This window comes from Miscanthus floridulus, chromosome 17 (assembly GCF_019320115.1).
Source record: "Miscanthus floridulus cultivar M001 chromosome 17, ASM1932011v1, whole genome shotgun sequence".
Lineage (NCBI taxonomy): Eukaryota > Viridiplantae > Streptophyta > Magnoliopsida > Poales > Poaceae > Miscanthus > Miscanthus floridulus.
The window spans coordinates 72,190,068-72,261,839 of record NC_089596.1 but is presented as its reverse complement, the minus strand read 5'-3'; the positions used below and the strand labels follow the sequence as shown (position 1 = coordinate 72,261,839).

At 44.8% G+C, this 71,772-nt stretch overlaps 3 protein-coding genes and 2 pseudogenes across 9 annotated transcripts; 3 read left to right on the top strand and 2 right to left on the bottom strand.

Annotated features, from left to right (window-relative positions):
- Window positions 1–27,970: 27,970 nt before the first annotated feature.
- Window positions 27,971–31,051, top strand: LOC136517131 (uncharacterized; annotated as a pseudogene).
- A 587-nt stretch (window positions 31,052–31,638) lies between these two features.
- Window positions 31,639–36,502, bottom strand: LOC136518099 (protein ACCELERATED CELL DEATH 6-like; annotated as a pseudogene).
- Window positions 36,503–49,088: 12,586 nt separating this feature from the next.
- Window positions 49,089–52,655, top strand: LOC136516233 (spliceosome-associated protein 49-like). 4 transcript variants are annotated; one of them, XR_010773973.1, is made up of 5 exons: window positions 49,089–49,262; window positions 50,418–50,629; window positions 50,963–51,155; window positions 51,240–51,460; window positions 52,077–52,655. XR_010773973.1 is itself a non-coding variant. In XM_066509592.1 (4 exons), the coding sequence occupies exons 1-4, from the start codon at window positions 49,229–49,231 to the stop codon at window positions 51,374–51,376; spliced, it is 417 nt and encodes a 138-aa protein (XP_066365689.1). In that variant the 5' UTR covers window positions 49,089–49,228; the 3' UTR covers window positions 51,377–51,840. The 4 variants fall into 4 exon arrangements, 2 of the variants coding, with proteins under 2 accessions (XP_066365689.1, XP_066365687.1); XR_010773972.1 differs by lacking the exon at window positions 52,077–52,655 and adding an exon at window positions 51,900–52,057; XM_066509592.1 differs by lacking the exon at window positions 52,077–52,655 and having other exon boundaries at window positions 50,418–50,470; window positions 51,240–51,840.
- Window positions 52,656–56,698: 4,043 nt separating this feature from the next.
- Window positions 56,699–60,547, top strand: LOC136516232 (probable beta-1,3-galactosyltransferase 8). Its single transcript, XM_066509589.1, has 7 exons — window positions 56,699–57,276; window positions 57,412–57,627; window positions 57,742–57,803; window positions 57,901–58,437; window positions 58,520–58,645; window positions 58,797–58,906; window positions 59,110–60,547. Exons 1-7 carry the CDS (start codon window positions 57,214–57,216, stop codon window positions 59,394–59,396), a joined length of 1,401 nt encoding a protein of 466 aa, XP_066365686.1. The 5' UTR covers window positions 56,699–57,213; the 3' UTR covers window positions 59,397–60,547.
- Window positions 60,548–60,957: 410 nt separating this feature from the next.
- LOC136516527 (uncharacterized) lies at window positions 60,958–63,914 on the bottom strand. Of its 4 annotated transcripts, XM_066509934.1 has the most exons (4): window positions 63,222–63,913; window positions 63,035–63,110; window positions 62,164–62,513; window positions 60,958–62,061 (listed from the first exon to the last, which is right to left on the bottom strand). In XM_066509934.1, exons 3-4 carry the CDS (start codon window positions 62,429–62,431, stop codon window positions 61,214–61,216), a joined length of 1,116 nt encoding a protein of 371 aa, XP_066366031.1. In that variant the 5' UTR covers window positions 62,432–62,513; window positions 63,035–63,110; window positions 63,222–63,913; the 3' UTR covers window positions 60,958–61,213. The 4 variants fall into 4 exon arrangements, with proteins under 4 accessions (XP_066366031.1, XP_066366033.1, XP_066366034.1 ...); XM_066509936.1 differs by lacking the exon at window positions 63,035–63,110 and having other exon boundaries at window positions 63,222–63,914; XM_066509937.1 differs by lacking the exon at window positions 63,035–63,110 and having other exon boundaries at window positions 63,256–63,914.
- Window positions 63,915–71,772: the final 7,858 nt, after the last annotated feature.

Below are 71,772 nucleotides of genomic sequence, written 5' to 3'. Positions count from 1 at the left end.
CTTTTGGGGAATAGACGTTGTTAACTAGTGTTTTGGGAGCTCAAAAATCAAATTTAACTTTAAGATAAGCTCTTTTCGTTAAGTCGGCAAACACTTGAATTATTGTTAAAATACCATTTTTGGTGAATTATATTGAGCAAAATAGTTAAATGGTGCTTAAATATTTTGCTCCTATGGGTTAGTATAAGGTAGGGACTATTGGATGAAATACTTGTTGGTAGCAGTTAATAGGGTTTAGGCCTTTTAAAAATTGTAACAAAAATGTTAAATCGATGTTGATGCAATAGCTCATGTATATCAAGTAGGGTTTAAAAACCAATTTTTATTAAGCAAAAATACTATAGAATATGTGTGTGATACTTAAATAAAGTTAGAAGTGCAAACTTTGTAGATGACAATGAAATACTTGCTGGTGAAAAATAACATTTCTTAGTAATATTTTCAATAGCTTAGAAATACAATTTGAAATAGAGTTCAACTCAAAAAACTTAGAAAATTTCAACCTTGTGTATGACACTGCTAGGTTTAGCAATTTATTTAGAGAGATTGGGTTAGAGGGTGATGTGGTGTTTTAGTTCGGCTGAGCGGCCTCATGTATCAGTTTGATCGTGGTGAAGTCAGTTTCGGTTTAGAGGCAATGGTTTAGTGGTAGTCGCTGCTTTAAAATTCATGCACAACACATTCTCGGGTTAGCCCTCTGGGCTGGGCGCGGTCACCAGGCCATAGGGGGGCGCCATCGCGGTGGTGGCGCGCTCTGTGTGCGCACACGCGCTGCCGCATTTGGTCGGCCTGGTCGCCCTGACTCGACTGCGAGGAGCCGCCGTTGCTGTGGCTGGCCCAGCTAAGCGGCGCTGCCCCTACCTTGTGACTGCCGCTGGTGCTGATGCTACCTCTACGCTCGCGCCGCGTCGACGCCGCTGCCGCTACCGTCATATCGCCACGCTATGCGCTGCGCCACTGGCCCACCTTGACGCTACGCTCACGAGGTCGTGTCGCCGTCGTCTTGCCATTTATGGCATTGTGCCGCGCGAGCCACATCGGTAGCGAGCGCGTGGCCATCGGCTAGCGCTTGGACGGGGGCAGCCCCGGTTGTGCCGATCGCGTCCCACCAAGCACGCTCATGTAGAGCCTCTGATCGAGTCCCCATCACCTCCCGTCCGCTCACTTCTCCCCTATCCGCCTCTCTGCTGTCGTCGCCGCTGTGCCGCGCCAGAGCGCCTAGACGTGAGAGGACGCCTTCCATTAATTCGCTGTGTCCACCGCTGAAAGGTCGAGATGGCGACTAGAGGAGGGGGTGAATAGTCATTACTAAAACTTAATCGCGTCGACTAACCGAAACAAGTACGGAATTAAAACTATCGGTCTAGCCAAGACTACACCCCTCTATCTATGTCATCTAGCACCTTGCAAAGATCCTAATTAAGCAACAAAGGTGATGGGCTAACTAGAGCTCACCTAACCAATTCTAGTAGCAAGGTCACACAAACCTATGCCACTAGTATTTCAAGCAATGAGGGAGCTCCTACACATGCTAGTAAGCAAAAGCATAAAGCCAACTAAGCTCACTAGCAATGCTCAATAACAAGTCAACTAATGCCAAATTAGAGAGCGTAAATACTTAGCTACATAAACTAAGCAAAGTGAACTAACAAAGTTATACAAACCAAATTAGCCACACAAGGAAGCTACTTCTATGCTACACAAGCAAGAAGGTAACTAGTGAGCTACACAAGCTAACTAATCATAAGAGAAACTACATAAGCACAATGTATATAAAAGTAATCACAAGCTTGTGTAAGGGGATTGCAAACCAACGGGAAGAACAAGGTTGACACGGTGATTTTCTCCCGAGGTTCACGTGCTTGCCAACACGCTACGTCCCCATTGTGTCGACCGCTCACTTGGTGGTTCGGCGGCTAATTGGCATCACCCGCCAAGCCTGCACGTCGGGCACCGCAAGAACCTACCCCGAAAGTGAGGATAGCTCAATGACACGCTCAACTAGAGTTGCTCTTCGTGGCTCCCACGGGGCGAGCACAATGCCCCTCACAAAGCTCTTCTCCAGAGCACCGCATAAGCTTCTTGCGGGCTTCGACGGAGACCACCACCAAGCCGTCTAGGAGGTGGCAACCTCTAAGAGTAACAAGCACCACCGGCTTACAACTCGATCACCTAGTGCCACTCGATGCTAATCTCACAATGCAATGCACTAGAATCACACTCACTCGCAATCGATTCGCACTCTTGCAAGCACAAGTGAGTTAGAGGGCATCCAAGCACTCCTACACAAGCCACATAGGTGTGAGGGTGCTCAGCCTACCAGCCCAAGGCCGGCCACACACTCCTTTTATAGCTCCAAGGGCTAAAATAGCCGTTACCCCTTCACTGGGCAAGCGCATACAGACCGGATGCACGCAGGTCATAACGACCGGACGCTGGACCCCAGCGTTCGGTCACTTACAGAGAGGTTCCAGCGATGTTTTTAGTGAACCGGATGCGTCCGGTCATTACTGACCGGACTCTCCAGCAGTTCGGTCGCTTCTGGACACGCTAAAAACTACTGACCGGACACTAGTGACCAGACTCGCAGGTGCTGATCCGGACGCACACCCTGAGCGTCCGGTCGTTTTTTGCCCCAGCGTCCGGTCACAGACCTTTCAGCGCTAAAACGGCTATAACTCTTAGCTCTGAACTCTGATTTCGATGATCTAGGACATTTTGGAAAGCTTACTCAGAGGGCTACACATCCCACATGCATACTTGATCTAAATCACAATGGATCAAAGTAGTATTCCAATCCAAGGACCATCCTATAGTTTAGGAGTACACCGAAAAAACCTTTTTCTCTTCTCTAAGTTGATTCACAACAACTCTAACTTCTTCTCCTTTGCAAATGTGCCAACACCACCAAGTGTGCACCACCATGTGTATGTGTGTTAGCTTTTCACAAACATTTTCCAAAGGATTAGTCACTCAACTTGCCACGCCACTCGATCCTAGCGATGATGCAAAGTTAGATCACTCGAGTGGCACTAGATGACCGATATGCAAACAAGTTTGCCCCTCTTGATAGTACGGCCATCTATCCTAAACCCGGTCATCAACTTCTCTACACACCTATGACCGGTGAAATGAAATGCCCTAGGTTATACCTTTGCCTTGCGCATTTCATTCCATCTCCTCCAATGTCGATGCAACACATGCACCAACATGATCAACAATGATATGATCCACTTCATATCATCATGTGATCATATTGGTTCATCGATCTTGACTTCACTTGCTTTTCACCGTTGCCTTCGTCCATCGGCGCCAAGTCTTGCTCAAGCTTCACCGCCACGCGGTCCATCGCTCCAAAGCCTCCGACTTGCCCTTCACGCTTGCAACCGGTCCATCAAGCCAAGTCTTGTCTTGATCTTCTCCACCTTGATCACATGACTCAATGTCATGTCTCATGTGCAATAAGCTCCTTCATCATCACATGTGTGAGCTTTGCAACATCTCCAAACCATTTTCACCTTCACGGCATATGTTGCTCACACACATGTACTTGTGGACTAATCACCTGTGTATCTCACATAAACACAATTAGTCCACCTAGGGTTGTCACTCAATTACCAAAACCACACAAGGACCTTTCAATCTCTCCCTTTTTGGTAATTGATGACAACTCTACAAAGATATGGAAATTAAGCTCTTTTGGATTCATGTTGCTTGCCCAAGCAATTTTACCATGTGTAAATGATTTTGGACAAGTACCACAAACCCGAAATGGTAGTATTAGCTCCCCCTACATATGTGCTAGAGTGTTTGTTTTGAAGCTCGCACATATGCATAGATTGAAATTATGGGAGAGTAATTACTACTAATGATGCTAAGGTGTATAGAGTAAACCTTTGAAGCGTGATACCAATCGGAGTTGCACCTTTAAGTTCATCCTTAGCACCATGGTTAGCTAGATATCACTTGGAAATAAAATCACTAGATACCTCGTGAGATCAACATTAAAACCAAGGTACTAGCATTACTTGAAAAGCATACCAAGTGTCTAGCTATCATCCTATGCATGCTAGTTTTCATTTCATCAATCAAATTCTACAACTAGCATACCTCACACAAGCATGCATATTGAATTTAAGAACTTATGCAATGCAAGCAAGCACATGAATATGCACATATCAAATGCAATCAATCAAAGTTCATGAGCTTGCTCCCCCTATTTGTGTGCTTCTCTTGTCCAAGAATTTTGATCCATCTCTTTTCTTCAATGTTGCTCCCTCTTTGTCCATGTCCATGTCCAACCTCTACTTCTTTGTTTCAATCTCTCCCAAAGCTTATCTTATCTCTCCCCTTGTACAATCTCAATCTTAAAGCTTTCATATCTTTGTACAATCTCTCCCCCTTTGTCATCAATTTCCATAAAAGGTGTGCTTCTCATTGATGCAAAGGTATGCATTTGGGGTAGATGGTTGAGACTTGAATCTTGCATTTTTTATGGACATCACTTGATTGTTGGAATGACACCACTTGTAGATACCACTTGTAACTTGTACCACTTGTATCTTGTGTAGGGCTTCTTGAGATACCACACATAGGATCTTTGATCTTGATATCAATTTGTGTGACACCTCCCCCTATGTGATAGCATGGGTCATCCATTTGATACACTTGAGCTCTTGTAGGTGAGGGATGCATTCTTCATTTGATGATCACTTAAAGTTGAGGATCACTTGTGGAACCATCAGTCTTGCATGATTGATACCATGTATAGATGTGATACCACTTGAAAGAATCTTCTAGTATGGAACCACTTGTTGGATTTATCAATAAAAACCATTTCTTGAACATTTGCTATCTTCATGAGTACCACTTATAGGATATCACTTGTGAGTTGATCTAGACATCACTTGTAGATTCTTGATGAAATACTTGAGTCTAGATACCACTTGTAACAAACAAACTAGATATCCATTTGCATTGTTGTCTTGTGCTTGTACTCTTATCACTATCATGAGCTTCTATGGTTGACTTGAACTAAATTGATTTGCCTAAGCTTCCAAGTCTGGTTTGAACCAATGACAAGCTTCTTCACACCTCTTGCAAGGGTTATCTTGCCAATGTTGTACTTGTCACTTGTTAGCAATCCAAATTAAATCAAGTACTTGGGTTTACTAGCTCATGAACAAATTCATATACTAACCACTAGATCAATTAATCATTCAAGCAATAGTGGTAGGCTATGAATTTAAACATTTCATTTGTTATGCATGATCCTATGAAGTATGATACTATATGCACTAACCGCATACTAGTAAGGGATGAAATGATCATGCACATTACAATGATACCTTTGCTATGTTGGAGTAGAGGATAGTCACATAGATTCCAATTCATTACTCCAATAGCAATGTGAAGTCCAATTATAAGCTTGGTGAAGACCAATAGATACCATTTTGAATTCCATTCTTCACCCATATGAAATGAATACCACTTATGATCAAGTGCACTTTCTTATTGTGGTTGGCTTGCTTCATCTTTTGATCAATGCTTGCATGAGAGCATCAACGTGAGAATACCACTTGAAATATCATGATTAGCTCTCTTTTGGGTGTTGCTTGCTTTTCTTGGATCAACCCTTTTGATTGCTTCAACTAAGCATCTCAAATATTTCCTCGGATCACCACTTCCATGTTAGCCTTCCAAGTACCACACTTGGTTTACCTACTCATAGGCGGCAAGCCCCTACACTAGGGAGAAGTGACCTCTCTTCAAGAACCATTCTTGATACTCACTTGAAATAACTTGATTGATTGATCCAAGTGATGGACTTAACTTGATGAGTAACCTTGATTCCTTCTTTAAGTCATTTTCTTTCTACTTTCTTAAGTCCTTTTCTTTCTACCAAATGATCTTCAATCATATCTAGAACTTAAACTTCATCTTCAACTTGAGTTTGATCTTGATCTTCATCTTGAGTACTAAAAGTGTGCAAAGTACACTCCACAATCAAATGGCCTTGTACTCTTTGCTTGTCATGCTTCTAGATCATCTCAAAACCAAACTTAGGTGCCTCAATTATTTATAAATATGTTTCCAACTTAAGGACCTTTCAATCAAAGTGACTCTAGATCAATCCAACATTTGTTACTTTTCTGGCAGATTTTGTACTCTTCAAAGAAAAATGCATATCTCCCAAAGTACACATCTAAATACCATGAAATTTGGTGGAGGTGTGCATCACTAAGTTATATAGCAGCTGTAAAAATTTGAGATTCATTTAACTTCTAGATTACTACCAGATTTAATTCTTCCACCACTACTACATGTTGAAAACTACTACACTATAGCTGACAAGATCTACTCCAAAACTGAAGTATATCTTATCCAATTCTCATGAAATTTGTACACCATCTTATACCAAAAGTCTAGAGCATGTACACTAATTTTTATGCCAATCCAATAAGTTTTGATCACTCAAACATGGCTAAGATCACAGCTAGCTCAGATTTTGCAATATAGGACAGATTTCAATAATTGAGCTATACTTCATCAAATATGAATCAAACTTGAAACTAACTTGTTTGAATACTTCCATAAGACATATATCCATTCAAACCACTTACTAAAAGCCATCTCATAAATTTATCCAACACAAATCAATCCAAACTTAATTACTAATTAAATTATCCATTCAAACATCTTATAGCAAGCAACATTGCATATTTATCCAATTCAATCAACTTATATGCACCCATATGAAATGATCAACAAAAGATATACCTTGGTTAGCTCATGATCATTTAACTAGCAAGCTTCAACTCAAATATTTGCAAGCTATCAAATAATCCAATGAATCATCAACAACTTGAATATGACACTTGTATGTTGTAGCACATTTGGACTTCACTCAATTATCATGACATTGGGTTTGGATGTGCACAAGGCTTCATAACTTGACTCAACATATGATGATCAATATAAAGTTAATTGAATCAAGTCTCCAATGCCAATGGTACCTATAATCAATCATCCACTTTTTGATGGTACCCAAACAATTTTTGGGTCCTCTCAAGTTAGGAGCGACATACTTAGGCAAAGCCTTAGTATGAGTAGCGAGATGTTTTGCAATAGCAACCATAGAGGTACCATTATCATCCTTCCTAAGCATAGAATCATCATCAATTGAAATAGGCTTAGGAGTGTTAACTAGGGGACATGAATGTGCCATGTGTCCCCTTTTCCGACATAAGTAGCAATTTCTCTTTGATTGAGCCTTCTCTTCCTTGCTCATTTGATGCTTCTCATTGCCTTGCCTCTCATGGATTGCTTGAGCCTTCTTCTCAAGCTTGGTAGGACACTTAGAGGCAAAGTGTCCCATACTTCCACACTTGAAGCACTTTGATGTGAGCATAATCTTTCTTCTCATCTTCATTCTTGCTCATCATCTTGGCATCTTGAAGTTTGCATTGGATGCCTTGCCTTTTCACCCTCTTCTTGTTTTCTTCTTCTTTATCATCAAATCACCACCATCTTCATGGTTGATCTTGATTTTCTCTTGGGGTGTCTTCTCTTGCTCAACGTGTGGCTTTGGTTGAGGCTCTTCTAGTTGCTTCACCAATTGCTTGGTAGGGCACATTAAGGTAAGGTGACCCCAAGTAGCGGCACTTGAAGCACTTCACATGCTTGAGCCTCTATTCTTCTTTTATCTTTTTAGCTTCTCAATGTTAGGGCAACCATTTGCAAGGTGTCCCGCTTCATGACACTGGTAGCATATGGTATGAGAGAGCTTTCTTTGTTGTAGCTTCTTTCATCTTTCTTTCTCTCTTTCTTTCACCCTTTGTCATCTTCTTCTTGAAGCCAAGGCCACACTTGTCACCATAGTTTCTTTGAGTCTTCAACATATGCTCAAAGGTGACTTTTGAGTTGTAGCACCTCTCTAACTTGTTGCTTAAATTCTTCACTTCATTTTTGAGCTCATTAGTTCTCCTTCAAAAGGTTAGTCTCACACGACATAGACAGTAGAACAAGCATCTATTTGTGAAGAACATGACATTTCTAATAAATCATCACTAAGAGGTGGATACATGCTTCTTGCCTACATCACAAGGGTTAGCAATATTTTGCAATTTATCATTTGATCCATGTGATGAGCTCTCATTATTTTAAGTTTCTTTGTAAACACTTTAATGAGAGAAGCATGTTGTTCTAATAATTCATCATGAGATGCAAGTAGTGTCTCATGATTCAATTTTAGCTCATCATGTGAAGATTTAAAAGCATCAAGTAATTTCTTATGTTCTTCCATAAGAGTTCTATAGAAATGAGTTTTCATTTTTCTAATTTCATTGTTTTAGCTTTCTACATTTCTAAAGTACATGGTCATGCTAGCAAGTCTACTAATAAGCTCATCATATGAATCAACATGATCAACCACATTATCATTTGATACCTTGGTGTCACCTTGTGACATGAAGCAATTGTGGTGATGGAGAAGAGCTTGTAGTAGCATCACAATCATGGCCCGAGCATGAACCATCATCATCAAGATCACCATCAAGTGTGCTTGAGGTAGAATCTTCATGTGCAACACTTGTGGCGTCATCATCAACCTTGTCAAGTGAACTTGTGGTAGATTGATCATCATCATCACTTGACCATGAGGTGGAGCAATCTTCCACAATCACCAAGTTGTGGTCATGCTCAATATCCTCATGCGCTACTTTCTTGGGCTCATCCTCCTTGAACTTGCCATCATCCCATGTGGAGGAATCACCGAAGGTGTGCTTGATGGACTCCCATATCTCACGAGCGGTTCCCGTGTAGTTTACTTGTTTCATCAAATCAAAACTCAATGCATCCATTAGAAAACAACAAGCATGTGCATCAAGTTCATAGAGAACTCTTTGAGCTTTGGTGAGATTTCTATGGTCTAAGATAAGGGTGAGACCACTAGTGATAATCCACCAAAACTTAGGTCCCTTTGCACGAAAATGATCAAACATGTGATTTTTCCAAAATGCAAAGTTTGTGCCATAAAAATGTGAGTCTCACAAACATCGAGCCCACTAGACGCCATCCTCTCGGGTCGGTGAAGACCATAAATGAGAGACCTAGCTCCAGTATCACTTGAAGGGTTGAGATGATGGCTAGAGGGGGGTGAACAGTCGTTACTAAAACTTAATCACGTCGGCTAACCAAAACAAGTGCAGAATTAAAACTATCGGTCTAGGCAAGACTACGCCCCTCTATCTATGTTCTCTAGCACCTTGCAAAGATCCTAATTAAGCAACAAAGGTGTCGGGCTAACTAGAGCTCACCTAACCAATTCTAGGAGCAAGGTCACACAAACCTATGCCACTAGTATTTCAAGCAATGAGGGAGCTCCTACACATGCTAGTAAGCAAAAGCACAAAGCCAACTAAGCTCACTAGCAATGCTCAATAACAAGGCAACCAATGCTAAATTAGAGAGCACAAATACTTAGCTACATAAACTAAGCAAAGTGACTAACAAGGTTACATAAACCAAATTAGCCACACAAGGGAGCTACTTCTATGCTACACAAGCAAGAAGGTAACTAGTGAGCTACACAAGCTAACTAATCACAAGAGCAACTACATAAGTACAATGTATATAAAAGTAATCACAAGCTTGTGTAAGAGGATTACAAACCAACGGGAAGAACATGGTTGACACAGTGATTGTCTCCCGAGATTCACGTGCTTGCCAACACGCTACGTCCCCGTTGTGTCGACCACTCACTTGGTGGTTCGGCGGCTAATTGGCATCACCCGCCAAGCCCGCACGTCGGGCACCGCAAGAACCTACCCCGAAAGTGAGGATAGCTCAATGACACGCTCAACTAGAGTTGCTCTTCGCGGCTCCCACGGGGCGAGCACAATGCCCCTCACAAAGCTCTTCTCTGGAGCACCGCACAAGCTTCTTGCGGGCTTCAACGGAGACCACCACCAAACCATCTAGGAGGTGGAAACCTTCAAGAGTAACAAGCACCACCGGCTTGTAACTCGATCACCTAGTGCCACTTGATGTAATCACACAATGCAATGCACTAGAATCACACTCACTCGCAATCGATTCGCACTCTTGCAAGCACAAGTGAGTTAGAGGGCATCCAAGCACTCCTACACAAGCCACATAGGCATGAGAGTGCTCAGCTGCTAGCCCAAGGTTGGCCACACACTCTTTTTATAGCCCCAAGGGCTAAAATAGCCGTTACCCATTCACTGGGCAAAGCGCGTACTGACCGGACGCGCAGGTCATAATAATCGAACGCTGGACCCCAGCATCCAGTCAATTACAGAGAGGTTCTAGCAACGTTTTTAGCAACCGAACGCGTCCGGCCATCACTGACTAGACTCTCCCAGCGTCCGGTCGCTTCTGGACATGCTAAAAACACTGACCGGACGCGTAGGTGATGACCGGACGTAGACCCTGAGTGTCCGATCATTTTTCACGCTAGCGTCCGGTCACAGACCTTTCAGCGCTAAAACAGCTATAACTCTTAGCTCCGAACTCCGATTTTGATGACCTTGGACATTTTGGAAAGCTTACTCAGAGGGCTACACATCCCATATGCATACTTGATCTAAATCACAATGGATCAAAGCAGTATTCCAATCTAAGGATCATCCTATAGTTTGGACTACACCAAAAAACCTTTTTTCTCTTCTCTAAGTTGATTCACAACAACTCTAACTTCTTCTCCTTTGCAAATGTACCAACACCACTAAGTGTGCACCACCATGTGTATGTGTGTTAGCTTTTCACAAATATTTTCCAAAGGATTAGTCACTCAACTTGCCACGCCACTCGATTCTAGCGATGATGCAAAGTTAGATCACTCGAGTGGCACTAGATGACCGATATGCAAATAAGTTTGCCCCTCTTGATAGTACGGCCATCTATCCTAAACCTGGTCATCAACTTCGCTACACACCTATGACCGGTGAAATAAAATACCCTAGGTTATACCTTTGTCTTGCGCATTTCATTCCATCTCCTCCAATGTTGATGCAACACATGCACCAACATGATCAATAATGATATGATCCACTTTATATCATCACGTGATCATATTGGTTTATCGATCTTGACTTCACTTGCTTTTCACCGTTCCATCGGCGCCAAGTCTTGCTCAAGCTTCACTGCCACGCGGTCCATCGCTCCAAAGCCTCTGACTTGCCCTTCACACTTGCAACCGGTCTATCAAGCCAAGTCTTGTCTTGATCTTCTCTACCTTGATCACATGACTCAATGTCATGTCTCATATGCAATAAGCTCCTTCATCATCACATGTGTGAGCTTTGCAACATCTCAAAACTATTTTCACCTTCACGGCATATGTTGCTCACACACATATACTTGTGGACTAATCACCTATGTATCCACTACAGTAGACGTGTGCTTTGCCGAGTGCAATTGCACTCAGCAAAGAAGGCTTTGCTCTCGATAAAGCCTTTGCTGACTGCTGCACTCGGCAAACAGCTGTCGGCATATCCCTTCACGACAAAGGCTTCTTTGTTGAGTGCCGCATGTCGGGCACTCGGCAAAGGATTTCCCGAGTGCCACAACGCACTCGGTAAAGAAAAGCCGTCGTGACGGCCAGGTCATGGTGACGGCCCCTTTGCCGAGTGCCACGCGTCGGCACTCGGCAAAGAAATGTGTTTTTATTTTTTATTTTTAAAATGCTTTGCCGAGTGCCTGCATCTGGCACTCGACAAAGCTTGTTTTCTTTTTTTTTGGACTTTCTTTGCCGAGTGCTGTAGGTAGGCACTCGGCCAAGCAGTTTTTTTAATTTTCTTTGCCGAGTGCCTTGCCTATGGCACTCGGCAAAGCTGGGAAGCTTAGTGTCCCAGATTCCTAGCTTTGCCGAGTGTCATGGTCATGACACTCGGCAAAGAAGTGAAAAAAATTCATTTTTTTGGTTTTTAGTCTTCCATCGTTGCAAACAAGATATACATCATATATATATATATAACACAACTATATATCACACAAATGTATATCACAATCCACCACAAACACAAACATAGCATACAAGTATCACAATCTTGACTCCCAAGTCCAAAGTCCAAACACACAAGCATAGTTCACAAAGTTCATAAGTGCATTATTTCCAATGGCTGCCATTTGAAGCTCACGGCGATGGTTCGGGTTGGGATGGCCCAAAGTGTGATCCCGGTGACCCTCCGAGGTGGTTCCACGCCGCCCCCGATTGATGCTGCACAAAATAGAAGAGATTGCACGTGAGCGACAAGAGAAGAGATAAATATGCAAGATAAATATCCGCCACTACCACCACCACCACCACCACATCACCGCCATCACCAACACTTCACCACCACCACCACCACACCACCCCACCACCACATCACCACCATGACCACCACCACCACCACCATGAGCACCACAACACCGTGACCACCACCAACAACACCACACCAACACCACCACCACACCACCACCACCACTAGGTTTCTCTAGGTTTCACTAGGTTTCTCTAAGTTTTAGCATAGAAAGTAAAACTTCGTACTTATACTCACTGGGGTAGAATCAGGACGTTGTGGAGGTGGATCTGGAGCAAGCAGTGTCTGTGGGATCGCCCAACCTTGTTGCTGGCCAATTTGCTGCATGAACTTGATCATCTCGGCCATCTGCCGCTGATCTTGCTCCCGCTAGGCCTCCAAAGCCTGTAGCCTCTCTCACTCGGCCTGCAGTTCCTGCACTTAGGCCTGCAGCATTTGACCCCAATGTTTCAATAATGCATAGGTAAGGTATGTAAAAGTCAAAGAACGATGAATGAAATAGGAATGCTTACCTAGAGTGCCGACACCATGGTCGGCTGTTGGTGTATGGGCACGCTTGAGCTCGTGCTCGCTGCTCGGAGCCGGTGGAGAGGAGGAGTAGAGGCCGTGTCGAGGACGCCGTCGCCAATCCAGAACCACCCATGCTTCTTGCCTTGCCCCACCCTCATCATGAGCTAAGGATCAAGGCGCTCCTCGGTTCTCAGATCATAGCCCAACCCATGGACTGACCTTACCGCCTCCGTGTACGAAGAGAGGCAGGTGTGGACACTGGAGTTGGTGTACGCCTCAAGCAGGGTATCTGGGTCATACTCGATGTTAGCCGTCGCCTTGCCCATGTGAGCCAGAGCATATGCCTTGAGTTGACCAACTGGCTGGCCACCATGTGCATCCGACTACGAGAAAGACAACAACATGTGGTTAGAAATGATGCAGAATTGAGCACGGCTAGATTAGAGCAATGGCGGAGACTTACATATGCCTTTGCATATTTGCTGAGGCTGCGGCTACCTTGATGGCGAGGTACACCTGGCATCTGCAAACGCCTATCGTGGGCCTCCTCGTGCTTCTTCTGCTAGTTTCTGTCCAACCAGGTGTCCACAATATATTCCCAGCAATCGGGGTGGGTGACGCACCAGCTTGGAATCACCTACAGGACATCAAGTAGACGACATATCAGAAGATCAAATTAGGCATACTTAATCTCAAAAGAAATGAATATCCATGTATTGTATTTACCTGTATGTACTACTCCCTTGTCGGCGTCATCCGTCTTGCCTCCTCTTTGTTGACACGCCTAAGTAGGAACTTGGCGTTGTAGTCTATGTGGGCCTGGAGGCAAGACTCATAGTGCAAGTCCATGACACGCCTTTTACAGGAAGCGTAAGCCATCTGATACGCACTTTCCTCCTATCCCTCCTGGATTCTGAAGAAGTCCTGCATAAAGACACGAGGTATCCATTATTTTATTTCAAGAATGTCCAATGAATGTGAGGAATTGAGGAATGTAGTGCAAGAAAGACTTACCCACAACTCCCTAATCACTCGATCTACCTTGTTTCTGCAGCGGATGCCATTATGATCTGGAGCATCCTGCACGAGGGCATAGTGGTCGAACGTCTAGGCCAACTCCCAATCTTGATCTCCTTTCCTAACCAGGCCAGGGAAGTGTTCCTTGCACAGAAGTCCTAGGATGCCATTCACATTGCGTGCCAGGGCCGCCTGGTCCACAAGCACCCAGTTCCTGCACAAGTGGTCAACAATAGTTATTAGTTGTTATTATGATTTTTCAACATATCAAATGAAGAACATATGAAGTTACTTACCTATCACCCTTGGGTGCAATCAGTGGGCGCCTCTCAACAGGTATCGATCGCTTCGGGAGCTTTGCGGGACCACGCTGGTAGGGCTTCGACGTACCAGAGGAAGTGGAACCCCCTACCGTCACTGCCTCCTCATCCTCCATCGCTAGAACTGCCTCCTCATCCTTCGTTCGTGGACCCCCCGTCCCTGTCCACCATGTGCTAAAGGTCGTCGTCGTGCATAGAGTCACGTGAGGAGCTATGCCCATGGTCAGTCAATGGCTCCCTCCTAGGCCTACCTCTTGACCTCCTCGGCCTCTCTGACGCCTCCGCCTCCTCAACCGTCGCCATGTCCCTTCGGTTGGCGTAAACCGAGGGGTAGCTCCTCCTAGTGGGCCCCATCACCTGCAATTAAAAAGAGTAAACCAGTAAGTACAGATAAACGAGACGTACTTAGTAAGAGATGCAAAATAAAGAAAATGTAATTACAAAATAACATAGTATTACATGTATTTCTAATATTCTTCATGATCGGGATTATCTGGACGATAGTTATCATCATCACTATCAAGATTGTCCAAATCCTCAACAGCCTCATCCTCATCGTTGTCATTGCCTAGTCATAGTCCGTCAAGCATTTCCATGTCCTTCGGATCATGCACCTCATTTGTAGCATCCTTGTCAACAACCCATTCCTCATCTGCTTCCATTTCAATCTCTCCGGTTAAGTCTACCTCAAGCATCCCTGGTAGCCCCTCTTCTTATTGATAGAACTCTCCATCATGCGTGTTTGGGTTCAAGTTGTAATCATCAGGGTTTGGGCGAGGTAATCTACCGTGTGGTGATACCATGTGCACAATATACCAACCCTAAAGACATGGGTCGATTTTGCAAGCATATGGACAATAATAAACTTGTGTGGCTTGTTGAGCCACAATATAGACATCTTCTCCTGGATAGAAGGAATCCTGTCGAGTTTCGACTATCCCAAGTTGATGGGACTTTCTTGATACTGTAGGATCAAACCACTGGCATTTGAATATGACAGGATTAAGTGCTTTGGAACCACGGTAGTCGAGCTCGTATATTTCTTCAACTGTCCCATAATACTCCTACTGATCAGTGCCGGGCGTAAATACTCCGGTATTCGTGGTCCTTAGATTGGGATGACTCTACCCGTACCTTGTTGTGTGGAAGCGATATCCATTCACGTCATAAGCGTTAAATGACAAGACCTTATAGTCAAAGCCATTGGCCACCTATCGTAATTCAGCACTTATAGACACATCCCTTTGGCACTGCAAGTTCAAGCAGGAGAGAAATGAAATCAGGCAACTTGGAACGTCAAACCTAGTAAGAGCTAAGTTGACCGGTACCTTTTTTGGAACCATGTAATGAAATTAGGTGAACCATGTCGAAGAAGGGTCCCTCATTCATGGTCAGAAGGTGGCCTTGAATGATGTCAGGATTCATCAAAAAATTCCCTGCACCGACAAGGAACAATGTTGTTGGATGTACAAAAGTTACGGAGTATGTAACAAGTTCATTGAGAACTTACCCCAGATACATTTCCACTTCATCAAGGTTGGTCAACACATAGAGCATGATTTTGCGCCACTCTTCATAGCTCAAGGTCTTTGTGGTCGCTCCACTTGCTCTCCCGCGTGGCCCTTTGAAAAGGCTAAGGGTCGATTCATTTTCATCCTCGTTGTACCGAGCGAGTGGATTATGCACGCTAGGAAGGTCCTCATTATAGTATGTTGTTGTGAAGTTTGACACCTCCTCATGAATGAATGCCTTAGCAATGGAAGCCTCAATCCTGCCTTTGTTTCCACATTTCTTGCGAATAGTCTTTAGACATCTCTAGATTGAATAGCACCAACGGTTCTGCACGGGCTGCCCATTCGTGCCTCGAACGAGAGGTGCAAAATTAAATGCTGCATCGACAAGAAAAAGCCAGGTGGAAAGATCTTCTCCAACTTACAGAGCAATAGAGGTGCTTTTTTCAACTCCTCAACCACTTTCATAGATACCTCCTTGGCACAAAGCTAGCGGAAGAAAAAGCTCAACTCTGCCAGCACCTTCTAGACATTCTCAGGGACATAGCCTTGAACCATCGATGGAAGAAGCCACTCAATCCATATGTGGTAGTCATGACTCTTCATACCTAAGACTTGGCCAGTCTCTGGGTTCACTCCCCTCCTCAGATTCGCTGCATACCCATCCAAGAACTTTAACGTCTGCATCCATTGTATCACTTCTGTCCTGTGCTTCTTTTCTAAGACGTAATCGGCCTTAGGCCTTTTCCATGTCTTGCCGTCTCTTGGAGGCAACATCTCTAGCTTTGGTCTATCGCATAGCGTTGCCAGGTCCACTCTGCCTTCGGGTTGTCCTTTGTCTTGTTAGGAATGTCCATGAGTGTTGCCCAAAGTGCTTCGGCGACATTCTTCTCAATGTGCATTACATCTATATTATGTGGAAGGAGAAGGTCATCAAAATAGGAAAGCCTCTCCAAGCCTGACTTATGAGTCCACATATATTCGACACCATATCCCACAAAGCAATCTTTCTTTGGATTATCTTTCTTTTAACTATCTTTCTGTGGATTGACCATGAGAGCATCTATCTGAGCATGAACCTGGGCACCAGTCATCTTCTAAGGTTCAGGGTCGGTCACCTTGACACCTTTCATGAAGTTCTTGGTGTCTTGTCTGAATGCATGGTTAAGAGGGAGGAACTGTCGATGCTTGTCGAACAACGAAAACTTGCCACCCTTCTTCAACCAAATGATCTCCAGAGTTGTCTTGCATACCGGGCATGGGAACTTCCCGTGGACACACCAGGCGCTGAATATCCCATATGCCAGGAAGTCATGCATGGAGTACTGGTACCAAACATACATTTTGAAGTTTTTCTTTGTAGCTCGGTCGTAAGTCCATACCCCTTCATTCCAAGCACTAATCAATTCATCATAAACAGGCTCCATGTACACACCCATTTTGTTTCTCGGGTGTCTAGGAATTATCAACGTCAAGAATATGTTTTGCCATTGAAGGAGGACCCCAGGGGGGAGATTGAGGGGGATAGCAAACACGGGCCAACAAGTGTATGGGGCCAACATCATTCCATAAGGATTGAACCCATTCGTTGCCAGCGCAACACATACATTACGGGCCTCAAGATCTTTGTCATGATGCTTGCGATTAAAGCTTTTCCATGCTTCACCATCAGCAGGATGTACCATCTTGTTAGGATTGTATCGAATGCCATTCTTGTGCCATATCATCTATTTCGCGAACTCCTCGGTCATGAATAGCCGTTGAAGCCTCGGTACGATCGGAAGGTGCCGTAGGACTTTCATGGGGATCTCAAGCTGCTCCTTCTGGCCATCACCTTTGTCTACCTCCACATACCTAGAGGATTTACACTTTGGACAGTACTTTGCATCCTTGTGATCTTTCCTAAATAGGACGCACCCCTTCGAACAACAATGTATCTACTCATACGGCATCTTAAGTGCACGAAGGAGTCTCTATGACTCGTAGAAGCTGCTCAGTAGAATATGACCCTCCAAAAGCAGCCCACCAATAACTGCCAACATACCATCGAAGCAGGCTCGACTCATGTTGTACTGGGACTTCAACCCCATTAGGCGTCCAATGGCATCCAGTTGAGAAACCATTGCCTTCTTGTGTAGGAGCCTCTGTGCCGAAGACAACATTTGGTAGAACGCCTTTCCGGTTGGCTCTGGCTCCTCCTCCTCATCCTCCTTCTCCTCCTCCTCCTCCGTAGGTCTTTCAGCGAACGTTGCTTCATGAAAGTCACCTAACCATCCTGCTACCACCCCCCGCCATCAGCATCAAACACCTCCAAGCGTGGTCTCACCACCTCCTCTCTAGTACGATGGGCTTCACCATGGAACACCCATCGGGTATAGTTTGGCGTAAATCCATACTTACAAAGATGTTCCCCCATGATCTTCCTTGTTTTTCTTTTCCTATTTCCACATTTGCTACAGGGATAGAATGTGTCTCTCGCTCCATTAGCTGCCTTGCCAAATGCTTGGTTCAAGAAACCCTCGGTCTTGTCCATCCATTCAGGGGTGATTTCAGCCTGACTTGGGCGGCCCATGTACATCCACTCACAGTTATCCATCCTCTAACATATACATGAGCGAGTAATATAACCACCAATTGCATCTGAACAGCGTGCCTACTGTCTAATGGGTGAGGATAGGTCCTAATCGCACCCATGGATGTGTAGATGAGGTTAGTTTACATGCTCTACTCTGATCCGAGATAGAATTTCGGCAGCACCTCCCCGCTGTTCTCCTGATACACATCTTAGAAGGGAGAGTGTGTATCCGGAGAACAATAGGGAGGTGGTGCCGAAACTCTGTCTTGGATCGAAACAGAACATGGAAACTACCCCATCTATGCATCTGCGCGCTATCCAAAAAAGTGGACAATCTAAAATAGATACGGTCTTAGATATGCAAAGATCCACATACCTCCAACCGTATCTGTTTCAAACGGGAGATGCCTAACTAGGTTACACCGATCTACGACAACGATAAGGAAGAGAGGTTATTTATACCTAGGGTGGCGGTGGAGTCAGGCTAGCGGGGCAGTGGCGAGGCGATGCTGTGCAGGCAGGACCGTAGCACCGACGAAGACGATCGGGGTCGCCTACGTACTCTGGGTCCCCTCTGACGGGTCCTGCTCTGCAAAAGAAGAATTATAATACTATAAGTTAAAAATTTTGGCAGAACCTCCCCTGTACGGGGAGGTTTCCAAAACCTGCCAAAAAAAAGCCGGCACGATGGCCGACAACATATATACGGCATGAAGGCCCACACATCCACGTACGGCACAAAGGCCCACACATCCACATACGGCATGAAGGCCATCAATGACATACAAGGCACGAAGGCCGACAACCGGGGGGGCTTTATACCTTGGGTGGCGGTGGAGTCGGGCGACGCGGTGCTAGGGTCACCTTCGTCTCCAGCGAGGGGCGGGGACGATGGCGGGGACAAACGGCGAGGGGCATGGACGGCGGCCGAGGCTCCTCCTCCCTTCTCCTTCCTCCTCCCTTCTCCTTCTCCTCCCTTCTCCTTCTTCCTTCTCCCTTCTCCTCTCCTCCACCTCCCTTCTCTCCTCTACTCCCCTGCTCCTCCTCTCCTCCACTCCCTTCATGTGGAGATGTCTGGGTTTTAGGCATCGTATGTCACAACTTGCTCGGAAACTTTTAAAGTTTTTACCATAGCCTCTACATGCGATGACACGACACCTCAACAAGTTTTGTGATTTTTAGACTTCGTTTGCATTTTATATAATTAAAAAACACTTTTTTAACAAGTTGGTGGTCATGTTTCATGAAATAGATGTTCGAAATTTCATGAATGTCCCTGCACACGGCCTCAAAATACACTCAAAAACATGAATACCATTTTTTGAATCGCTAAATTCCAATATTTCATGCACATGCAGTTCAAATTTACTTTTCGAGAAAAATTCAAGTAAACATAAAAATTTTAAAAAATATACCAAAAAGTCATAGAAAAGTTCCAAATTAGAACATGTGCTTCAAGGTACTGTATAAATGCCACAGAAAAAATTTGAAAACAAAAAAAAATATAAATACTTTGCCGAGTGTCGGAATTGGCACTCGACAAAGAAACCTCTTTACTGAGTGTCAGGCTTGCAGCACTCGGCAAAGACAGCACGTTTGCCGAGTGCTAACGGCCAGCACTCGGCAAAGGATGACGGAGGGGCCACCGGCGTCGCCTGAGGTATTTTGCCGAGGGTTATTCTTTGTCGAGTGCCTGACACTCGGCAAAGAGGACGTTTGCCGAGTGTCCCTATTTGTCGAGTGTTTGGTACTTGGCAAGCTGCCTCTTTGCCGAGTGCCCGTGTTTTGACACTCGACAAAACGTCGAGCACTCGGCAAAGAGCGCATCTCCCGTAGTGATCTCACATAAACATAATTAGTCCACCTAGGGTTGTTACTCAATTACCAAAATCACACAAAGACCTTTCAACCGCTCCGCCCTCACGTCCCATCTCTAGCAGTCCCCACCTCGCCTTGATTACGGCCAGACAGAGCTCCAATTTTGGAGCTTTGCTCCCGCCACCACGCCATTAAGGCTCAGCTGCCCCACCATGGCTAGCTCCTACCTCACCATCTCGCATCGAATTGACCACACCATTAGACTCGCCTTGAACCCCTCCTCGCCATGTAGACCTAAACCGTAACCCTACTGCTATCCCAACACTGCTAACGCAGTCGTGTTCATCGTGGCTCGTCACCGAGCTCGCCGTGTGTATGCGGCCAGCCTTGCTCGGGGCGTCTCCGGCTGAACCATCACCTTCGCCAGGACCATGGTGAGTCCCTGATACTCACCCGCTATCGCTACTGCCCTATGAGTGTAGCAGCTCATCGAAACGCGGTTGCCGCCGCCGTAGGTCGCCCACCGTTGAGGAGAGCCCGCTCTGCTTCACCTCCGTTTGTGCAACCGTCGCCCATCATCGCGCGTCGGCCCATAGGTGAGCATCGGTCCCATAGCTAGGTCTATAAGGGACCCGGTTGGCCGGCGTAACGGGGTCGTACCGGTCCACACCACACCGGTGAGCGCGGGGTCATGGGGACCTACCTGATGCGAAGACAGCTTCTCTCGGGGTCTTTCATGCATAAGTGCTGACTGAGTAAATAGGATGAATAGTGGCTGCGAGAATAGTAGGAAGCTCAGGGGTGTTTTCGCTAAAAGCGCCAGCACGCGCGGGGGCTTCCCGCCGTGGGCCGTCTCCACGCGCGGGGCGCTTTGGGCCAGATTCGGTTATCTTTTTCGTAGAAAATAGAAATAACTTTTCATTTTATTTCTGAGCTAAACTTGGATAATTAATATAAAATAGTATAGGTGTCCAAAAAATTTGAAACAAATTTTGTTAGGTTTCTAAAATCATGATCTATCTATTAGTATATTTTGTTCACATAGTTTTATAATATTCTTAGGAGTTATATAATTAAATTGAGATACTTAATATTGTCAAAATATAAACTTGTAGGAATTGTTGTGATAAATTGGTGATAGTGTTGGCTCTAAAACTTTTACAGTAAATCCCTAGCATTATTAGGTGCTCACCATAATTTTTGTAGCTCCATAATAATTAGTTTGCTAAGGTAGCTAAATAAGCCCTAGTTCAAAAATATATATTTAATCAATTAAATAGCACCTTGGTATTTTAAAACTAGAACATTTATCCAGAGACAAAGCCTTACTTGATGACATGGATACATAGACCAATACGTTACTCATTAAATTTGACTCGTTAGCTTACAGAGCGTAATCGTATATTTAAGAGTTGCGGTTACCGTTGATTAATTACGTCTCTGCATTGTATCCACGTATATCATAATAGGAACAACGATGGATCATGGAATCGACCGAGGTAGCAGGAAAGATGGTGCCTTAATGATCGTGTCACTATGATGGAATGCTAACTTTTGGTTATATCTTACCTAGGCAAGCCTCGGTGCATAACCTCTATTATTCTGCACTTTATCTTATGCTTGTGCATTAAGTTTTAAGGAGTTGAATGAAAACTACTTGCATATATATATATATATATCCTTATCCTATGAGTCCTAGTATGATAGGATCATGTAGATTGCTATGCTATAGGACCCGGTAGAAGTCGAGTGATTACCTGTCACTCGCGAGAGATAGAAAAGATATTATTATTGTTATTATATTACTATCACATGGAATATATATGAATGATAATTGGAGACCGGGCGGAATGGTACTTTGGATTTGGACTTGGTTAGGCATTTGAGAGAGGCTCGATTGCCCTTGTTCCACCTATGTCGATTGAGGACCGTCCGTTGTTGTGGATGGTAGTCAGGTCATAGACTTATTATCATGAGCACATACTTGCTTATGAGAACGAAAAGGCTCGTTGCTCTCTTATCATTGGTTCCGGCTCTTTTCGGACCGACTGATTGGAGGCATGGATGGTGGAGGTCTAAGCACCACACTAAGTCTAGGACTCAGGAGTGGGGGCTTGGAGTCCAAGTTTGGACGGGGACCTAGACCCCTTGATAGGAGAGTGGTGGGTTGGTCTTATATGTGCCTAGGGTACAAGCGGGGCATGTGTTTTGGGGTACCCAGCTAGGATATATTAGTTCGCGAATCACCGTGTGATACAGTATGACTTGGCTATGATCTAGCACCGTAGTAAGAACTAGAATATGAAATATGGTAAAATGGTTCTGATTGCTTACCACCTGCTTGAAAGTAGCACATGTGCTTATATAGAATGGTTAGTTAATGAACTAATGATGACTGCTAATGAAATTGAATATAAGGACGCACGTTTAGTAATGCTTCCGCAGATGCAATAACCCACAAGCCAGATAGCCTTGCATATCCTTGGAGTCTTTTATTTTCCTCCTGTCGGGTAAGTTTTGCTGAGTACAATCGAGTACTCAGGGTTTTATTTCCCCTGTTGCAGGTGATCGGAGGATACTTAGAGCTGACTCTTGTGTGGGGAAACCTCCTGGTGGGCTCAGTGGGGATTCCTTTCGCGCTACGACCGTAGTGTTTATTTATAACCCTCACTAAAGGTTTTTATAAGAAAAGATGTAAAATTTGCTAGCATCTCTTGTATGAAAATGTCCACTATGTTAAAGCTCTACCATGTCATTAAATTAATCTTGCTTCCTCTATCACTCTGATAACATTGTTATATTCCGTTGTTATAATAAATTGAGGTAATATTCTAGTACTGTAATAAGTGATGTAAGAAATGACTTAAAAATATTGTAAGCTTTATTCTCTCATTTATGATCTTGATGGAAAAATGTGGATTTTTTAGTTCTCCCTTGGGGTGTGCTCGATGAAACTGTGGAGTTTAGTGTCTCTCTCTAGAGTACTTAGTGTCTAATGGAAGACAAGTACTCCTGAGTGGCATTGGATTAGGCGGTTCCGCCACAGACGAGGACCGAGAAAATTCTCCTCCATGGGGACAAGGACGGGAACTTAACCTATGGCGTGGAATTCTCTATTAACATCCCTACTAGGAATATGTTCATCCCCTACCTGAAATATTTGGCTCATGTATAGTATGAACATGTTTCCTCCAAAACAAGTGGATGGGTTTGTCCTCCTTCTCCATGCGTAGTGGGCACAGAAAAAATGAGGCAAGATAGGGATCAGAGTGGTGTGTCGGTGGAGAGAGAAAAAGGAATGGCAACAATGTGCGAGGCTGTTCTCGGCACAACATAGCTAGGGTGAGGTCAGAATGGGTGTGGCCCAACGTGAGTGAGGCCGGCGATGGCACGTTGTGGGGGTCATGCTCGGAGGTGGCACAAGCAAACTCGACGGTGACACACAGGGGTGAGCTTGGCGGCGATGTGGATGCCCTATGCTTGGCGACACCATGGCACGAAGTAAGTGAGCCTAGCAATGCATGGGCGAGCTTGAACTCCCAATGCAGCTAGAGCGAGTTCAAGCTACAGTGCAAAGGAGGGGGCACAAACAGGCTATCGAAAGGAGAAGGCGTGACCCTCAATGTGGTGTGTCTGGCTATAGGATGAAGGAGGAAATAGAAGAGGGAAGACAGACGGATAGGTCCTACCTATTAGTGGCCTGTCCTTAGTTTACTATCCTGGACCCAAATGAAAACGAGGGATTGCTCTGTCTCCTCACAATAAAATGGGAAATTGGATCATCGTAACCTAAAAAATAGAATGGATTCATCCCATCCTACTTTGGTCCCAAAACCAAACATTAAATGACGAACCATCAACATAGTGTAGTCGACTAGTCGTGTAGAGTGGCAAATGGCGGCCCTGTTCGTTTGAACAACTTTAGCAATACTTTTTGGCGAACGAACAATGTTTTTCTCTCACAATAAATTAGCATAAGCAGTGAAATTTCAGCGAAACGAACCGGACCTAGTCGGCAATCTGTTTGCCCATTAATGCTGAGAACTACTACCGGCTTTTAGCCTGCTACCATGTCAGCTTATCGCCAATTGAGCTCCTATGCGTTGAGCAGCCTACTGGATGCTATATTTGCAATTTGCAGAACTTACCACCCTTATCTGCAATTAATCATTAAAAATTATTAAAAAATCTAACATAGGAGGATGAGGACAACAAAAACTGCCCTGAGAAAAGGGCTACCTGCGTACCTTACCTATGGCTCATCACTATAAACTACCTAAAACTTTCTGCCCGTTGTTCGTGATGATATCTCAAAAATTTTATTGATTTTTGCTGCATGTTTTCCTTTAGAATTTGTGCCTTCTGCCGACACTCCAGCGAATAATAACAAATGGCCTTAATCTGGTGATTCGGAGTCAAATATGATGTCTCCGAGCCATTCATTCTCAGAGGTAGTATCTTTCATGTTACATCAAGTTGCTCGCTGATGGCAAAATATCGGCATCGAGGGCGAAGAGGCCAAATCAGTAAGCATAAAGGAAATGTTTTTTTAGGTACTACTACCTCCATCCCAAATTATATGCGCTCTGTTCGCTTAGGTTTGTTTAGTTTATAAGCCGTACTTTTTCAGTCAACGAACAGTATTTTTCTCTCACATCAAATCAGTCAATAATACTTTCAGCCATGACTTATCAGACAAACAAGCCCAAACGAACAGGGCGATGTTATTCAGGTTTCAAATACATAGGGACATAGCAAAAGTCAGAATGATTTATAATTTGGAATGGAGAGAGTAGAAGGAAAATATAGTTATCCCTTTTAGAAATTAGATTAACTTATTACAAACTCGCACTAGACAACCACCTTAAGTTTACATGCAAACACGACTCATAACTCAATTCTAGAAATAAAACCTCATATAGTCACAATCTCTATCTTGCTGCATGTCTCTGACACAAACTCCTAGGCTCACATCATTGCATATGTCCCATATATAATAGTACCTGCACAAAATTTTGGGTCGACATGTGCCAAAAACAATTTCATTTCATGTTAGTCAAATAGACTAACAAATCGTCATTGCATGCACGTGTCAGTAAAAAAACTAAAAATGATCTCAATGTTTCATCTTTCATAGGATATCAATCATCAAATAAGTTATGGACATTTAAGGGAGGTTTAATTTCTAGTACCATATTAACAACCTTTCGCAGAAACTTAGCATAAGTGTACTCAAAGAAGATACGTTGGATGGTTTATGGATTAATGCAGAATTAGCAAGCCGTGTGTATCCATTCCTCTTTTTGGCAAATTATCTTTTTGTGGGAACCATCCCTTTTTAAATAACCAAATAAAGTTTTTTTAACTTTAGTGGTTATCTGTAGTCGCCAAACTGTCTATGAAACTTTTATCCCGTTACTGACAACGAATTTATACATAGAGTATACGAAGAAAATACCACTCTTGTGCAAGTGCGAAACAAATACATGATGACCTTGTTGCAACCTTTGCAAGTGCGAAACAAATACATCATGCCAATCAGTTTGTCACCCACGCTAATGCTCTACTAAAAGCAACATTAAGAGATATTGTGCTTAGAACATCTGCAACCTTTGTCTACGTACAATATTATATAGTGTTGGGTATTAAGTTTTAAATTTATGATTATCCAATCATGTATCTTCTAAAAACCTAATTTAATTACCATCCTTCAATATGGAAAAAGAAACAGATTCAAGAAAGACTCTTTAATTCCACGAGACTCATCCAAAAATGTGAGTTGCCTGTCTTATGTAAAGGAAATCATTAACCTGATACCTACTTCAATTTATTTAACTGATTGTGAGCTGATGATGGTGCTTTATATGATTGTGACTGCAGGAGCGCCTAGCAAAAATAGTCATCACACTCCTGATTCCTCGCATCTAAGCTGGGTCTCGCTGACCTGGAAATCATTATCAGGTGACAATATTTTAACTAGCCGTTGCTATAGCAATGCTATCCATTGGGATATGGATACGTTTATATGAAGGACAAGTTGATAAATATCAGTATTTCTTTAAAGAACCATATCCTCACCTTTGCACACCGAAAACACAGAAATTAGGTGCAATGATTGGGAAATTCAGAGACTGAAGATGTAGCACATGTAAAAGATTTACAACTTGGACACTGCCTGATGTACAAACGTGTCATCTGCTTCCTGTGGCCTGTGGGGTAGCAGCATCCTTTTTGTGACTGCAACTATTTTTTTTTCCACATGTTGTGTGGCCGCATTGGCTCCTGGGAGATAAGTTCGTGACGTGTAAGCTGAAAATACCTCACGGATCTGGATCAAGAATCCTATACATAAATCTTCATTTCTTCAAGTTTTTTTTTTTGTCTTTCTTTAAGCCCGTTTAGATTTTTCACATTCTTGTGTGGGGGCTGAAGTGACCCCCTACCTACAAGCAAGCAGTTCTACACTCTTGGCCCTTGCACAGTTGTCTCTATCTTCTTTGCTCTCCGTGACTCCGACATTCCATTTCTCTAGAGTAATGTTCAATAAAATGCTGCAAGGATTTTCAGAGAGCAGTAACTTATGGATGGAGCTGTAAAAGATGCGAGTAATTGTCCTACTCGGTACACGGATCGCCAGAGATTTAGATGGTAATGAGTAATAATCATTTCAGGGGACTCATTTCCGCTCCCCCTGTACCCTCGCTTTCGACATGCACACATGCGTGCTTGGATCTTGCCAGAAGTTACAGAGCGTACAGCAGCAGCACACGGTATTCTACGCGAACCGTGTGTCTGGATTGGGTGACTTGGATCCGAGGAAAACCTGCCGCTGATTAATCGACGCAACGAGCGAGCAGCACTGCCGCCGTACGCAAGTGTACGAGTGTTTTTGTTCGGCTGCATTTCGGTTCAGAATTTTCACCTTCACACGGGGGCCATAATCTGGTGATTCAGAAATGCTTGGCCTGACGATTGAGGCAGAAAGTGTACAGTACGAGATTAGCAATTCTGCACGCACCAGGCAGAATACCAGATGGCTGAAAATAATCATAGCCGTATGGCCACGACCGACGGCCCAGCTGGCGGGGGCCGTGGCTCCATCGTTAACTGCTAGGCACGCCACTGTTCTAGCTGGTTCAGTTGCCGCAGTCCTGCTCCGGCTGCCAGGTGCCGGCTCGCACGCACCTGACAAGTACAGCAACGCAAACGGACGTACAGCGTCCGGAACTGTACGTTTTCGCACGTACAGTACGGTGCTAGCTACGGCAGGCAAACGTGCATGCATCTCATGGACACGAGCGGAGTAGTAATCGGCTGCATCAATCTGACGGTGACGCTCAAAATCGATCATCTTCCCTTCCGATCTGAATCTGAATGACCTCTCAGCTTGTAGTAGTAGTAGATCTTGTATGGTGACGATCGATGTGAATACAGGCAAGTCATCAGAAGCCACAGCGCGCAGTGAGCCAGTGACTGGTCCGGTCATTTCCACCATGCATGCATGGCAGGTTGGACACATGCATGATGCAGGGCCCTCACTGCTCTGCCTCGCCACGCCCACAGTAATGTCTCCCAACCAACCCTTGCCATTTGCCAAAGAACATTTGCAGGGCTGCTCTCTTCCCCGACCTCTCGCTCGCTCGCTCACCCACCTGATGCATGGCGAATGGCAATGGCGCATTGGCGGGAGCCCTCCGCACGTTCCGACAAGGCATCCATGTCCCTCGTGGCCCCTTGTTGCCCTACACGTCGCACAGCCACTTGGAATTGCCTCGCTCGCACCAACCGCCGATCGATCAGCCCCGCGCGTTCCTTTCCACCTTCGTCCTTCCCATATCTCTCGATCCACTACCCCCTCAGCTCGCTGCCCCGTTATAGCAGTGACAGGCTACCGCACCTCCTGAATCCTCTCACACACACTCGCTCGCTCGCTCTCTGTCCTCTGCTGTTCGTCCATCCGTCTCGCACGCCCGTCTTTCTTGGCCTCGGCCTCTGGCGAGCGGCGAGGCTACAGAGCCGGGCGGCCGGCCAATGGGGAACAAGACGCCGGAGCTGTACTACGAGATCCTGCACGTCGCCAGGGACGCCTCCCCGCAGGGGGTCAGGGCGGCGTACAGGAGCCTGGTCCGCCAATGGCACCCCGACAAGCACCCGCCGGAGTCCAGGCCAGAGGCGGAGGCCCGGTTCAAGGCCATCACCGAGGCCTACGAGGTCCGTCCGTTCGTGGCGCCAGTAGTTCTTGCTGCGTGCACGGTGGCGCTGTGCTGATTGTATCGTGTACCGTCTCTGGCTTTCGCGTGCATGCAGGCGCTGCTGGACCAGCAGGAGAACAGGGCGGCGTTCGCCGCGCGCGACGGCGGGAGGAGCGGGCACGCTGACAAGGACGACCGTGGCGGCGGCGGTGAGGACGACGCCGCCACCGCGGTGTCAGGCAGCAGGGCGGCACGGAAGCGAGAAGGCCGGCGGCGCGCCCGCCTGCACGCCGGCGCGGGAGGAGCCGGTCGTCAAGAAGGTGTACAGCGCCTGCAGCAACTGTCGGCGGCGGCGGCCGGGGCCGGCGCGCGTTCGCCGAGTTCTCCAGCTACGTGGTGCGCAAGGCGCCGCCGCTGGAGCGCAGGGTGGAGTGCACCCTCGAGGAGCTCTGCACCGGGTGCAACAAGGAGGTCAGGTACACCCGCGACGTCGTCACCAAGAACGGGTAAGCTGTCGCTCACCTATGATCGCGTAGAGACGAGCCGTAGGACGAATAGTGACATCCAATCACCATTCATGTCGGTGCAGTTTTGTCCTTTTTATAACTCCGCGCATATACGTATATATGCTAGTAGTTGTATAGTAAAACGATAAGAATGAATCCGGGTTGTCCGAGAAGAGGACAGCACAAATGATCATTTCTCAAGTCTGAACAATCTTCGAGCTATACTCTTTATATATCATATCACATGCTCCCTCCGTCCACAAAGAATGCAATTCTCGTATTTCGAGAAGTCAAACATGTTAAACTTTGACTGAAATAATATAAAATTGTACTAACACTCGTGAAATAAAATAAGTATTATTATATTAGTTATAGAATATATTTTCATAATAAATTTATTTGGAGACATAAATACTAATACTTTAAACCTGGTCAAATTTGAGCCAGTTTGACTAGCACGTTTTCAATAATTATATTCTTTTCAGGACGGAGAGAGTAGTATATTATGAACCATTAAAAGATCCATGATGCTAGACACCACAATATCTCCTGAAACTTCTTTCTCCGAGAGCACTCCGCAAAAATACATACTACTAGAAAATCAACATTTCGAATCACTACGTGTCTTAGAAAAAAAAAACATTCGGCCAATGTTATTCTAACCTCATAATACAAAAAAAGAACTAGTACTCCATAGCACCTATTTTCCTTTTCTGTTTGACTAGAATAATATTCACCGTACAGTGTAACATGTGCCAGAGAAATGCTTGTATTTCTCTTTGCAAAAGGGGAAAAAAAATGTTTGTATTTTGAAAGATTCAGGCAAACTGGCTATGCAAGCAGAGCTGTTACTGTGACACCAAATCCACTTTATGCCAAGTCATGCGGCGTGTTTAGTGCAACAAAATCTTAACAAGCTCCTCCACATTATAGCATCGGTACGGAGTACTGTTTTTCAGGTTATGGGGTTAGTTTCACTAGCAGGTAGCTTGTCAGAAGCCGCATTTACCGCCAAAATATTAGCTTGCTCTGCAGCATCAGTCGCTTAAATCTATACTCGAGCGTCCTTTGCTGTCCGGCTCCTGCCATCTGTAGTATGCATCTACCCTGTAGTTGCAAGGCTATGTCCAACCTAACACATGAGCAAGAGTCTGAAGCTGGGAACGGGGAATCAGTGTCCCAAAGCTTTACCTTGAAATCTCGAATGGTCTATTTCTGAAAGCTAATATTTGTTAGAATGCCTTGCTTTCGGAGACTACCACCTATCAGAAGTGGTCCTTTTGGGCATTAGGTGGTGCGTAATGTAATGCATGCATGTGAGGACGCTGGCCGATCGAGCTGGGACAAGCTACAGACACTGACCCTGCACTTCCCTGCCTGTGCAGTTCTGCCTGCCTTGTGCTGCTGATTGGACTGACCACTTACCTTGGTCATCACACTTCATTCGCGCTAGTAGCTACTGACGGAACAACCTCAACCTCGTACATTTCCTGTCCTGATGAACAGACTGATCACCAAGAAGGAGGTCACACAAACCGTCCGGGTGAAGCCCGGGATGAGGAAAGGCGCGACGGTGACGCTGGAGGGCGCGGGCGACGAGCGGCCGGGCTGCCTGACCGGCGACGCCGTGTTCGTCATCTCCGAGAAGAGGCACAGGCGGTTCAAGCGGCTCGGCGACGACCTGGTGCTCAGGGCCCGGGTGCCGCTGGTCAGCGCGCTCACCGGGTGGCAGCTCTCGTTCAGTCTGCTCGGCGGCGACAGGTTCAGGTACGCGTTCCGGGACGAGGTCATCTGCCCCGGGTACGTGAAGGTCGTCAAGGGCCGCGGCATGCCCGTCGCCGGCGGGGACAGAGGCGCGCACGGGGACCTCATGGTGAAGTTTGACGTCGTGTTCCCTGAGAACCTCACGGACGAGCAGCGGAAGGGGCTCGCCGAGATCCTGGGAGGCTGCGAATGAAGCTTGCTGATGATGATGTACTGAAACTGCGTCCTGTGACGGCTTCGTGTCGTGTAAATTTTTGTTAGGTGATTCTGTTGATAGATAAGACAATTCGGGACAGGACTCTACAGCGTGTATATAGATTAGAGGTTCTGTTTTTGAACTAATAATATACATGGTTGTAAAAGTTTACAAGAACAGGATACGGCGATCTTTGTCATTTGTTTCTTTTATTTAGACGTTGCTCGGATGTAGTCGGATTTGTATCAATCCAGATATGTTGAAGTAGATTGGAGAAGTATCCAAATGACATGTCTTATTTTACAATAACCCATGTTTGTAGCAATGAAATACCACAACCTACCCGATATGATATATGAGAACCATATTTCCATCCCAACACACTGTGGATTGAGGTGAATCCTACAACATCCAAATAAGGCTTTACGTGGCTCAATCTACAAAGTGACCTGCGCAAATTACGTAGCTAGCAAAAAATATCTATATTCTCCGTGCTCATTTCAAATGATATTGGGGATTGGTTTTAGGTAATCTATTGGAAGAGAGGAAGAAAAACATACAAAACCAATAACAGGGGATCTCTTATCCATGCTTTTAAGGGAGAGGGGATAAATAATCTGTTGGAGATGCTCCCTACTCAGAGATCCTGTATGTGTATGCACAGATCGTCAAACATGCCAACAATCTTTGCTGCACAAAGAACAGCAACCTTGCATTCATTACGCCGTTAGACGGGCGTACCTAGTGCAGAGAGCTCCTGCTCTGCGCGAGGTCTAGGGAAGGGTGTCAGTGGCAAGCCTTACCATCGCCTGTGCAATGCGAGGAGACCGCAACTCGAACCCGAGACCTTCCGGTCACATGCAGTAAGTCTGCGGGTTAGGCAGTTTGAATTAATATACTACATTAAAAACAAAATCTGTTACAAAGAAAAGAACTAACACTGTCAACTATAGTACAGCTTTCCGAGGCGTCTGACAGTTCGAGAGCCAAGAGGGCATACAGATGCAGCTGCTAGTGTTACTGAACAAATATTACTGTCACACAGAATAACTCTAGCTAAGAAAAGCAAAATGCCGTAAGTTGGTAGCGAGCAATTCCAGAATCTGCAGAGAGATTTCACGAACCTCATGTAGGGTACAAGAAAGCTGCATCACCTTGGATTGCACACCATGGCCAGCTGCAGGGTTCATGTCTGCCAAGGAGTACGCTTTTAACCAGGGATTGCATGCCGATGATGGAAGCGCGGATCACATAAACAACAAGGATAGCTTGGGCAACTACTTTAGATATGTCCTGCCACCGGTGTTTGCTTGTCCATAACTGCATTGCAACCCGCAGACTTATCGGAAATGCTAAATTTGACACTAACCAAATGAGAATATACTCATCCCAGCTGTTTGCAGGGTCCAATGTCAGCCCAACTACCGTTGCAAATGCGACGACCATGGACAGAACTGCTCCAAAAACCAGTGCAGCAGACAAAATGAGGTAAAAACGGCGATGCCTTGATAGTCTGGCAAACACAAACAGAATTATCGCTGTTGTAGATAGATAGAATGACATGCTGTTTGCAATTATGAATATCCAGAAACCAGTTCTTCCTCCGAATACTGGCTTACCGGCATCCTTGCCTTCTGCAATATAGCCACCAGGTGGAGTCAAAGCAGCAGTGAGTGAACCAACTACAATAAATATAGAGATGTATAAAATGCTCCAGGACACATTAGCATAATTGCTTGATTCCTTCTTTTCTTCCAAGCACCACTTATCTGTCAAGTTTCTAGCCTGGTGGCATGGGCTGCCGGAAGCTTCACAGAGGGTTAAGCATGTGATGATGGAAGTGTTCGTGAACTGCATGAAAAGAGAAACAACAGAGTAAGAAAACAAATGAAATTTTGGAAGAGAGTAATGCACACAATGGTAACTTACCGATGAAAAAGTATAATCACTGTGTAACGTACTGAAGGCAACATCTAGAGGTGTTAATCCCTCATTGTTCAAAATGTCAAGATTCACCATAGTATCCATCATAAGTAAGGAGAAGATCAGTGTGTGCCCCTTCTTTACAGCCAGATGTAGTGGTGTGTTTCCTTCACCATCCCTTGCATTCATCATCCTAGCAGACTTTGGATTTCTGCAGATGTGCCACACCACCTGAATCCTGCCATGTTCAATGGCGCAATGTAGAATATTTCTGCGTTTGTTGTCAAGCAACTCATCATAGTTCAGGCATATCTCCATGAACTTGCAGACAATATTAACGTTACCCACTATAGAGGCAATGTGCACAGGATATAGACCCTCATTATCTGGAATGTATGCAAGAGAGCTGTTTGCCAATAAATGTTTCACTGGTTCAAGGTTTTTAGCTAATGTTGCATAGTGAAGGGCAGTTCTTCCATAATCATCGACCACTCGGGCAAGTTTTGGATCCCAACATTGCAGAGACTCGCCTATTTCTAAAACAGAAAAAAGACAGGATTACCATTTGACAAAATACAAATTACTCATCAAAATAAGAAACAAGTTGATCAACTAATCTGTGCAACACATACCTATATTCTATATAAGGCATTTTCAATGTAAAGAGTCTAAAGTGGCCCTAACTTACAACACAAAGATTTTGCTAGTTGCAATAAACACAATGTCAAGGACCTTTCATGGGCTCTAATATTGGGACCTAATACCAAGGAAATTTGTACATCTTGGACTGCTGGTAAAGTAGGGATCAATGTAATGTCAGACATCATTTAATTTTATTACATAGGACCTGGTTTTAAAGCATGCAGCATGTCCCTTCCTAGAATCAAAACTCACTGTACAGGATCAGGATCTTTATCAAGTTAAACCATATTTGACCCTAACCACCTAAAACTTCATTTGCGTTGGTAACAGAAAATGGGGCCGTTTATCAAAGCTCTGGAGATTGAGCAAAATAAGGCACCATCTTCTACTATTATTTAAATATTTCATCTGAATATAACAATCTGCAGAGATTGAGCGATATAAGGCACCATCTTCTACTATTATTTAAATATTTCATCTGAATATAACAATCTGCATAATATAAGGGAGATGAATATTTGAAGCGTAAATAAACATGAGCATTTCCAGAGCATTGAACAAATTAATAAAGCTACTCAAATTCACTTCTACGATAAGCAAGGAAAATATAAAACAGAGAAAATTTAGCTTCAACATGATTAATTTTATCAAGTTTTGCTCTCAGATACAGGATACTACTCTAGGTAGCCAACCATGGTCATATTGGCTATCTTGGATCTCATATTAGTTTGAAAGTTCCAATTAGACAATTTTCAGGTTTTAGACTAACAATTAAATGCTAACAGCAAAGCTATATTACCAGACAATCAATTTAAACATACAATAGCTGCAACTATATGATTATTATAATTGGAGTCCTGCACAAGTACTTTTCTACTGGAGGTAATAAAATTCTTCATCGGTAGAATGAACACCCTGGAACCTTCGGATTGATACTATCACACTGATCATCAGTAAGCTGCTATCACCATTGAAGTGCCACTCACAGAGTCAGTCTGCAATCATCCACACCTCTAACAGAAGTAAAAAATTGCATAATTAGGCAAAACTTTAAACTGACTAAGGCAACAAGGGGACTCAACGTGTATGCCTAAGGTGGAGCATTACATGTAGACGAAAAAAAAAACTAATTGCACAGTTTGGTTGGAAATCACGAGATGAACGTTTTGAGCCTAATTAGTCCATGATTGAATACTAATTGCCAAATAAAAACGAAAGTGCTACAGTAGCCAAATTCCCAAATTTCACCCAACTAAACACAGCCTAAGTAGGAAGGTCCAGTGAAAATGGTGGTTCAGTCCCGGAAGAGCCACCTCGCTGATCACGTTGAGGAACACCAATGAGGGATCAATGGAGACAGTGAGGTGGACCAGACTGCGCTGCTTGGTCCAAAATGCCAGTTTCCTTTCTATTTTCCTTTCCTTTTCTTTTTTTGTATTTCATTTTATTTCTATGTTATATTTTATCACAAAATCAAAAATAAATGGGAAACCCCCATACATTGGACTACACCTAAGGTCACTTAGTAGTTAGAGACCACTACAAAGTTCATGTGGCCCTGTTTGCTTGAGCTTATTCAGAACTACTTTTCAGCCATGTAACAGTATTTTTCTCTCACAATATTTCAGCATAAGCATCAACATAAGCCAAATTTCAGCATCAGCGAACAGGATGACATAGCACCAATAGAACTGTAAGAATTCAAGTTACCTCTGCTGATGTAGACCGCAGCATGCAATGCAGTTTGTCCATCTGGCCCAGAGTAGCTCACCGGTGTCACACTGTTTGAAGGTTCTCCAATCAAGACTTTGACCATGTCTGCCCGATTGGACGCAACCACCAAGTAAAGCGGAGACACACAGCTCTCATCTTCCACTGCAGCCAGTCCACTATCCTTCGACATGAGTCTCTGCAAGATAAGCACATGGCCATTCCTGACCGCTTCATGCATTGCGGTCGCCCCATCCAAATTCCTCGCCCTCAAATCTTCTTGCTCATCCATAGCACACTCCATGAGGTAATTGGCTACATCTACATGCCCAGCCCTCGCGGCACAAATCAGAGGTGTATCACACAGATTATTCCTTGCCTTGATAAGCGACATGTCCTGAGCACAGACCATCTTGACGAGCTCCAGGTACCCACAGCTGGCTGCAATGTGGAGCGCCGAGCTTCCCTCTGCCGTGACGCCTTTGAGGCAGCTTCTCTTCTCCCTGCTCAACTGTTGCCGAAGACTGTAAGCCTAGAACTTGTTCTAATAGGACTGCATCGCCTGTGGAAACAGCTTTGAGCAATTCGTGCTTCATTGTGTGTGGAGTGTGCCTTGCTGCCATGTATTCCAGTGCCAGATGAATAAGTTGCAATGGAATACATTTGCATAGCCAGAATTGCTATGTTCCGTCCTCAACTTCTCGTATATACAGAGCCGTGTGGATACTAATGGCTAACGGAACTTCCTAGCAAGCTCCTTCTTTGTTACTAACGAAGTCAAACAATTGACACAACAGTTTGCTCTAGTTAATTATTTGGTTGCTTAGAATACATGCCCACTATACACAATCTGGCGGATCAGACTTGTGAGGCCACTAACTCGCAAAGAAAAAGACAAACCTAGCAAGCCATGACCAATTTCATCCTTAAGTTAATCAGGTGGATCTGGGTTTACACTGCCCCAAACAAAAATAAAGCATCCAGCGCAACCTAATCCAGTATCATATTCCCTTGGTAGTCCTACGCCCTTGACATATGATACAACTAGTGAAGAATTAGTTAAATGTCACCTCGGGGTACAAACAGACACAGCTCAGCTGCAGGCACAAAGTTCATTGTATTGAACAATAGATTCACAATATCGGTGACCGATGCAACAAGTCCAGAATCACGCATAACTGCAACACAAGTACACGACTTAGCTAAAATCAACATCACACAGTGCGATCACAAGGCTTCCATTTTCATTATGTCCTATTGCAAAACCCCAAACCAAAGACAATAAATAGATGAAATGGCGAAGAGGGTAGAAAGTTGATTACTAAAGCTGCCTGCTCAGCCACCGGCAGCGGCGCAATCACAGTAATCCCTCATCGCCCTCGCGCGGGGCGCGGCGCTGGCCACACCGTCTGCCCCCTCACCTCCTAGGGTTACACGGTGCCAGCAAGTAGTAACCTGCTTCATCATGCGGCTGCTCTTCTCGTCTGCCCGAAAGCCGGCAAGAAGCAAGGCCGCAGGGCGGCGCAGGAGCAGAGAGCGGCTCGACCGCTCGAGCCTGGACGGAAGGGCTGTATGGGCTTGGATGGGCTGGGCTGGGTTAACGAAATAGAGCCAGTTAACAATGGCGGCGGGCTACAGGCTGGACTGACAAGGCGTATACACGAGAAATGTCCTAAAATTCGGCCCAGTTTTGGGAAAAATTGCAGAAACCCCCTATATGCCGATTTGATTTTGTCTTTCCCCTCTATATAAATCATTTTGTGGCAAAAGTACTTCTGTATTTTCAATATGGTTTTATTTTCCTCCAAATTTATAATGTGCTTAACAAGCTTCGTTTTTTTTCATTGGTGTAGTATAATTGGACGATTGCTTATTACTTCATGATATGTATGGGCATGGTGAATGGCTACCATCATAAGCATAAAGATGTAGATTGATAATGTGAGGACCCTTCAATTAATAATATTAAATCAAGTTGTCAATTATTAACCACACTTGATTTAACATAATTGACAGAAATGTAGTCGACCATTGCATATAAAAAGGGAGTACATAGTTCACACAAGTTCAACACATAAAGGTAGTATCGAGATTTACAGCGCAAGTTCCATTAACAGTGGTTCATGCTACCACCACGAACTATGCTAGTTTTGATGGATATACATGGACATGTCCATTTCGTATTCCTTTCATCCTCTTTCTCATCTCTTCCTCTCAAATTCATGGTTGCCAAGGTCTCCTCCAACAATTCAAGTAGATCTGATGACCTTAAGCGAGAGATCTTGTGACCCAAGCGGCCAAGCAAGATAAGTGAATTAGGGTTTCAAGGTTCAAAATTTTGGGGGACTATAAAGAGATCTTTTGGAGGTCGGTGGACCGGCGATGGAGCATAGTAAATGTGTTTGCCTAAAGAGATGGTGGAAAAGGCTAGATTGGGCGATGTAGGTGGCGGGAGGCGTCACCATAAGAGGGAGTGATTTTTTATGAGGGCTGGTGGTAGTGGAGGCAACATTTGGTTGCGGATGGCGGTGATGGCAAGGGCGAGCAACCCTCCTCTCGATTAGTGAAGGAATGGGATGGCGTGGTGAAGGGCGGTGGGTGGTATGGACAACAATTATGATAACATCGTTGACCGAGGACAGCAATGGGGAATGACAATGGCGTTTGGTCAACACACTAGCAGGGAGAAGCTATGTTATAGCTAGGGGTGCAAATCCCTCTCAAAATGAAAAAACAGTAATTTTAGCTAAAATTCTACCATATATTCCTAGACATATGTTTATGTACCCTCTTAATTCAATTTGCTCTAACTTCGCCACTGCACACTGGTAATGTCGAACTCATCTTTCTGTGCATGACATGTTTCTACGTTAGAAAAAAATGTTGAAAGATAGAAATCATAATTATGAGTTATATGTTGGGAGAAAATACCAAAAAATAGAAATCATTATGAGTTTTCATTCTAGTATGGAATGTGCATGCGAAATGGTTAGTCTTGTGCAACTTAAATTTAAGACCTATTTAGATATTGGCCAATTGTTAGTTACTAAATTTTTTTAACGCATCCAAATAGGAGGGCTAATAGGCGGATTAATTTTTAACTAAATTTTAATTAGTTGTTAACTAACTAGCTAATTAACTCTAACTAATTTAGACTATTTTTTAGGTCTGATTGGAGACTATGTGGCTTTAGGGATTAGAACATGCCTTAGCATTGTCAACAAAACGTCCATTGTGCACAAGCCCAACCGACCATGTCGAACTTTAGGTACACAAACGTAACTACGCTACCAGGAAAAATAAGAAGTTGAGAATCCTCGAGAGAACACCGCCACTCGTCTACCCCTCTCTATCTTTGCCTCAAAGCAGCCCCAACGCAGACCACATCTAGGACTTTGAGCAAAAAGTTATTGTCATATAGGCTTTGAACATGTGGAACAACTATTGTCCCAACGCAGCAAAAGTAGGAGTGCTGCTTCACCCGACCCCTTTACTCGACGCGTGCGCGTTAGTTGAGATAGTAGAGCACACATCGTCTTCCTCCTCTGGCCATCTTCCCAACTTCCCCTTTCCTCGCGCGACTTTCCCTGCCACCTAGGTCGTCGGGACCTCACCATCCACCTTCCCCCACCGTCGTGACCCTACCCTTCACTAACGCTGCGCTAGGTCGTCCCCGCCGCTGACCCTACCCATCAGTTATCATTCGCTACTCGGCCAGCGGCACCACCATCACCACACCTCGCCGCCCTCAAATTGCCACCACCGCAGGACTGCCCACCACTCCGGCCATCCCTCTAGGGGCGAAGGAGATTGGATATTTCTTCAAAGTTCCAACCCTAACCCTAAGCCCATCTTCCCCGTGGCTGCACGCGGCTAGCAGATAGGATGCTGCCACGTCGCTCCGACCGCCTCCCTCCGCGCACCCACCGTCCTCCCCTAACCAAGAGGAAGACACTGTGAGCTCATCGTCCCCGATGCCGCCCACCTTATCCATCGCCGTGGCCGGTGAAGAGGACGCTGCCTGCCTCCCACCCGCCCCACGCGCCCGTAACAATACCGGTGCACGTGCGTCCAATAAATTTTTGGTGCTTCACCTGCACACCTAGTCCAGCAGCAGGACCATGAGCACTCTTTTCTTTCATCCATATTCTTCTCTCTCCTCAAACCTCTACTTTTTCTGACCAAGCTACGAGTTCTTCTACAACACCTCTGCTAGACTAGGAAACCACTGTCTCACTCTCTCTTTCCTTCACGCCACATTCAAGCCTACGTGGCTCCACGAGGCCAATAGGTAATAGCCATGCTCGTGCGTTGAGGCTGGCCTCACATGTCACCCAATCAAGTCCTATGTCCTATTTTTATCATTTTTCCAAAACTACATATCTTATCAAGATCCTGTGCCGTAAAAGGTACGGAACAGGTCTAAAGCATTGAAAAAGTCAGGGCCTGGTTTAGTTTCTGGACGTAAAGTTTTGGGATGTCACATCGGGCATCATATGGAGGCGTCGCATAGAGGTGTTCAGATACTAATAAAAAGTAAATTACATAATCCATCAGTAAACCATGAGACGAATTTATTAAGCCTAATTAATCCGTCATTAACGCATATGTTACTGTAACACTTTATTGTCAAATCATGGATTAATTAGACTTAAAAGATTTTAATGTAGTCCGCAATATGTGTAATTAGTTATTTTTTAGTCTATATTTAATACTTCATACATATGTCCAAATATTCGATGGAATATGGTATAAACTTTTAAGAAGAAACTACACAAGGCCTCAGTCGTTCGTATGCCAGTCGTTAGCTGGCGTCGGCAACCGAGCCGCCTGAATGAACAAATCAACAAATAGCCAGGGTGCAGGCCACACCGAACAATTCATCTTCTCTCACAACTAAAAGACTAAAAGAGGGACATGTTTTGGTGCGACAAAAATTGGTTCGTCCGTCTGCCGCCTCATGCGAACGGCACCCCCACGTGACTTCCTGCGTCGCCTAGGTGGGACCTGCGAAGATCCCCGGATCGATCGCCTATTAGGAAAGATTGCCGCCGCATCCTGCCTGCCTCGCCTAGTAGGAAATCGCGACATCTTTCCTACGTTGATCCCGTGATCACCATCCATGGCTGCCTCGGTCTCCTCCCTGCTCGTCGCTCCCCTTGCGATCGCGACATCACTCCCCTCCCCTCCGTGACTCCCCGCTTGGCCGTGTTGCACGCCTTCGACCACCGTGAGGCGGCGCGGCTGTCCACGGTGCTGGAGGGCCAGATCAGGGGGCACCGTGGTGCTGGTGAAGAAGGACGCGCTCAGCTTGGGCCACTTCCAGGCGTCGCTCCTCGACAGCATCCACCATATCCTCTGCCAGGACACCTAGGCTCGCCTTCCAACTCATCAGCGCCACCAAAGCCGACCACCGTGAGGTGGCACGGCGTCCCGGTGCTGGAGGCGGCACACGCGTCCATGCGCGGCATCCCGGCGGTGCATGTGGTCAACCAGGGTATGCCCACCCCTTCCCTGCTCTCCCTTCTGTGCGAAAAGATCTAGCGCCCGTGCTCCCTGTATTGGTTTTGGTAGGCGAGGGCTCAGATCTGGCACCGCCAGGACTAGATCCGATGCCCCCGTGGCAGGATTCGTCAAGCCCCTGGCCGGATCTGGAGACGATGTGCGATCTCCGCTTATGGGCGGAGGCGCAGCGTAGAGGCGGCTGGATCCCTATCAGTTCCTCCACTGCCACATCCGCCTATGGGATGAATGAGCCGCTACTGCCAGAGTTCTTGGTTGGCAGCCATGGCTGCTGCGTGACCTTGGTCTCCGGCGCAGGGTGGGCCGTGGGCGGTCGCAGCTGCCGGTGGTGGCAAGTAGGGGGTGATGCATTCGGCCACACCGATGCTTCCATGCACCTCGGTCTCCAGCTTCCTCATCATCATCGGTAAGCTAGCTACCTCTGCGAATCCTCATCATCATCTCCTTTGGATAGGTCGATTTGTTCTGTGACAGCTGAAAGATGGCAAGGATACTGAGAGCCTCATCAGTGCGTTTCTACACGTGGAAGAGCACTTTTTGAAGAAGACTAACTCTGGAGCCATCGGTATTAACTCTAGAGACCTTATTGTTTGCTTCGTTTCACCGTCTGTCCACTCTTGAGTATTTGTTGTACCTGTGACTAAATAAGTTCCTTTCCGGTGGCTATAGGCTGTGAAAGAATGTGTTACCGAAAACACATGAAGTTGGTTATTCCTGCACTGCTTAACAAGAACAACCAATAATCTCTTTGCTCAGTGGATTGAATGAAACAATCCTAATTTTTGTTAAGTAGCAGCAGTCATACATCCTTACTGAAGCCTGAACTTGATTGTCATGGATGCTGTCAGTGATTTCCAAATCACTGCACAAGAAATAAATTGAACACGTTTCTTCTTCATATGCTAAATTGCAGTACATCTTTTTCTGCTCTTTTAGAGTATAGAAAATGGTATTCATGAGCTAGCATCTGCCTACACAGTTTTTATTCCTTAATAATATGATTTTAACACCTTCGAAAGCAATGACAGGGAGGGCTTAATATTCTTTTTTGTTGTGTGTTATGATTTTTTTCTTATATCTTAACTAGAATACATATAAAATAATGGGGATGACATCTTAGAACTTCCATGCTGAGGAGAAGAATGCAACTTGTCATTTGTCTGTCGTCGATGAGGGAAGCAGCTAGGAAATGGAGAAACGAAAAATGGATTATCTATTGGATTTATTCAGTTGAGATTCTTTTTCAGGTTGTCATTTTGTTCAGCTTAAAACTTGGGATCATTCTAAGATCAGATCTAGCATGTGTTCATTTTTTTCAATATAGTAAACTGCTCTGCTCATATGCTGGGACTTGTGGCCGGGTCTTGAATACTTGAATCAGCTCGTCCCTCCCTGCTGTTTAGTTCAAGTGATTCTCTCCATTTGCAGTAGACCGTATTGTTCTGTGATTGACTGTTTCTCATCGGTGGATCCTAATAGCATTTGGTTTGGAGACCTGTCGTGATGACACTGTTCATGCATGAGTTTCAGTTTTATCTTACCACCTATACCGTGCAACACGTATGATTTTTTGTCATAGCTTTTATGTTCATGTAAAAAATAGCTTCAAATTTATACTATAAACAAAGAAAAAAGAAAAAATTCACAGATGCTAGCGACTTCAGTTCTTGCACCAGCCCTCCTTCAGGTTTTGCATAGAACGCCTCTGCTACCATTATGACTCTATGATGTTTCTGGGTATGACTACTCTGATTTTTCAATGAACCGAGCTCTCTTTCTATTTCTGAATGGAGTTGGCCATGCTATTCCTTCTATTTCTATCTGATCATATTTGGTCTTAACACTAATTTTGAATAGTTATGCCACTATTTTGAATAAGATGTCCATTATTAGTTATTGGCTTCCTGATTAGTCTAATCAGCATAGACCCGAAAACATGGGTTCTGATTATTTTGATAGTTTTTCTTTTTTCTGCAAGATTTGTTGTTTGATAGTTCTCTCATATAATCTGTTTCACAGTCCTCATCATTACTAAGAATATGTTGCTCTTTGATATAAGTAGTAAGACCTAATGGTGGAAAATATCTTAAATGTACACATGCTGTAATCCAATATTTCTTGACCTATGAAATTAATTCCCCAGCCACGTTGCTTTAGCACAGCTGTTGCATAGTATAATGCTTCAGATCTATGGCTACTTCCTAGCGAAAGCACACCGATGACAGCTTTGGTGTTTGAGCTCCCCGAGGGCATCTAGGCTTGGTCTGTGACTTAATTGCCGACAGCCCCGACACCTGCGCCGCCCGGCTGCGGTAGCTCCGACGCGACGGCACCTACACGGGCGCACCCCGACGCGGCTGCCTGGGCAGGTCTCGGTGGTCACAGCGGTTGTCGCTGCTGCTCGCTGGCGGCTATCCCCTCCCCCTCCAGTGAAACAATGGAGACAGACACGCGTGCACGCAGTGGATACATGCAATCAAGGACCAGTGACCCAAATGTAGGCCGACAGCAAGGTTTGGGAGCAACGCTCCGATACAGGTCGACAACAAGGTATAGGGTTTTTCCCTTTGGGCATATGTATTGTTTGTCGACGAAATAATCTAGCTACAAAATCTAATCTATCACATTAGTGAACAATTCCTATCTATCTTTCACAGTGCGCTAGGTGTGTTAAGACATGTGTTGCTACTTTGTTGGTTTTTGTAATACTAAATTCTGGAACATTGTCTTACAGTCCATCAAGTGATATCTTCTAGCACTAAAAGTTTTACAACCATGAAGATTCCTCGTATTTAAATATCATTTTCCTTTTGCTTTATAGGCACGTAGATTTATTGCGGTCATCAAGGAATTGTTGAGGTACGACAACCAGCTACGCCCAAAAGGATAAATGGTGAGATCAGTACTGAACTGTGGCACTTCCATTGTGTGATTCAATTGTGCCCCTAATGTTCAAACGTGGTGTGGCAGGTTCTAATATTTTTGTAATTCAGTGTGCCATGCCGGAAACAAAATTGTGTGATAAGTTCTTGGATTTGTTCTAAAACTAGAGACAAATTGTAGTGTACAGTATCATGCCGAGGCTGGGTTTAGTTCTTCGATCTCTAAGGAATACTCAGCCTCCAGCAATCGGCTATGTAGCTTTTTTTGATATCGTTGCCATCACACTCGCTTACCAAAGCACTAATCATTTTTTGCAAAATCACAACTAATCTTTGTGTATTTGTCTCCTTATATATAAATTGATAATTCACATAGACAGGAACATGGACTATGTCACTTTCTACTATTTTGTTCACTAGCTATGCACTTATATTACTGTCACTTCTGTTTATTACATGCCATTGTCTGCTATGATTCAGAACACAATGGACTAACAACCTATTTATTCAGGCACATATATTTGGCTCTTATGTTAATTACTTTCGTATTCTTACTCAGATGCTGATTCATAGAAAGCCTACCATTATCGTCGTCACAGGTCCTATTCCTACATCATCAAGGTAATATCCGGGCACAAATTTTATCAATGAAGATCAAGTACTACATTATTTGACGCACATCCATCAAAGCATAAAAACAAAGGAGGGTGAGCAATATCCCCTCCTACAACTGAAGTGCATCTACTATGAACTGATGATTCGGTATGTGATGCTTCTCAATCTCAAATAGATTAATGCTACTACTGGGTTGGGATGATGTCTCTTGTTGTTTTTTTCTAACTTTTGCTTAGCGACCTCTTCTTTCCATTACTAACAACCAGGTTATTTTCTTTTGAGACATAGAGGTTGCACAAGAATATACAGGTGACAACCACTCAAGAGCAAGATGTACACATTATACACTCCATACTCCTATAATGTATATTGCGTTAGCTGCCATAGTCTATATAAGACATGTAATCTACTCATAGCTCATGTTGTGCGTGTGAAATGTGTAGTTTTTTTTGCTATGTAGATAGGTTGTCTCTTAAATTAAACTATTGCCACACGTCTCGCACATCACCTATGTGTTTTTGTTAGTGTTTTATCAGCATACCATCTGTAGTTGAAGATGAAGGAAAGGGAGTCACCATCAATGCGGTTTGGGCTCTGTGAACTGATCATCTGGTGTCCACGAGAAGGTCCTACCTTGGATGAGGGGCAGTACGTTTAGGGTCCGCTCATAACTGAAAGAGGCTAGCAGTAGTTTTTATAGAAGTCATAGCTCCTCGACCAAACGCACCCAAAAGCAGGGCTGATGGTGCTGTGAAATTTGAACACGCTAAAAGCTACTTTTAGTTATACAACTAGGTAGCGTGCTCATGTGTTGCTACGGGACAACTAAATTTTTTGTACTAAAAACACACGGATCGTACGATAAGATAATAATATTGTTAAATTAAATATCGACGTCAAAGTGACATTTAATTCAAAAGGTAAAGTAAAATTAACACAGTCACGGAGAGCGCGACGTTGCAGGCTCACAAACTCTACTGTATATATTTTTTTTATACGACTAAGATAATATTTTATATCAGCAAAAAGAATTCTACGATATCCATTTTTTTCACGCGCCAATAAATCCATGAATAAGTTTCGCTATATCTCTATATAATCATGTACACATAGGTTCGAGTATATATACAAATAGGTTCGTGCCCATGCGTTGCTACGAGACAGCTAAACTTTTGTACTAAAAACACACGGATCGCACGATAAAATAATAATACCGTAAAAGTATATGACCGACGTTAAAGTGACATTTAATCAAAAAGCTAAGTTCATAAAATTTACACAATCACAGAGAACGTGACGTCGCGGCTCACGAACTCTACTGTGTAGATCTTTCCGTGATACGGCTAAGATCATTTTTTATACCGGCAGGAAGAGATTTCCGATATCCATTTAGTTCGTGCGCTAACAAATCCACGAATAAGTTCCACCACATCTCCATACAATCTTGTACACGGCGCTGGCAAGCAAATTAGTCACAACTTATGTAATTAGTTTTATAATTAGCTTATGTTTAGTCCTCCTAATTGATATCTAAAAATTCAATATGACAAGGACTAAAGTTTAGTCCTATGATCCAAACACCTCTGCCTCTCGACTCCTGCTGGTTGCTCACTTGCATCACCATGTCTATGTGTTTGCACGTATATACTCTAATGGCAGAACATCTAAGATGGTCTTTATTGTCCACCTTTTAAAATATCATAACTTTAAGGTTGCCATTTGTGTATGTTGTAGGATTGTGATGTTTGACACTGATTCATGAGGGTGTCCATGAGAATCGAAATTTTTGATGCCATTATAATGTCTAAGCGTACCAATCAGACAGAGACGAACTTGATTGTTAAAATATTTTCAACACTGCTTTCATATACTCTCTCTGTCCCAAAATAGAATTCATTCTCGCTTCCCGAAAATTTAACTTTTTTTTAACTTCAACCAATTATATATAAAAGTATATTAATATTTATAATACATAATTAGTATCATTACATAGAACATTAAATATATTTTCATAATAAACTTATTTGAAGATATAAATATTGTACGTATTTTTTACAAACCTAGTTAAAGCGAGAAAATTTGACCTACACGCATCCCATAAATAACTTATATTTTGGGGTAGAGGAAGTATATGCTAATGAAAGTAGTCAACTGAAAGTGGTGATGAACACAACAATACTTTCATATTATATGCTAATGGGAACACGAAAAAACACAGGGGAATAGACCTATATACTAATGGTGGGAATATTCATTTAGGAAATTGCAGAAGGTTCACTAGTCTCACCATGTATAACCTGCACATATTTTATTTGGCACCCTAGCCTGTTCGTTTGCTCGTAAACGATCGTAAATTTCCAGTCAGGAATAATGTTTTTCTCTCACACCAAACCAGCCAGCAGTAAATAATCTACGATCGTTTACGGCCTCCCGAACAGGCTGTATGATATTTTCTTCCATGCATGGTTATTGTTTCCTTCCATGCATGATTATTGTTGTCTTCTATGCATGTGGTCTCAGGTGATCGATTTGTTTCCTTCAAAGCAGGCGGGGATCACAGGGATGACAGTTTTTTTCTATCGCGTCTTTCTTTTTCTCGCTCGCCCGTTGAACAGCGTGGGAGGTGGGATCAATCGCATGAGGTGGCAGACGGACGAACCAAGACAATTATCGCACCAAAACGGTGTCCACATTTTGTTCTTTTTAGTTGTAAAAGATATATATATGACATCAATCTTAATAAATCTAATTTTTTTATTTTTTATATAAATTTTCACTTCTTATTTTGCAGTATAGGTTTATGTGGAATAGATCTAAAGCAACACATATTTATACGATGAGTATAACATACTTTGTTTTTAGGTTTTGTGAGAGATTTTTCAAGACACATAGTATTATCCATGTGACAGGCACTAATATTTATATATTTACTCGAACCTGTATATAGGATGATATGGAGTTCGTGGATATATTGATGCACGAAAGAAATGAATATCGAAGATTTCTTCCTGTCAATATAAAACATTATCTTAACCGCATCACGGAAAGGTCTATAAAGTAGAGTTTGTGAGCCTACGATACCGCACACTCCGTGACTGTGTTAAATTTATAAACTTTATTTTTTAGATTAAATATCACTTTAACATTGGTATTTAATTTTTATAGTATTATCATCTTATCGTGCGATCCGTGTGTTTTTAGTATAAAATGTTAGCTATCCCATAGCAACGTACATGCTCACTATCTAGTAGTGTCTACCTGCCTACTCTCTCGGTCCATAAAGAGTGACATTTTTTACTTTCACAGAGGAGGTTTCACCTTCTATCTTATTCAAAATTTTAAAATAAATTATAAAATAAATAAATCATTAATAAAATATCTCTAATGATAAAATAAATTATAATAAAATATATTATATTTATATAAAATATTTGAACGACGCTCGGAGGGAGTACCAACCTCCGTGCGCTCTCGCCTCGACTCGGCTTGCCACTCTGCTTCCGTGCGCCTCCCCCGTCTCGACTCCTCGCATTCGCCGCGGCGTCAACGCGTCATCCTTCCCGCGGTCTCTCTTCCTCCGCCTCTCAGATCCGGCGGCCATGGCGAGGAACCCGGGCTGCACCGTCTTCATAGGTGAGATCTCGCCTCCTCCCCGCGCGCTCCCTTCCTTCTCGACTGCTCAAGGTCCGAGTCGCCGCCTCGCCGGGACGGTCTGGTGATTCCCGCGGAGGCTCAGTATCTCGCAAGGTTTCCCTTTCCTCAAATTCTTCCGTGGTTGCTTGGATTTGGCGTGCGGCGGGTAGAACCTAGGAATCTAATCTTCGTGAGGTCGCTGTCCACACGCTTATCCTCTCATCGGCGGTTGGAACTGTTGCTTCCGCCCCCAAATCGGGACGTATCGTACTTCCTTCTCTCGTCCGCCGTCGGCTCTCTGTTTACTAGGGAATTTGATGGCTTCCGCCTTGTAATTTGCCGCTCAGTTCCGCCGTCGGCTCTCTGTTTACTAGGGAATTTAGTTGGTTCACTGATGTTTCCTTCTATGCATGGTTATTGTTTCCTTTCATGCATGATTATTGTTTCCTTTTATGCATGATTATTGTTGCCTTCCATGCATGTGGTCTCAGATAATCGATTTGTTTTCTTCAAAACAGACGGGGATCGCAGAGATGATAGTTTTTTTTCTATCGCGTCTTTTCTTTTCTCGCTCGTCCGTTGGACAGCGTGGGAGGTAGGATCGATCGCATGGGATGGCAGACGGACGAACCAAGATAATTATCGCACCAAAACGTGGTCCACACTTTGTTCTTTTTAGTTGTAGCAGATATATATGACATCAATCTTAATAAATCTATTTTTTATATAAATTTTTACTTCTTATTTTACAGTATATGTTTGCGTGAAATAGATCTAAAGCAACACATATTTATACGATGAGCATAACATACTTTGTTTTAAGGTTTTGTGAGAGATTTTTCAAGACACGTAGTATTGCCCATGTGACAGGCACTAATATTTACATATTTATTCGAACCTGTGTATAGGATGATATGGAGTTCATGGATATATTGGCGCACGAAAGAAATAGATATCGGAGATTTCTTCCTATCAATATAAAACATTATCTTAGCCGCATCACGGAAATGTCTATAAAGTAGAGTTTGTGAGCCTGCGATACCGCGCACTCCGTGACTGTGTTAAATTTATAAACTTTGTTTTTTTTGGATTAAATATCACGTTAACGTTTGTATTTAATTTTTACAGTATTATTATCTTATCATACGATTCGTGTGTTTTTAGTATAAAATATTACCTATCTCATAGCAATGCACGAACACGCTACCCAACAATGTCTACGTACCTACTCCCTCAGTCCAAAAAGAGTGACATTTTTTACTTTCACAGAGGGGTTTCACCTTCTGTCTTATTTAAAAATTTAAAGTAAATTATAAAATAAATAAATTATTAATAAAGTATCTTTAATAATAAAATAAGTTATAATAAAATATATAATATTTATATAAAATATTTGAATAAGACCGAAAACGAGGGAGTACCAACCTCCGTGCGCTCTCGCCTCGACTCGGCTTGCCACTCTGCTTCCGTGCGCCTTCCCCGTCTCGACTCCTCGCATTCGCCGCGGCGTCAACGCGTCATCCTTCCCGCGGTCTCTCTTCCTCCGCCTCTCAGATCCGGCGGCCATGGCGAGGAACCCGGGCTGCACCGTCTTCATAGGTGAGATCTCGCCTCCTCCCCGCGCGCTCCCTTCCTTCTCGACTGCTCAAGGTCCGAGTCGCCGCCTCGCCGGGACGGTCTGGTGACTTCCCGCGGAGGCTCAGTATCTCGCAAGGTTTCCCTTTCCTCAAATTCTTCCGTGGTTGCTTGGATTTGGCGTGCGGCGGGTAGAACCTAGGAATCTAATCTTCGTGAGGTCGCTGTCCACACGCTTATCCTCTCATCGGCGGTTGGAACTGTTGCTTCCGCCCCCAAATCGGGACGTATCGTACTTCCTTCTCTCGTCCGCCGTCGGCTCTCTGTTTACTAGGGAATTTGATGGCTTCCGCCTTGTAATTTGCCGCTCAGTTCCGCCGTCGGCTCTCTGTTTACTAGGGAATTTAGGTTGGTTCCGCCTTGTAATTTGCCAGCTAAATTCCGCCGTCGGCTCTCTGTTTACTAGGGAATTTGGTGGGTTCCTCCTTGTAATTTGCCGCTCAATTAAATGAAACGGTGATTTGCTAAGGTTCCGGTCTGCCCTCCCGGACTCTTATGTTAGGTTGGTGATTGCCCTCGCGGATCCAAATATAGCAGGAGCTATTCCCCAAAACAGAATTTAGATTTTATCAGGGTTAATTGCATAAGCTTCCCGTCTTCTCTTGTAATTTTTTCCCTGTGAAGAAGACGGATGAACTTAGGTAGAAATAGCTCACTTATAAGTAAACATCTCTCGTGCCATCAATGGAAATTGGACATCATGGTATTGAAGCGATTATCATGCCATCACGTTGCAGTTCAGCTTGGATAATTTTAATCAGTTATCGCGAAGATCTTGATCCTATAGTCCTTTCCAAGTAACGAATAAGAAAAAATTGTCTCGCGTCAGCCTCGTCTGTTATGTTCTTTGTTTGACTAGTAAGTGTTCTCAGGCTGCCTTTTTGCTTATTCCTTGCTTGGCTCAGGCTTCCTTCTGTATGAACTCCTTTTTTGCAGTTTTATACTTTTATGCATAGCTTCATGTGTATGTTATGCTATTCTGCTACCTATCATGGTTGTTGCTTGTTGCGCAGCCCTGGTACTACTTAACCTATGTAGTTGTTTTGTTATTCTACCATCTTGTTTTTGTTGTCAGACATAATATATTAGTGTTGTGTGTGTGTTTTTTTTCTTAAATAGGTAACTTGGATGACAAGGTTCCTGAGAGGGTTCTGTATGAAATTCTTATTCAGGTAGGTCGTGTTGTAGACCTACACATACCTCGTGACAAGGAAACTAGCCGACCAAAAGGTTATGCTTTTGCTGAGTATGAAACAGAGGAGATTGCCCAGTATGCTGTTAAGCTATTTTCTGGCCTTGTTCGACTTCAAAATAAAGCACTTAGATTTGCGGTGCGTTTCTTTTTGCTCCCTCATTTTACACAAGTTACATTAGTATAGCTGGATAGTTGAATGTTACTGTCCCTTTTTCATAGTATATAATACTCCCTCCATCCCTAAATGTTGGATGTTGATTAGTTCAAAATTAAACTAATCAACGTCAAACATTTAGGGATGGTGTGAGTATCTATTATGTATTTATGTGTTGGGTCATGGGACTCGGTCTTAGCCCAGCCCCATATATTTTTGCACTTTACTAATTGAGGGACTTGCACTTGCACTTACTATATGTTTTTTTAGTATCGCCATAAGACTCAACTCAGAAATTACTGCAATTTTCGACAGATCTCTGGGCAAGACAAACCCTCATCAAATGGCAATATCCCTGTAACTCCTAGGTTAAACTCTGTACCACAGCCAAAGCAACCTCAACCTATGAGGTCTAGTGATACTCCTTTGCCACAGCATACAGCTGTGAATGGCAGGAGTGCTGGTTATGGTATCTCACCAAATCATTCATACGACACACACTCTCAAGGTGAGGAAAACTCTGGTCATTTTGGAATGCAAGACATTTAATGTTGAATTATGCGTTAAGTCTCACAACTCCCCTTTTGACCAGCACCGGCATCAAGTGGGTTACCGAGAAGAGGACTAAGCAACGGTACGTATGAATATAGTAGACGTGTATTTGGTTCTGTTCTGAATGATGTTAGCCGTCGAGCTACCAGGGAACCAGTTCCATACCCGTCCTACTAGCATGTTGAGCTCCGCTCCGGTGACTGTGACTCTATGCTGACAGAAAAAGGTCTCTGAAGATGTTGTCTGTTGTCTCAGCCACATGTAAGGTTATCTCTGTACTCACCATTTCAAGCCTGTAAATATGGGTTATGGTGGTAGGACATATGCTTGTCTTTTGGGTTATTCTGTTCTTTGCATTGTAGTGAGATTTTTCCCTGCTGGTTAGGTCCTTCTCATTCCCTAGTGTAAGGCCATGCCTCCACTAATATGGCTGCACTAGGAATTACCATGCCTAATTACATGAATGGGTGGCAATATGCTCGCAATCGTGTTTTAACATTCAGTGCCATTAGCTGTTTCAATGTTATAGCAGGGCGTGTTCGTGTTTGAGATATTAGTATTTGGTGGATTTTGTGCTGTTCATCCTGGATCTGGGACATCTGAAGGAACATCGTTTTAAAAGAAAATTGTGAAATCAGTCCCACAGTTTATGATGTTTTAAATTTGGCTTAAATTTGGCTTGTTCGGCTTGTTTTTTCAGCCGGAACAGTGTTTTTCAGCCAGTTTCAGCCAAAATTCAGACCAGCGAACGGGGCCTGGCATTCATTAGCGTGGAACGGGGCCATAGACCAGTGAATATTTGGTTACATATGACTTGTTTGCTTGAGCTGTGTGTCTGTCCAGCACAAGCATTCATTATCGCCCAATTGGCTCTCAGGGTGATCAAGTTGTACTGTTACCTGGCTGCTCTCTGGTATTTGCAAGTTGATCTGTTGTCATTTTCAAGTTCATTAGCGTGGAAGCTGGTGCTGCTGGATTTTCACTTAACTGGTGAATTATCTAGATATTGCATTGTTATAATGCTACTCCATCTTCTTAGAAATCAGCTGGCTTTCTGAGGCGCAAACCAGCCGGTGACCACAAATCCACAATATTGTTGGTCAAGATGGGTCAGATACTGCCCATTTCTCTTAGGGCTGTATCTGGAAGCCCCATGACTGCGATTGTGAGCTCATGTACGTGTTGACCGTTGTATCTGCCTGTGATTGTGAAGCCCGTGTACCTGCAGTAGGCGGAGAACAGAATGGTAAAATATCAATACTTCTGAAGTTGGAACTTGACCAAGTCCCGTTGGGGATCCAAACTACAGGTTGTCAGAGTTCGTAATAGAGGCTCAGACTATGAAATCAATTTGGGAGCAAAAGATATGACTGCACCATTTACCTTTACGATACAATTTTTATTGTGTAAATAATGAACCTTCATGGTAATCTGAACCTTGTGGCAGTTTTTCTTCTCACAGCAGTGCCACAAGTTCCGTCGCTGCAGAATTGAACAATCTTCCCGAGACAACAAATTTTGCCCGCAGTTTAGGGATAGTACGTAGACACGACTCGCCGGTAGCACATAGGACTTCGGCCCCTGCGTTGGCGTGATTTCTTTTTCTGTGACGAACCGAATTTAATTATTTATAGCAGCAGCGAAATTACAGAAGTTTAACCACACAAGTTCCGTTTGCCATAGCTGCCATCAACATGTGCTTATTCATTTTCTAACACAATAACCATTTAGATGTTCCATAATCTCTATACAGTCCTTAGAAATTTACCAATTACTTCGTCCGTTCCAAATTATAAGTCACTTTGACTTTTTTTTTCATCCATTTTGCTATGTATCTTGACATAATATTATATCTAGATGCATAGCAATATGGATGTACCAAAAAAATTAAAACGACTTATAATTTGAAACGGAGGGAGTACTTCATATATTCTAATGTGTATTTGCATCTGTTGAATTGCACCTTTATAGATTTTTAATATGTATTTAGTTAAAGTCTTAGCTTAATTTCCATAAGCTTTTGTTGCATTATTTTGTGACGAGTGTTAAGTTCGAACTCTTACGGTTATTATATTTTTTATTCGAAATTTCCTTTTATTTTTCTATTAGAAAACAGATTCTATGTCCTAGACTTTAGCTTTAGTTACTATAATAACATAAATAGTCGTTTCAGTTTTCTCGATGGTACTCAATGATCAAGATATTATTATAAAGAATTGTATATGTAGTAGCATTGTCAGCGCCTGCGCCCGGATTCAGGGCCGGCTCTACAATTTTAAGGGCCCACAATAAGAACCCATTGAACTAATCTTCTTGTTTTCTTTTCTGAGCATCCGACAATTTTAAGGGCCCACAATAAGAATCCATTGAACTAATCTTCTTGTTTTCTTTTCTGAGCATCCGACAAACGCTTCTTAGATAATATCTAACATATTCAAGTAATAAATACATTGAGTTAGAAATTTGGAACCCTACCAGGCCAGTTTACAAGCAAAGGCACATACACAAAACAAATATAAAAATAGGCTTCATTGCTTCAGTACTGTGATGCCCCTAGTTATAGCACCCAAGGATCGAATCTAGAAATTGAAAATTGGGAAATACTGTGATGTTGTGATGATCGGTCATGGATGTCGCTTACTGTGACGATTGCTGTCGCGTTTGCCGCGGTCGTCCTCACAGCTCGCGTGTCCCATCGCGTTCGCTCCATCGCGGCGGTGTGCGATGTGCCGGCGAGTCGCGTCCTGGTGAGAATAGCAGGCGCTAGGATAGGGCAACTGGGTGAGAAACTGAGAATACGAAGCGCCGCAAATATGAAATATCGCTGCCTCCTACTCCTGTGCTCACGTCGGGACTATGAGAACATGAAGAGGTACGGAACCCTCTTGCACCCCCCCCCCCCCCCCCCCCCCGGGGGCTCTATGGGTCCCCGGCGATCGCACCGGCTGCCCCTCCCCTAGAGCCGGGCCTGCCCGGATTGCCCCGCTCCCCCTCCTCCGGTCACAGCGAGACGAAAACAGGGTTCCTAATGCAAAACCGTTCATTAGCATTTTTATTATTTTCGTGAGCAAAAAATTATGGCCCTAGTGCAACGCACGGGTATGTATCTAGTTATTTAGAAAATAAAATAGATCCAATGATTATTATTATCAATGATAATTGGGTCCAATCATTTTTATTTCGGTGACAATTTTTTTATGATTCTAGTACGTCTCGTGAGTATTAACATGGATATCCAATTAGGAATATTAACATCCTCTGCATTGCACCTATGCAGATTTTTTATATGTATTTAGCTGATACCTAAGTTTAGGTTCTATAAGCTCTTGCTATATCTTTTTGTGTCATCATAAGTCTATATTTTGGCTTTCAACTTTCGATGTTATTAGTTATGTCTATTTTTAATCCATGTGCTGAGTTAAAGATCGAGTGTTTTGTTTTATTCAAAAAAATCTTTTATTTTTTATTTATAATATATTATAATTCTAGCCTACACCCGGTTACTATAATGGCTTAAATAGTCCTTTCAGCTTGCATGTGGCACTTAAGATGTTGAATTTGCTATATTTATTAAGAATTATGTGTAATTGTTTTATGAAAAAATACCATGCTTAAAATTGAATCACCACATTTGATATGTCATAATGTTTCAATCAAAATTATAAACTTATTTAATGTATAAACTTACAAAATTTATTGTCATCGAGTGTTAGTATACTTTAAGTGAAATTATCAATTTCATTGATATATGGTTTGATATACGAGAACATTCTTCTACGCTCGATAAAATATTAAAAAAGAAACACTTATCCTAATGCATTCATGTTTGCTTGTCTATAGATAGTGCATAGTATTATGTTTACTTTTAATTTAACATTGGTACACGTGTTTAACGTAGAAAACATACACATCCTAAGTATTTATATGTAGATTTTGAGAGATATTTTATTTTATTTTTTACAACCACACTTGTGGGTAATTTAGATATAAATTAAATTTGTTATTTTATATTATTTGTTGTAATTTTCGTGTGTAATTTAGATGTAAACTTAGGAATTACTTTGCAATATTTTTTGTAATAGCAAAGGCGGAGAATTTGGATCGAAATTTAAGGGGTTATTTTAAATTATATTTCATAATGATATATGCCTTTAATTTATATACAAACGTAGATGGTTATTTGAAATTATTTTATAATGACATGTTACAGGGAAATTAGGGGGTTATTTTTATTTATAATGGCGAAGGTGGGTAAGTTTTATATAAAAAAAGAATACATCTAATGACATTAGTGATGATGATAATCAAATTCTACAAAATTAAAAGCCAACGGCTGATTATTGTGAGAACTTTTCTAAGATTTATGTTTTTTCCTAGCACAACCTATGAGGATTAACATAGTGGCCGCCAAAGATGTTTGTGATTCTTGTGAAAATTGACATGGAGGATTTATGTTTCTTCGTAGAGGCCTCCAAAGTTGTTTCTGATTATCGCAAAAATTAACATGGAGGATATTTTTTCCCAGTGCGCCTCTAAAACCTCCCATTAGTAATAGTAAGATACTAATTGTCTTTTGTTATTATATTACTTGAACCGAAAAGCTTTGCAATATTCATAGAGTAATTATGGGTGTGACATTTAGTATGCATTGTATGTTTTTTTTTTATAAATGCATTGTATGTTTTGTCCCTTCTGCGGAGGGGGGAGAAACCAAGGCTGTAGAGAAATGACGAAAATACCCCTAGTGGTCTGCCACTGCCGCTGCTATGCCACTGCTCATAGCAGCGTGAGGCTCTGTTTGGATCCGGTGACTAAAATTTAGGAGGTGTGTTGGAAGAATGTTGCATGGGATGTTCGGATATTAATAAAAAAATAAATTACATAATCCGTCAGTACTCTACGAAGCGAATTTTTTAAGCGTAATTAATCCATCATTAGCATATGTTTACTGTAGCACACATTGTCAAATCGTGGACTAATTATGCTTAAAAGATTCATCTCATAAATTAGTCATAAATTATGTAATTAATTTCATAATTAGTCTATATTTAATACTCTATGCATATGCCAAATATTCTATGCGAATTTAGGAGGGTAAACAAACACCACCTGAGAGTTCTTCGTATACATGGTGCAAGAAAAAATGAGTGGACCAGTGGACATCCACGTGTCCATGCTTGAGGTGCCATTGCTTATTTTATTTCAGTGACAGGAGACACAACCACACCGTGACGTGCGGTGTTTTTTTTTAATAGTGGATCCCACCAAATGATACCCTTCCCTCCGTAAAAAAAAAAGTAATCTTAGCTTTAAACCTAGACACATCTATTAGTGCAAATTTTGTGGGAAAAAATTTAAATTCTAGGATTGCAATATTTTTGGGACTGAGAAAGTAGCTGATAAAAAAGTCCCTTTATTAGTTTCACTCCAGATACGTTTGTTTCTGGAATTCTATGTGTAATAAAATGCTCACAATGTTTACGTGTCCCAGTTTACTGTTAGCTGTGCAGGCTTCTTCTATTCTGATTCTTCGACCAACTTCATTTCACTCACGTTGATTGGAATCCCATGAAGATGAGCGGGTCCTGTTTTACTCGCACAGCAATACGGATACGGCACTCAACTCAATCACCGATTCACCGGACGAATAATCATCATAATCATGACATGTTTGCTCCAGTGATCCTTTCTTCGGGCTGCAGCCTGCAGCTGCAGGACATCAATAGCATTGAGCAGAGCTAACTCCGAGTCAAGCCCCAGCGGTCTGGCACTGGCAGCTTAATCGTGCCATCCTAACTAAGCTCTGGCTCACGCCGCCAGCATGAACGGCGAACCACCTCACGCCAAAGGGCCTTGCCATCTGAACCGCTTCGCCGTGCAGGGCTCGATCGGATGACAGATAGGCGGCGTGTTCCGCGCGCGAGGCTCGATCGGAGCTCCGCGCGCATGCATTTGGGTTAGCTCCCTGGCTTCTCCGGTTCCATGAGGCGCAGGGATTCGCCGCGCGTGTGTTCATGAACTACAACCGCACAGCCGTAGAGAGCACCAGTACTGTAAACGTCGCTGCGACGACGATGGTATGTAGTGCGCTACTGGAGCTGCGCTGGCCTGAAATTTTGTGCGCACGATCGATTGTGTGTGTGTGTGTGTATAGGTACACATATATATATTTCTCCAACGGTGACCTTGCACTGTTCGTGCCGACGTTGCAGGCGCTGCTGACGGAGAGACAGCCGCAGCCGGAGAAGAAGCCGCCACGGGCGAGGCCGATGTCGGGGAAGGGCGTCGTCATGCTGTGCGCCGCGAGCTTCTTCGTGGGGCTGCTGCTCAGCGGCCGGGCGACGCTGCTGGCGCCGCCGTCGAACGCGCCTTCAGGCCGCGGCTCCAGGATCGCTCTGTTCTCAGATGGCTGCGACCAGAGTAGGCGTGTAAGTAACTAATGAGTAAGCACCATCGAGCGAGCGAGCCTTATAGTTTTCTGGAGCACCAACCATACGCGATATGATCATATGAAATGTTTTTACTTGTTCCTGTCTCATAAGCTGGACGAGAGCAGCCCCAAGGACATCATGAAGGAGGTGTCAAGAACTCACCTAGCAATCCAGTGGGTAGCATAAGTGTTTCTTATATAACCTGGGTCTGAGCTCTGAACTCTGAAGACTGAGCTAATAACGTGTCGGATGCATTCATGGCATGCACAGGTCCTTGGACAAGTCGGTGTCGTCGCTGGAGATGGAGCTGGCCGTGGAACGAGCCAAGCAGAACGGCGGCCTCGGCGTGAGCGTGCCGTCCAGGGGCCGCCTCCCCAAGGCGTTCGTGGTGATCGGCATCAACACGGCCTTCAGCAGCAAGAAGCGGCGCGACTCGCTGCGCGACACCTGGGTGCCCCGAGGGGACAGGCTGCGGCGGCTGGAGAAGGAGAAGGGGGTGGTGGTCCGCTTCGTGATCGGGCACAGCGCGACGCCCGGCGGGGCGCTGGACCGCGCCGTCGACGCGGAGGCGGCGGCGACGGCGGACTTCCTGCGGCTGGACCACGTGGAGGGCTACCACGAGCTGTCGGCCAAGACGCGGACCTACTTCGCCACCGCCGTCGCCACCTGGGACGCCGACTTCTACGTCAAGGTCGACGACGACGTGCACGTCAACCTGGGCATGCTGACGAACAGGCTCAACAAGTACAGGGCCAGGTCCAGGGTCTACATCGGCTGCATGAAGTCCGGCCCGGTGCTGTCGCAGAAGTAAAAATATATAACTGCATCTGAACTAGACCTGTGCTTGCTTGACCTGCACTGCATGGCTAACTCCATGAGATGGTGGCAGGGGCGTCAAGTACTACGAGCAGGAGTACTGGAAGTTCGGCGACGAGGGCAACAAGTACTTCCGTCACGCCACGGGCCAGATCTACGCCGTCTCCAGGGACCTCGCCTCATACATCTCCATAAACCAGTAAGCTAGCTAGCGTTCCTGATTTGGCATCGACGTCGACGTCGCTCCGACCCGTTCGCGCACACAAGCGTGCTCCGTGCTGACAGTTACTGACCATCCATGTGTGCGTGCTTACGCTGCGCGCCGCGAACGAAAACGACGCATGCTGCAGGCCGATCCTGCACCGGTTCGCCAACGAGGACGTGTCGCTCGGCGCGTGGCTCCTCGGGCTGGAGGTCGAGCACGTCGACGACCGGAGCCTCTGCTGCGCCACGCCACCAGGTACGTACGTAGTGCAGGGATCCTTTGCATATGTGACGGCCTGGATGGGGTAAAAGCTTTTGATTTTGGCTCCTGCCCCCTGGGGTGTACGTGGGCGCCGTCTGGAGCGCCGCCATCTGATCTGTGACTCTGATGATCCACCAAAACCATCATCAGCACAAGGCTTGACCCTTTTCTAATGTTTTTTTTTCTATTTCCTCTAGATTTTTCTGGAACATGGAAACCATCATTCATGGATGGTAGCATAACACTTTCTCAGAAATCAGAGCTGAGATACATCATACACGCAGGACCAGCCACCTGCATTCTCTGCCGAAGACTAGTGGAGTGCTATTTCTCTACTACCAGTACACCAAGTGGTTGTAGCACGATGCGTGCATGTGCTTGTGGAATCACAGGGTCCTGCTGTTTAGTTTTGCAAAATTGCAATGTAGTTCGAACAATTCCTTTTTCATTCGTGCTTTTGCAAACTTATGACCCATTCTGGTGAATAACATCAGTTAGTAGAAGTGTACAACTTACAACACCCAACAAAGCGTGCTGCTACTGCAACGCGCCCTGCAGCTTGCATTGAGCCATCAGAAAATTAGTAGCACTGTCCGGCTGTTGAGGAGTTTTTGGCGCAGGCAGCAACATTGACACGTGAGAGAGCCTGGCTGGCATAAGAAGGTCCTAAACATCAAAGGGAACAGCTAAACCTAACGGAAACTGCACACGAATCATCCACTGATGTAGCAACCTGCACTGCACTGCACTGCACCGCAAGTGCATTATTCCGGGAAAAGTTCTGGCTAGGCCAAGGCATGTCTTAGCCACCAAACTATGGCCTAAAAGTTAGGCAAATGAGCAAAACAGAGCATCGAAAATATTATTAGTACTTTGTCATTTGTCCTCCTGCCACAACTTCAAACCTAATTCGAAAACGCTCCTTATAGGGCGTTCGTGCACGGACGGACGGACCCTGCACTCGCTCATGCCGCCCCCACCCATGTCGCCCGCGTCGCCCGCTCGCTCTACTCGTGGGACGGACCCCGTCCTCGCCCACGTGGCCCCCACTCGCGCCTCCGCCGCCCGCCCGCGCCGGGCATGGCGAGCCCAATGTGCTAGGTGCTCGCCAGCTCGCTCCCGGACTCGCGCCTCCTATCGTGGCCGTGTTCCATCCGCCTGCCCCTGCCCCTACTGAGGTCCGTGCCGCCGACAAGCTCCATACCTACGACCTCCGCGCCACTCCACGGCTTCGAGCTCCGTGCCGGATGTTACGCTGAAAGTGCATGTTGCAATAGTATGTTTCAAGTGTTTCAGATGTTTCCGAGGTATGTTACAATTGTTGTATATAGATGTTTTGCAAAAGTAGATCGGGATGTTGCACATGTTGTAATGGCTATACACGTATGTTTCAAGTGTATGTTCCAAATGTTTCTGTTCCAGACGAACATTGCACGTGTTTTGTCTAGATGTTGCAAAAGTAGATCTAGATGTTGCATATACATGTATGTTGCAAGTATATGTTTTAAGTGTTTGCAGGTGTTTCATACGTATGTTTGCAAAAGTAGATCTGGATGTTGCTTATGTTTGCAATGGTTTTCAAATATTTTTCAGGCATTTTTGCAAGTGGTTCAGACGCTTGTTTTAAGTGTTTCATCTATCTTCTTTTCTATGTTGCAACTGTTGCATCTGGATGTTTCAAAAATAGATCGGGTGTTGTACATGAGATGCGCGTGGAAAGCGACTGGTGACGCGAACGACGTCCGGGGCGGCGTCACGAACTCGTCACGCTACGCGCTCGTTCACTCCCTGTGCGAGCAGAACCTAATTGGTAGGGCACTCTGCTAATCCGCTCCCAATGTCTGATAAGGGGCCACTTTTCTTTTCTTGATTTTATTTTTTCTTCTAAGCAACTTATATTTAAACAATTTTCAAAAATATAGTTATAGGAATTGATTAAAGGGTAGAAGAAAGGAAACCAACTTAAGAGCAAGAGCCGCCCTGAAGCTCTATCAAACGGGGCTCGAGATTTGTCACTTGTTTACCAAACGGGGCTCTGTGACACAAGTGTTAAACAGTCTATGCTTTACTGCTTCGGCCGGCGAACATGTGACGAGTAAAAACGGACAAACATATTCAGAGTGGACACATTCGCAACAGCTAAAACAAGGCCGCGTGCATCCATCCATCCGACCGTCTATTTACACATTACACATCTCAAACTCAAGCACTCATAACACTCAACTCACTGCCCCTCGTATACTGATAGCAAAATTCATTACAACAGGCTCCCTCCGGCGTACGGCCGGCCGGCCGACCGGGTCAGTCCCATACAATCGCGGAGTTCTTCGGCGTCACCATCTCGCTGTGCGGCGCCGGCCCTCCCCTCGAGAGCGGCCTGGCAGCGGGCACCATCGGCGCCAAGTAGTTGCCTACCCGGACGTACCCGCGCGCGTCGTACCGCCCGGCGTGGTGCTGCACGGGAACCGGCACGGGCGCCGGCGGGTACTGGTGCTGGTAGTGGTGGAAGTTGTTCTGCAACAGCAGGGCCCCCGGCCCCGCGCCTGCGTGCCTTGGCGAGCCGCTCACGTAGCCCGGTATGCTGCCGTCCACGCCGTGCTGGTGCAAGCGCTGCGCCGCCGCGTCCAGAGTTCTGAGGTTCGGCGAGCTCCGGACGCGCTGCATCCCGAACCCGAACACGGTGGGCGGCTCGGCGCCCACAGCGTTGGCGCGCGGGGAGTTGCCCGCCGAGACGGCGCCGTGCGTCTGGGCGGAGAACGGCGGGCTCCCGTCGGGCGAGGCTGGCACGGTGGCCACGTAGCGCTCCTCCGGCTGGAAGTGGTGGTGTTGCTGATGGTGGTGGTGGTGGTGATGCGGGTGGAGGCGCGACAGGCCAGCGTAGCGGGCAGAGGAGGGCACGACGGTGGGCGCGGCGGCGGCCGACGGGAGCGGCGCGGCGGCCTGCGGCATGAAGACGTAGACGCGGAAGCGCGGGGACGTGGTCGGCGAACGCTTCGCCTTGAGGCGGTCGTACTCGTCCAGCATGTGGACCAGGTCCTCGTCGCAGGTGACGGAGACGAGCACGTCGAGTTCCTCGGCGAGGGAGAGGAGCTGGTACTTGATGGCCGCGACCTCCGTCTTGAACATGTCCTCCACCTTCTTCTTCAACTCTGCACCAGGCAATGACAAACAGGCCTGCTGATGAGATCCGAAAGAGGCAGGTTACGGAGCGCGGCTCCCCACAGCGGATCGAGAAGGCAAGGAACACCCACCGCGGAAGCAGATGGAGCGAGGCACGGCGAGGACGCGGGTCTCCCCGCCGACGTACTTGAGCACGCCGTCGTGCGGGCGGGGCACGATGCGGCCGCCGAAGCTGCAGAGGATCTTGATGCGCCCTCCACCTCCGCCACCACCAGCTCCGCCCGCGCCGCCGCAGGTGCAGGTCGGCGAAAGATGCACGTCCTCATCTGTGGTCGTGCCCTCGGACTCCGTTGTCGTCACCGTTGGCGGCTCACCCATCGCGCCTTCTATCTCGGCCATGGTGTCGCTTCACCCAAATTCTCACTCGACGGAGGCCAGCAGCAGAAGCAGAGGACGCGAAGAAATGGCCCGTAACAGAGACCTGCACAGTAACCGCAGCACGATTTATCAACTTGCACAAACGGCCCTCGAGACGAATCCCATAGACGAGGAATCACATGCTTGGTACTTGGAGCACACAAGAACACAAAGATTCATTTTTTTACTCTGATGACCAGAGTATGAACCCATATCTTGGGGGGAAAAATGACCTAACCAAGCAAATACTGAAACGCGAGATGAACTCACACCAGAACGGTCAAAGAGGTAATGTTTCCCTAAAGACTGGTACGAAAAGAGGATCCCGAAAGCAACAACCACTTCAGCATCAAACCAAGCGTGCGGACATGAAAACGCCCCACGAATTCAACACGGATGTGTCATGTCTGGCGGAGCAATTAATCGGCGCTCATTAGTTGAGCGACAGCACATGAGACGCCAGCCTTGCAAGTTATGGGTTTCCTGGCCAGCATTATCCTTCCGACGAGCGCCAGAATAAACCAGCCCAAAAAAAGGATGCATTTTTCTTTGGAGCAAGGAATCAGAGCGCGGCGGCCGGCCAACCTGTTATCAGACGGGACTCCAGAAGCAGCCGCGTTGACGACGACGACCTAAAAGATTCCAAAATAGTAGATCGAAACTGCCAGAAGAGAACATCCATCCAGATGAGCAAAGCAAAGAAACGCGTCGGCAGATCGGGGAGGAACCGGCCCAATCGGCAGGGAGAAGAGGAAACCGAGAAGGGATTCACCAGAGATAACGGAACGGAGTATAATCCAACCAACCGGAGGTGGCGGTTCCGGCGACGGACGAAGTGCCGCCGAGCAAGCGTCTGGAACCGACCCAGATCGAGCCGGACTAAGCAACAAAGAGGGGGGAAGCAAGGGGAAGGCAACCCCCGAGAATCTTAGTGGAACTGATCAATCCCCATCCGGGAGTGACTGATCAATCGTCGCCTCTCCTCACCGGCGGGCGTGGGCGCGTGGCCGGATTTAGGGAGGAAGGACGGACGCGCACGTCGGGGGCTCCTAGATTCGAGGACCAGCCGCTCGCTCGCCTATTCTTGGGGAGAGGATGGGTGGGGGTGGGGCGATTGCGGCGGCCGTGTGTGGGCCGCTAGCTGATTTCCTCCCTCCGTGCCTGCGGAGGACTCTGGAACTGGAACTGGAACTCGCGACTCGCCCGCCGGCCGCGCGCCCTCGCGATTGCGAGCCGGTTGTGAAATAGGTGCCGGGCCGTCCGGAACGGTGCCGCGAATATCCGCGTCTCGCTTGGGGTTGCGTTGCGTGCCGTGGTCGGTTAGCGGGCCGCGCGACGGCTCTGACGCGCCGGGCGGGGGGCCGTTCAGCGTCGCCGTCTCGCCGAAGCGCGGTGCGAACGCGTGCCCCCTGCTTGGCGGAGTGGCGTCGCCACGACGTATATCCCTCGACGGTTGGTGCCCGTGTCTGTGTGTCACGTATACAGGCGTTTTGTTGGGCACGCACAATGCAACGCAGCCATGGCGTAGATAGATTGGTATGTTGATTTATATGAACCTACTGTACTGATATTTCTGCCCCCAACGCGGTGATTTGATCGTGTGTACGTCCTGTGGAAGAGGGCGCTGCCGTTTCATCGGCATCCCGAGCTGGCAGGGCACGGCGCGGCGGGCGGCGGCTTTGGACTTTGGACTTTGGAGTGCGTTCAGCCGCGGTGCGAGGGCGTGTGCCTGGCGGCGATAGTCGACTAGTAGTCGGCACTAGAAGTTGTCAACGGTCCTTTGTTTCATGGCACTTGGCGTGGCGTAGCTATACGGTGTGTCACTATGCTCAAATCAAATTGCACACAAGGCTTGTTTCACCGATAATTAGTAAAATAATAAAAACAAATGATTTCAGATCTTGTTTAGATTACCTAGGCTAATTGTCCGTAGCTGACTAATAGCTTGAGCTAATTGTTGGCGGTGTTCGGCTGAGCAAGAAGCCGGCTTGTTCGGCTTGTTTTTTTTTCAGCCGAGATAGTGTTTTTCTCTCACAACAAATCAGCATAAACAGTGTTTTTAGCATGATCAGTATTTTTTCATATCAGCCGAACACTGCCAATTTAACTGTCTAATAGTTAGCCACCCCAAATTAGCCATGTACGGTTTAGATACAAGAGCTAAATGATAGGTGGAATCATACATAAAGTCACTTCAATACCTGGAATTTTTCCGCTCTCTACGTGTGCTACCAAGAGGTAGGATAGCATAGGGTATTTTGGTCCTTTTGTTGCGGATTCATACTTTTAGTCTAAATTAGTTAGGTCTCGACAAGACTCATTTTTTTTTAATTTGACCATTTTTTGAAGAAAATTTACGTTTACCCCCTGGATGACGTAAACAGATCTTTAGACCCTGTGGGTCGTCGCCGTTGCCTACGGCGCCGAGGTAACCCGTCTCGGCGCCATAGGTCTTAGAGCCGAGATGCCTGGCCGGGCAAAACGGGGCATTCAAGTGGCGCTGACGTGGCAGGTAGGTCGGTGCCACGAACCCTGGCGCCGAGGTTGGTGCCACAGATCTTGGCGCCGACCTCGGAGCCATGGGTCTCGGAGTTGACCTCGGAGCCAAGATCCATGGCGTCGAGCTTGGATTCAAAACCCACGCCAAGGTTTCCCTCGTCGAGGCTCCTTTCATTTCTTCCTCCTTGTTCTCGGGGTTTTCTCTCCCCAAACCGCCCAATCTCTTGAATCGAGCAATTTGACCTTGGAAAGTTGTATTTGATCCATAGATCTTCGAGAGCAAGGTATGTTCTCTCCCCTCCTCATTTTTACGCATTGGTTTGGTATATATTTCGTGTATTTTGCAACCCTAAACAAGTTAGTACTTATTGTTTGAAGTGATTATTAATTTTTTGTATTATGTAATGGTAGGATGCCCAAGACATGGTAAAGCTAGTAAACCAGGGTAATCTCTGTCAATCGTGTTATATTATTGGTTCATTTATGTGCAACAAATGAAAAACCCTAGGTTTATGGTTTAGGTTTATGGTTTAATGCTCATTGCTTTTGGTTCTTAGAACGAAATTGGTTTATTTGTAGTTATGGCCGGATGACCGAAAATGCCTTCAACCCATTGCCTCTGCCTAGTGGTGTTCCAGTGCCCATATGCTTTTACGGTGATCCTTGCAAGGTAGCGAAGTTCGATGAAGAGGACACGTATAGGCAGAGGTATTGGATGTGTGCTAATTTTGCCTTTGAGCCTACACTTCGTCAGCGCCGCATTAACAAGATGGTGGGAAATTGATGCCGTGTAATAATTATTTTGTGTCATATGAAGTCATGCATAGTTTATTTAGTGTATAACATTTGAATGTATTGCAGATCCCTCCAACGCTCTATGATTTTGAGCAGTGGATCGACACTGAGATCAAGCCAGAAGACAAGGAGTGGATGCAAAAACTCTTGCGGTGGGAGACAGAGGACAAGGAGTTGATCGAGAGGAGACGCAAAGAGGTGGCTGCAGAAAAGGAGCACAAGGAAGAGGAGGAAAGGAGGCGTGTTGTTGCGTATAGGGAGGAGAGGGAGAAGAAGCTTGAGCATGCGCGTCGAGCGAAAGCAGCGATGGAGGAGAATCCCGATGCCATGAGGAAGAGAAAGTGGCCTCGTTGCACTCAGTAGTCTCCATGACTTGCAAGTTGTACGGTTTATTCATTAACAATGTTGTCTAGTCTTGGACTTTTCATTGTGTTATCATGTACTGCACTTTAATTATGGACGTACTTAGGCTATTTACTGTGTTATTTAGTTTATCGGTATGTACTTCTATTATCATTGTGTTGTGTAATGTGCCCTAGTATTGGAATTTTCATTGTGTTGTTGTTTTTATTATTTGTGGTCATAATATTCATTTTTATATTACAGAGATAGTGAAATGAGTTCACGTACTACAAATAAAACATAACGAACTAGTGCATTACATAATACAACACACAACATATGAAATGGCATGTGAGAACATATGCCAAACTAGGGTACAGAGGTCCTCAACTAAACCTAACATGCCTTAGATAATTAAAGCGAACAACAAGCACATGAAATGGCATATGAGAACATATGCCAAACTAGGGTACATAGGTCCTCGACTAAACCTAACATGCCTTAGGTAATTGGAGCGAACAACAAGCACATGAAATGACATGTGTGAACATGTACCAAACAAGGGTACATAGGTCCTTCGACTAAACCTAACATGCCTTAGGTAATTAAAGGAATCAACAAACACATGGATGTGGCATGTGAATAAGATAGGTTCCTCCTAGTAGTGTGGCCACATAGCAAATTGTGTTGCACCTTCTCCATAGTATCCTCCCATTGTTGGTGGTGGCGGTGACGGGGGTGGTGGTGGAGTCCCCTTGTTCTTGTGATTAGGGCAGGTGCAGTATGGATCATTGCAGAGTGCGTCCTATGAACCGACACCATTGTTGTTGTCGTCCTCTTCATCGTCCTTGTAACCGCTGCTAACTTCTCTTTCTAGCTCAAAGATGCGGTCCTGTGGGTAGTAGATGTACTTCTGATGTGGATATATTGGACGAGGATCGAACCCACCTAGTGAACTCACAGTTTTTTTGGACTCGAGAGACTGCAATAAGTATGTCATGTAAGCTGTAGTGCAATCAAGAAACATATTTAACAAACAAATAGTAATAGTAATTACCCATGCTCACGGGCATTTGAAGAAGCGACGGCCTCCATCCATCCCCTCGATGAACATCTACACTAAGTAGTCCTCACCATGCATGCATTTGGGCCAATCTTCTTTTAGGTTATCGTATCCTCTAAGAGGGCACTCTTTGGTGAAATCACTCTTGCTCTCGGGGGAAAACTGATCAACTGGTTCCTCAAAGAAATTAGGACCAAGAGACCTCTCCCACACTATAGGAGTTCCCTTCGTCCCCCTTTCCTCTCCCACTGCCAAAACCCTTTTCTCTATCAACCCTCCAGACATTCATACCCCAACGAAAGCAAATACTAGTTTTGGTTTTGGTTAGCAATACATCCCGCAACGCATATATATAGGCGAAAGCAGGTTTACTATCCATTGTATTGTGTTGTAACTATTCCTAGAAAGCCTACTTAGAAGATCGAAGGACACTAGAAAGCCTAGATTCCTTGACTGAAAAGCATATTCGAATTCACACTTCAATCACTATTTCAAGGTAGACTGAAAAGCCTATTTCAAAGCTCAATTGAAAAGGCTACATTCATATGCGCAATCAATGCATCTGTAAAACTCTGTGTACGATACGACGGTGACATAATAAATCACTGTAAAGGCTAGATGCTATAGGTGTACTGCACACATGTACTTTAGCTAGAAAATTTCGACAGAGTTTCTCCTATTTTTTGATGCAATCCATACACAAATATGACATGAATATATAACCTCAATACAAAATGTTCAGATATACAAATATATACCACATTCATCTCAAACCATACACATGAGCATATTGATAGTGCACACAGTCCATAAAGTCCATAGTAGTCCATACAGTCCATAATAATAGTCCATACAACACAATAGTTCAAAATAAAAGTCCATGAAATCCATAAAAGTCCATAATAACATCTAGCACAAAAGCCTACTACAAAGTCTACCACAAAGTCTACCAAAAGCCCTCAATGCCTTCTAGCCTTACCCTTATCCTTGTGGCCAAGAGCGTTGGTGCCTAGAGTGAAAGGGTCAAGCGGACGACGTCGCCTAGTGCTTACAGGTTGCGTAGGTTGAGTCAACGGAGCGTCCTATAGCTGAGATGGTCCAAGCTCCTCCTCATCCTCGCCTCTGTGGTCCTAAAAAGTATCCACAGTGGCGCGGGACGAGCTCTAGCCTCCTGAAGATGTACCTCCGTGAGTAAAAGTACCGAGCCGTACACTCATGTCCAAGAGTCCTATGGCTGGTGCGTGTGCCTCCATCACCGCTCTAGTCCCACAACCACAACAAGCAGCAACATGGCCCAACCAACGTGCTAACCTCTGGAGTTCAAAATTTTATTAGTCACACACAATTCAATATGGTTTGCATGTCAAACTAGTGGATGTTGTTGTTCAAACTTACTGTAAGAAAGTTCTGTGTCATTGCCCTATCATCTACACCTATTTTTGAGAAGTGTTCGATGTCAAGCACGGATTGTTTCAAAGTGTTGCCCTATAAACAACGACATTAACAGTTACACCGCTAAAATTAGAGGAACCATGGTCTATATGTATTGCTATTAAGTGTTTATTAGCTAAAACTATAGATATCATGGTCTTTATGTGGTACCAGTAAGTTCTAAATCTCTTAAAACATAGCTATCTTTGTATTAAGTGTTGATTCGCTAAAATTATAGATATCATGGTCTTTATGTGTTACCAATAAGTTCTAAATCTCTAAAAATATAGCTGTCTTCATATTAAGTGTTGATTCGCTAAAATTAAAGATGTCATGGTCTTTATGTGTTACCAATAAGATCTAAATCTCTAAAAATATAGCTATCTCCATATTTAAATGATGGGATTAGAGTTGACATTACCACTCGGTCCAAGATTGGTGCAGCCTCCACCTGTGTCCCTGCCCTCGTTGCAAGGTCATACGACGTATCTTCATCATTCGAGGACTCAATGTCGGCATAGTCTGCTTAGGTCCATGGCCCCTTTAGCTTGGTCCTTGTTGCATGTTTGTACCAAGATAGGTACGCTCTAAAGTTGTTGTTCGTGTGCGGCTAGTCGTTGATGTACAAGTTCTCATGTAGGAGGTCGCACTGGTCCATGTAGTCACGATGGAAGGTCTCGAAGTCCGTCTCCTTTTTCTGCTTCTAGCGATCGATCTTGTAGGTAAACATAAATGAATATAAACAATTTTAGGCCCAAACACAACATCTTAACAAAATGAAATCAATAGAAGGCCATAAACTTATAGAGCATAACATTACGCATGTCTTAAAAAGCAAACAATTTTTTGAACAGTTTGAAGATGTTTACTTGTGCAAGTCTATGGATGTCGAGAATGGCTCCACAAGCCACTCCTGTCTCAACCCAAACTGGCATGCAACCCTGTGTGGCAGGTGGAACTCAACCGTTTAGAAATAGATCAACAGGCACCACATTAGGTACAGGTCTTCGTCCTCGCTGCACATGGTGCTCAACCCAATGTGCTGGAACTGTTGGTCATTGTACGACCCTCAAGTAACCTATGAATGATTTGTTACTGAATTAGTGCTTACATTGCAAAAACAAATTAGTATGTCAAACGCAACTAACTCACCATCCTAGGCGTAAGTGTGTCAAGCTCGTTGCCGAACTCGATGTAGGTGCGTTTACTCCGGGCGAAGGGACCCTTCACCTGGTCCCAAAGGTACACATACATCGGGCAACATCGTGTGCTAGGACCTAGAACTAGTCATGAGGAGGCAGAACTGTGGGCCATCCCACCAGTAGACATGACCACATCCAAAGCTAAAGCAGGTAAACACAGCCTCCTAGCGAGTAGTTCTACAAACTCCAGCAGCATGCCTCGCAAAGTTGGTGGTACAGGAACCCCAACACTCTAGAAGCCCAGTTGTAGCCCCCTACCATGTCCCAGTCAGTGCGACATGGGAGGTACATCCATGATGCGGTGTCTCCAACCAAACAGGTGCATGATCCATGCCTTGCAGTAGTAGGTAACTGTCTGCTCGTCTACAAAGTTAGGACACTGACCAAAGTTCTGCCTTAGCCAGCTGATGAATACTCCGGAGGTGTGGGTACTCGGTGTCTCTAGAGGAAGCTCTCTCCCTAGGAAGAGCTGCACTTGAGCTCTCCAACCACTAGCAGCGCATTAGCCGATAACTAGCCGGCCTCTTATACGAAGACCGAGGAACTTCTGCGCATTCTGAAGAGTAACGGTCATCTCACCGCAAGGAAGGTGGAAGCTGTGAGTCTCTGGCCTCCACCTACAAAACAAAGACCAAGTACTACGGTCATGTGCTCATCGACAAGCAGAAATATAAATGTAAGTGGATTAGTTCATAGTTATTTTACCTGTCGACCAGAGCTGAGATCTTCGCGAGGTTGATGGCGGGCAACCCACAGCGAACCTAGAATGATAACGTCCAGGCCAGCCCTGTTAAGGAGAGGAGTGTACCTATCATCGTACCGCATGTCATCGAACCTATCATGGGTTCGAGGACGAAGAGCGTGCACTTCCTATAAACAACAGAATTTATTAGATTAATGCATGAACACAAATACATATGAAGTGCAAAAAATAAAAAGCAGAACTGAATAAGTTACCCCCCCACCGTGGTAATTCATCCTCGGTGGTGCTCCTCGTAGTACGGATCCAGCAGGTGGAATGGCTCCATCCTACAAAAAACTTGAGAAAGTCCAGATTAGTTAAATGTAAAGAAATAATGAACTCTTCCATACTAGTAAACATGCTTCTCAAATTGGACAATTAAAAAATGAAGTACATTGAACACATCGGCAATTCATAAATGAGGTTCATTTGTTATTTGCACCTGACTAAGCGGCCAATGGCATGTACATGAATTATCCCCAAGTCTCCCGCATTTGCCACATTGGTTCTGCTCGGGGTTAGTAAGAAAGGGGGTTGCTCTCCCTCGCCCCGTTCAATCAGAAACCTGGTCCATGACCATCTTGTGTCTTGTCCTCTTCCTGGTTCCACGTTTGTCCCAACATATACCTAGGTCCGCAATGTACCTCAGACCAGTGTACGGTGGCCACTGCCCCTCGTCAGGTAAGGCTTGAAACATGAGACTAAGTACAAGGCTGTCAACACTGAACTCCCACGGTATCTTGGTCTCATAGGCAAAGTTGCGATGCTGAGATGCTACAACATAATAAGAACAAGGAAAGTGGTATTGTCTGGTTCTCCCACATCTGCATGAAAAATTACTAAGTACCACAATATAACTCCTTGATAGCCAAACCTCACCATCAGATGTTGTACCACCCCTTTTCGTGACCTGGTACTTGCCAATGTTGTGATCAAAGCATTTGACATCATGTGTGAGAGCCCTTTCCTTTGCCTTCTCTAGGTGCTTCAGAGGTTTAGGCGCCCATGCCTGATTATTCCTCTATAGTGCCATTGCTTGAGTGTGTCTCTCATTAAACCATGCAACCAACCTATAGAAGGTGAATGATACAATGGCATTGATGGGCATGGCACGTATACCCTTAAGCACACTATTAAATGACTCAGCCATGTTGCTAGTCTGAAACTCGTACCTCCATCCACCATTGTCGTAGGCTCTTGTCCATTTTTCAGGTTCTCTGATCAATCCTCTCAGCCACTGCCTACCTTC

Coding starts and splice junctions, on each gene's coding strand:
- LOC136516232 (XM_066509589.1), top strand. CDS start 57,214: ATGAACTACAACCGCACAGCCGTAGAGAGCACCAGTACTGTAAACGTC. Junction 58,438..58,519: donor GGCCCGGTGCTGTCGCAGAA/GTAAAAATATAT, acceptor AGATGGTGGCAG/GGGCGTCAAGTACTACGAGC. Junction 58,646..58,796: donor TCATACATCTCCATAAACCA/GTAAGCTAGCTA, acceptor CGCATGCTGCAG/GCCGATCCTGCACCGGTTCG.
- LOC136516233 (XM_066509590.1), top strand. CDS start 49,229: ATGGCGAGGAACCCGGGCTGCACCGTCTTCATAG. Junction 49,263..50,417: donor GGGCTGCACCGTCTTCATAG/GTGAGATCTCGC, acceptor TTTCTTAAATAG/GTAACTTGGATGACAAGGTT. Junction 50,630..50,962: donor ATAAAGCACTTAGATTTGCG/GTGCGTTTCTTT, acceptor AATTTTCGACAG/ATCTCTGGGCAAGACAAACC.
- LOC136516527 (XM_066509936.1), bottom strand. CDS start 62,431: ATGGCCGAGATAGAAGGCGCGATGGGTGAGCCGCCAACGGTGACGACA. Junction 62,062..62,163: donor TCGCTCCATCTGCTTCCGCG/GTGGGTGTTCCT, acceptor TGCCTGGTGCAG/AGTTGAAGAAGAAGGTGGAG.